The following is a 67,428-nucleotide window of genomic DNA, read 5'->3' as shown; positions in this document are numbered from 1 at the left end:
CGCCTCCACTCCGCTGTGCCACCACCCATGGGTCCTCACCCGCCGCCGCCACGCTCGGCCACCCCGCGCTCGCCGACGTCGTCATGTTGGCCCGCTGGCCGGATGCCGGCCGCTGCACGCTCACGACGCGCGCACCCTCATGCGCCTCCCCGTCGCCCCCTCTCTCGCTCGTGACCTCACACCGCTCCGCCGTCCCCGCCGTGCCTCCTCGCACTATGTAAGAACTGCCCTATAGTGACGCACACAAAGGTGACACCACTATGTCGCGCGTCACCCTAATATGAAAGGTGACGCGTACAAATGAGGCGTGTCACTTTTTATTCTCCTAGGACCCCGATTATGCCCCCGCAAAAAGTGGCCTGTCACCTTTGACAGATGTAAGGTGACGCGGCTCATGAAGCCTGTCACCTATAATATAGGTGACAGGCTATATGTATAACCCGTCACTTGTATTCAAATCATAGGTGACGGGCATTATTCTCGTAGGTATAGGTGATGATCATTATTGAAGCCCGTCACCTTTTTAGAACACACAGGTCACTTAAACCCTAAGCCCTTAATCCGTGGTCCTTAAAAGGTGACACGTTACTTGTATGGTTCATCACCTATGTGTATGTCATATCTTACCGGTGCACATGAAAATTACGAGCTAACAATGCTGAGATTTTTGCTAGATATATAACAAGGCAGAAGCTAGTTCATCATTCATATAGACACACACACACACACACACACACATAAAGAGAACTGCATACAAACTACGATATTACATAGTCATGGCAGCTCCCTGACAACTTCTGCCACCCTGAAGAGGGCGTACACATAGTCAGCGACGTTCTGCACGACCGGCTGGTTCACCGGAGGTTTCCCAAGGCGGATAAAGTAGTTGCTCAACTCGTTGAACGAATCGTGCAGGACGCGGATCGCCCAGTCGTCGCCGAAGCCGAAGGGGTGGTCCGGATCAAACCTCGGATCGTTAGCCGCCGGAGTAGGGGCCGGCGCAGGCACCGGAGCCGGCGCCGAAGGTGAGAGAGGAAGAAGGTGAGGGTGATAGCGGCGAGGGGGAGGGGTGGGTGGGTGGGTGAGGAAGACGACGACAACAACGACGACGGCGATGAGTTCCTGGGCGCGCGACAGCAGTGGCTGGAGCTGGAGCCGGAACCCGACATTGTTGATCGACGACGACGAGGATGAGAGCATCAGTGCGAGAGGGTGTGAGGGGATGGCTACGGTGGCGAGAGCGTGCATGCTACAGCAAAGAAGATAGGAGTCGAGAGCGGCCGGGAGGCACTAATGCGCGGGGGCAGGAGCTGAGAGGGTGGACGCAATTGCCGAGAGTGCACCGGCGGGAGCCGAGAGGGCGAGCGCGGTTTCCGAGAGGAAGGGCGGGAGCCGAGAGGGCGGGCACGAGAGAGGGCACCGACGGTTGCGATTCCCGAAGCGTCACACGCTACATATATCGTGCGTCACTTATGTAAAAATATAGGTGACGGGCCATGATGAGGCCCGTCACCTTCAATTGATACATAGGTGACGGTCTACATATATCGCGCGTCACCTTTACCTGATACATAGGTGACGTTCCAAGGTGTTGTCTGTCACCTTTGATCTTGACCTAGTATTTAAGCGAAGAAGATAGGATCGTGCAAGAACCGAGCTTATCCTCTCTCGCCTCCTCTCCGGTTGCACCGTCGCCCACAGTCAAGGAGGAGATCCGGGCACGCCGTCGAGCCACCGCTCGCAGGCAAGGATGAAATCTGGGCATTGATCTTCAGCACATTTTGGAAAACGTGACAGACACGAATATTGGTGTGTCTATTCATGACTTGTGTTGGAAACTTTGAATTTAAGGCAAGCATAGTGTTTGACTTGGTGTGTCAGCCCAAAGGTCATGTCCAAAAGTCCATACTCCTACCATTGCACCCACTTGCACTATCCTACAACTCAATATGCTCAGACATGAACGATTCTGCACATTTACTTAGCATATAATCCCCAACCGTGTACATTTGCCACCGTACTACACATCAACACCAACATGTAGGAACAACATGATAATGCCCATCTTTGCTTCTGTAGGCACTCAATCAGCAAAATACAGAATAAATTATGAACTTTTGTCACCGAGCCTTTTCTGACTCCGATTTTGCCGTTTGGGCAACAAGGGTGCGCCAGAGCCACCGACCGCTTGCCATATCCACCATAGTCCAGAATCCAGTTTTCACAGCCGATCCAACCTAGATTTGCAGAAAGCAATGCTTTAGATCTGAACCGATTGTTATTAAACAAAAAATAATAATGTATCTTTCAGATTTGTACACAAGGGAAACAATGAGATGATGATTTAGAATTTAAACCACAAGTAGTAGTTAGAGCATCTCCAACAGTTTGTCAAATTAGGTTGCCATCCTTGTTTTTTTTGGAAAAACACAAAAAACATGTCTCCAACAGTTTTGCATACTACTTGGCAAATTTTAGAAAGTTGGCAAAAAGTGGTCCTCGACGCGCAAATATGCGCACGCGTATCCGGCTCTCCATCAGTGTTTCTTGTGCCGCGGACTCCTCCCGCGCGTCTCCCCGTCGTCCTTCTCCGGCGCGTCTCCCGGACGTCCTTCTCCCGCGCGACTCATTCTCCGGCTAGCACTTCCTCGCCGCCACCGCCAACGTCGGCCAGAACGACGCTCAACGGCACGGCGCGGAGGGCGGTGTACGTACGGGTCCGCCTCCGCCTCCACCAGGAGGGGGTTCGCGACGGCGCGGGACATGGGGATGCCGCCGCCGCCATCCACTCAACCAACGGCCGGCCGGCTGACGCTCAGGTGCCAACTAGCCTGAATCGTTTCCTTCCATTTCTTGTCTTCTAATTGATTATGAGCAAGCGTCAAAGAAATCGATCGAGGAAGGTGCAGAAGCAAAACCGATCGTGCCGCTTTGTTCCTCTCATCAATGGCGTGCTGTAAAGAATATGATTGGCGGCTGGAGGCAGGAGATCAAGACGATTTTCTGTAAAGAACGAGATCAATCGGCGTTGGAGTAGATGATTGCCTGATAGGAGGAGCAGATGCTGACCTGATGGGAGGAGGAGATGGCCGGCCGGAGTAGATGATGGCCACCGGCGCGCGGCGCAAGATGGAACGGCGACGGGATGTGAAGCGACAGTAGTTGATCCGGTAATTTTGGTGGGCCTGATTTTTAGTTTTACCAAGTCCAAATGACAAACTCTTGGAGATAGCCTTTTTTTTAACTTGGCATATATTTTAGCAAGTTGCCAAATCACAAGATTTGCTAAGTTAATTTTGGCAAACTCTTGAAGATGCTCTAAGTGACCATAGATTGTGCATCATGCACCATCGTTGCTGAACTATGTTTGCTCTTTTTTTTCCGCTTGCGCATGAAATAGTTTAAACACTTAATCCCACTCAACTCATATTTCCATACAGTTACTTTGTAAACAAATTCATGCGCTGGATCCGAAGAGTTGATAACATGATGTTTGTCAGAGCTGAGAACAGTGGCAGTGGTGGACAAGATTCCAAATGTTTCAAGCTCTATTAAGTTTGAAGGCTATCAAACCAATGGGTTGCCTAATCAAGTATTACAATTTATCCCCCACCCCTCTTAATGTGCCATTGATTTAATCAGTGCACGCTATTCCAGACGTCTTGCGGTAGACTTTTTTTTTAAAAAGCTGAGGAAATGTAACCGTGCTAGCAAGGTAGTTTATGCAAGAAAAGGAGCAAGGGAAGGTTAACATCCATCGATGGCATATCTGTATAATTGAAATGAGCCTGAAATGAAGCATCTTGAGGACCACACCTACGTGCTGACATGATGAAGAACAGAAATGAAGCATCTTAAGGACCACCCCTATGTGCTGACATGATGGAGAACAGAAGCAAGGTCATGTTGGTTGGCAAATAGCACAAATAGATATTGAAGGCCTTGCTAATGTTATAATCCTACTTCCTATTTTCATTGAGCGCAGGCAAGAAGATAAGAATAGCGAGGAGACAGAGCAGGGAGGGATGGAGGCTTTACCTTGGAATGGAGGGGTACGGGCGCCCTGGGGGATCCCGACTCGGAGGTCTTGTCGTCGGCGTCGGCGTCGAATTGGTCAGGCTCGGCGTTGAGCCCCCGGATGAGGAAGAATCCGGCGATGGTGGCGGAGAGGAAGATGAGGATGACCCGCAGCGGGCACATTTCTGATGTCTTCTCCAAGGAAGCAATCAATGAATGAATCCCTTGACTTGGCGGAAGGAATTGGATTCAAGAAAAAGGCGTCGGCTTTGGCTTTATTGCTGGTTGCGGGGCTTTGGGGAGTGAGGAGAGAAGAAGATCAATGGCGGATTAGGGGGAGTTGGGTTGGAGCCTGGGTCTGGGTGGGTGCGGCGGACTGGATCCCCCTTGCAGGGATGGATGGATTTCTCCCGAGACTCGGCCGACGGGGCCGAGCACGCGCTCACCAAACGCCACCTCTCGCAACTTGCTTTAATTAATTATTTAATTGGACAGAAAACGAAAGAAAGAAATGGGAGCAGGTGGAGAGGGGAGCAAGTAGCTGCCTGCCTCAACTCAAATCCGGGGAGGAGGAGGAGGAGGAGGGAGGATTGCCTTTGCCAGTTGCCACGAGGAGGAGGAATCCGCGGCGCGGCGCGGCGGGGTGGAACTGGGAGAGGACGACGGCGAGGGTCTCGGTCGGAGGCGTTGCTTCTGGTGGAATATAAACGTGGTTGCAAGGCTGGCTGGGCCTCCTTGCCAGACGCGCTGGTTGACACCTTGCACCCCTGGGCCCACCCTGTCAGTGCGTAGCTTGAAGACTGTTTCACCTCTATGGTTCCCTTCGTCGCAAACGGCGGCCTGGTCACCACCTACGCTACGCACTTCCAGAAGATTTAATTGACCAGTAAGTAATTACTTATATGGGAGCATCTCATGTGCAAATGGGCAAAACATCTAACTAAGATTGTGAAAATTTATCAAAAAGTAGACTTGGAGGTCTCGAATCATTCTGAAAAATGGCACATTTAAATGTTAATGTGATACTTTTCAAAAAAATGTTAATGTGATGATATGCTTTTGTCTTAAACGTTGAGGTTCAGACTAGTTTTAGGGATTTTTTAAAAAAAAATCAAAATACCTTTTTTTCTTGAATTTCATCATCATTCTTAATCGTTTGCCCATTTTAACCGCAAGAATTATACATGTTACTGATCCTTCATTAGCAAACAATGAAACAAGAAATGCAGCAATGAATAATGCATGTTACAGCTGGGTTTATGATCATATATATATTGTTTGTTCTAGAAGTCAAAGACAGACACATGGAGAAACTATATCGTAGATGTAACCAACTAGTTATAGTGGTTGTCAACCACTAGGTATAATGGTGGTCTGATGATTAATGTATGGATGATGATTAGACATTCACAACAAATCGTGGTGGCCACGACACATGCCTTGGAATGAGCCACCAGCCCACCACCACTCTTATCTGTAAAAGGTCACAAGTGCAGCACAAACAACGCGAGGGCGAGGCGGCGGCTATTTCTCCTCTCTTCTTCCTGGCATCGCACTGCACTCCATAGTCCATACATGCTGACCAAACAAATGCATCCAAGCCACTGCAGGGAATTCTCTACTTTCATACCTATCCAGCTGGATCATCCGACTACTAGCTTCAGTTCACGACATCCAACCAGTTAATCAGAAAAATCCCAAGCATGGGATTGGATGGACGTCCCTTTCGTCATGCCAACCAATGGCAATGGATATGGGTGCAGACACAACAAGCTCGTGTTTCACTCAAACACAAGAGCACAGAAAAGTTTGGCAGTCTGGCTGCGTGGTAGTAGCTAGCTGCTCTGTCACCAGTAGAGAGGCCAGTGACTGGTGAACCACACTTGCAAATCAAGATGCTGATGCCACTCACCATTGTCTTGACTCGCTTCGTCAAGTGAGCTGCTGATGCAAAAGTTAAGCGTGCATATTAACAAACAAATTCCGCAAACGCCACCTTGCCGGGATCAATTCATTCTAAATCATTAGCTGTCTTAGTTTTTCTAGATATATTAATTTTACTATGCACCTAGATACGATGTATATCTAGATGCTAGTTTTTCTAAATATATTAATTTTACTATACATTTAGACACGATGTATATCTAGATGTATAGTAAAAATATGCATATAAAAAAGCTAAAACGACTAATAACGGAAAGGGTAGATAACAAGCACCAACTGTGTCAATGCGATGCGAGCACCACTTCATCCATCAACCAACCTTCCTCCAAACAAGCAATAGGCACGTGCGATTGCACACAGGGAAACAGTACTGTTAGCGACGATCATGCATGGACCCAGTAATCTAACTAATAACCACCACCGAGCGCGATAAGTCCCCATCCCCATTTTTATTGAATCCGGAAGTTAATACGATGAAATGCCCCCAACACGTCACTCAGGGTTAGAGAGGCCTAATGCAATGCATGAGCGCATGTTAATTGGTGAGGTGAGTGCTACTTAACAAAATCATCATACTTTTGCATCAAGGAACACAATCCACCAGCTTATCTCCTCACTAACCCCTACATCACTGCAAGGAGGAGGCAAGGAAGTCTTGGCTCGACATTGCGTTCCCTCTATATAATCAAAGTTCGTTCTATGCTGTCTCTTTTTCATTGAAGGACCACACTGACTGTACATCAGGACTTGTTGAGGAAAATAAGCCTCCACCACCAACATGTGCACAAGGCGGGGATGATATACGCGTTGCTTCCTGAGCTCCATTCAGCACCAGTTCCTCCCTGCGTAAATCATAGAACCCAACAAAGTCGTGAGTTCCAGAGTTTTCACTTCATCAACTAACAATGATAGTATGATACTACTACCACCACCAAAAAACCAGGAATTTACATAGGATATGGACAGTTGAAGGGGAAAAGGAAAAGAAAATGAAGTGCCACACATGTGTTGGAATACTTAGTCTTGTCTAGAAGGCTAGAACAGTACTTTCTATAACACAAACATGTCTCATTTAGTTCTGCACTTCTGCTAAGTTTCCATCAGCTAGGGGCTGCTGAAAGGTCGAGTACCTCAGTCCTGCACACAGCCTGGCCTTTAGGAACTAGGAATCTGATAATCACAGTAATACTACCTGAGTATTCCAACCTAACTCAAAATAAATCGGTCATGCTAAGAAAACTGAGTACAAGATTTTTTCCATGCTCCCCTGAGCCACATTTTGATATGGGCAGCAGCCCACTAGCAGATTACATGGATGTCTCTCCTGCAGATGTGATCAGGGGGACATGGGATACTACTGGAGACCCCATCAGGCCTTGTCTCGAATCATCCATAGTCTCTAGACACAAAGTATAGTATCCTAACTAGACTCATCCATATTACTTGGACTCAACTGCCTCTTCTTCCATCAGAGCACCTTTACAGAGCTTTTATGCAACAAGGGACCTGCCCCACCCATGCAAACACAAACCGAAACAGCTATCAATAAGCATCTTAAAAAATTCTACGTTACATGGCACGTTCAAAAAGCAACAGATCAAGCTGCACTCAATAATATGCTTCATTAACAAGAAGGTCAAACAGGATGCAGGCACACCACTAGTGAACCGCACTTTATAAGAATCATGCCAGCCATCTACAGAGCCAAAGTCCAACTCTCAATAGGAACACAAAAAACTTGGCTAAATATACAACACTAACTCTCCCCATAAAACAATCTATTCATTCATTCAAGGGTTGTGGCATTGCACAAATTGGCAAAATATTTAACTATCAATTTTGGGCTTTGGTGTCAACTGAGTTCATTCAACCTCCAATCTCATATCATCACATTTTCTCAGATGTAATATCGTCCCAATCTTACTAGAGATAGAACTAAAACACTTGCTACCAACCTACACATAACTCAAAAAAAAAAAGCTTCTGCAACCAAACAGGCTTACGCTCGCAGTGAGTAATGATTATTTTTGCCATCTAACTCTAGCCTTGTCAAGTAGTAGTCCACAATATTTAAAAAAAAAATACAGCAAACACATTTAGCCAATTGAGAATAATGAACGTAGAAGACCTTGATATTGTAAAATCCTGTGTTCACTCTATTTATCCACCTCAAAACTACTTCCTGTTGCAAAGACAGACTTCATAGTTGTCAGAAACTTTGGTACCCATTAGTCATATGTAAATATTGGAAAACAAAGTCTTGCCAAAACAATTAAAATTTGAATCATGCATTTTTATGGTTCAAGTGCTATATTCAATATCAGAAAAACACATCATCAAGACCAAGGACAAAAACAGCTAATGATCCAATAGCTCATGATGGCAACTACATAGCCCTTGCCTCCTTGGCTTCTTTACCTATCTTTCTAATCAATTAAGAACTAGCAATGAATGTGCCTCTTAATCTCCTTCAAAAAATAATTTTATTAGCACACAATTTCAAGCTGGGCTGAAAGAAACCCATGGCAACCTTGTTCACCAACCATGCCATTCTTGAAACAAAAACTTTGCTGAGAACACATATAGTTTTAAAGGTTCAACAATCACAACTAGTGGAACACATCACGCAACCAGCTCGGGCACAATCCTAGCTAGCTAATTATTCATGATGACAGCTTGTCAATCGGCCATCATCATGAATCACCAGTACAGTAGAACTCCAATTTTTAATATCATATCATCAATGAACAATGATCCATGAAAGTGACAAATACAGAAATACATATGTGTGATCGAGTAGGCAGCGATTAGGCGGTAAGCAGGATGGTGATGACTAGCACCTACGCTGACACCTTCTAGAGTAGTGGCATCCAATGCCAAAATTGGTTGGTGAATGGTGATTCATGGAACAAATTCCTCAAAAATTTAGAAGTGGCCTCGCCCCTTGACCTGCTCCAAATTGCATGTATTACTCATAAAAACAAGATCCACGAGAAACTTACACCTAATCATTGGAGAATAAAGAGCACCGGAGCCTTTAATCATTCCAAGACGGATCATCCATACACACCCAGTATCACATACTCACATGGGTTTAACAGTATAAGATTAGAATGAATTAAACTTCCTGTTATGCACTTTGCTTTTCAAAAGCCTCTCATTTCAATACACAAATTACCTGGTCGAAATAAGATGTAATGCACAATCACACATGTATGTGACTATGCACATATGACATTCAACAGTTTTGTCGATACCTTGGTACTTAAATTTGTTGATACATGGAGTTATACTAAGTAGTGAACAGGAAAACAGGAACGAACTCAAACAATTGCAGGAAAAGGAAAGCCTGAACGAACTCAAACAGTTGCAGGAAACAAGCATTGTCAACATCTGGGGAAAGGGGTACCAAGTTTCTAGCTCAAGTAAACAGTATAAGATGATCAGCAGTGCTAAGAGCCTTTGATGCAATAAAATTTCTGAAAACAAGTAAGGCATTGGAAAGTACGTACTTAGGCCAAGAATGGCCAGGCGGCCCGAAGGGGTGTTCACGGGCTGATTTGTTTGAAGACCCAAAAACCAAGTCATTGTGTATAGCTTTTCCTTGTACTTCATGTGGAAGAAACAGGCTTGGTGTATCAGGGGGCAGTTGCTGAAAGGGTGCTTTCTGCAGCCATGGATCATTGTCATTCGAACCAGTACTCAGGGAGCTTTCTGTTCCACTGTTGAAAAGATTGACACTATGGTTAAATTGATTTGTGTGTTGTCGAAGCCACTGACTCTGAGGACCTTGCAGACCTAAAGTTTCCTGAACCAATGGCGTGCTCCACATTTGCCAAGTGCCTTGTTCACTGCTAGCCTCAGGCAAAATGGAACCACCAGGCCCTTTTGTGACTGATGAGTGTGGGGGCTTAATAGGCTTCTCTTCAACTGTTCGAGATCTTGAGAGAGGAGACTCGATGGGTGAAGGCCTCCCATGCGATTCCTTGCTGACATCACTTGAGATGAACCCACAATCTAAGTCCGAAGGGAAGTTATCTAGAGACTCTGAAACTGGCCCAAGTAATGCAATTGCATCTGGATCATAGCATGGGTCTTCAAATTGTTCTGGTTCTTCAAATACTGTGGATTCTGCATCATCATAGAAGGGCATGTGTCCAGCAGGAAAATGAGGTAATGGCTTAATGGGGGATGCTCCATTAAGCGGTGGGAAACCTGGAAATTGCATGGACTGGCTTGAACATGGCTTGCTTTCCAGAGGAGGATACTGAGACACAAATATATGAGCATTGCTTATCTGTGCTCCATTTGGTTCTGGCTTCCGATTCATATCACGATCTGAAGTTGTAACATCAGGACAAGGGGACACTGATGCTGAACCACTAAACAGCTGATGCCATGACTTTTTAAGGCTGGTAGGGTGTGGCTGCACATTTGGACTAACCTGCATATAGCATAATACAAAAGAATTTGGAAATTTAAGACGGAAGTTCAGGTAAAAGACTAAAAGAAACTAACACAATTGCTTCTAACAGTAAGATTTTATATTAAAATAATAATGCCCTTGTTACTCACAGGTCGATTAAAATTAGCCCACGAATTTCTGGTTTCTCCAGCTGTAGCGGATTTGGCTGTAGCTTGAGTGGCTGTATGCTGGGTTTCTCTTTTGAGTGCATTACCCTGGTCAGTTGCAGGAACTACAGGTCTACTAACCTTGTTAACTTGAGGTGCAGGGGCCTGAGCACTTCTGCCAAAGAAGGAACCACTGCCAAACCCTCTTGAAGAAGATAAGAAACCACCCGTCATACGACCAAAGTACTTTGTTCTGCTCTCCACAGTCTTATTAGTATGGCTGTTAGGTTCCGAGTAATAAGGCTTATAACCTTCACGCTTGTCCAAGTCAGTCTTTCTGTCAAATTCTCGCTTCCTATCACCTTCGCGGCCCAATCTTCTATCAATGTCCTCACAATCTGAATTGCTCTTGCTGGACCCCTTGTCCTCTTTCTTCCTCCTCTCCTGCCGCCACCTCTCTGCCTCCCTCCTAGCATCCTTCTCCCCAACAGGGGTAGCGCTTTTGGACCGCTCCTCAGCCTCTGCCTTCTCATCCCTCAGCCTCCTCCGTTCCTCTACTAGCTTTGCCATCTCCTCACGCTGCTTCCGTTCTTCCTCCTCCAGCATTTCCCTCTCCAGCCTCGCTAGTCTCTTCTCCTCCGCCTTCCTCCTCGCCTTCACGACCCTGCTCTCCTCAGCTTTTCCAACATTCTCCCCTCTCTTTGCCAACCTTTTACCATCTGGGCCCAAGCCCTCACCATCCCCTGACGATGTAAATCTGAATATCTTCCTCAAGAACCAGCTCACTACTGTCGAGGAAAAGGATGACAGCAGGCGCCATGAGAATGCCAAGAAGGAGTTGTTATTGCTGGAGGAGCAGCGCAGGTCGAGCCAGCATCCACAATCCTGAGAGCAAGGCCATCCGATGGGCACCTTCCCGGCTGAATTAAGGTCTAGCACGGGGCGCTTGGAGACATGGCCACAGTAGGAGCACATGAACTTGCCACCACCGGGGTTCTGGTCCCTGTAGGGGTTGCTGCAGTTGCGGCAGCGGCGGGTGGCGGTCTTCCGGAGCTTGTGGAGCTCGAGGGCGTGGGCGCGGCGCTCCTCGCGGAGGCGCGCGGAGCGGCGGGCGCGCCAGAGGGAGAGGCGCGGGAGGAGGATCTCATACCAGAAGAGGGTAAGGAGGAGGACGGAGACGCAGGCGAGGCGCGGGGAGGTGACCTCGAAGCGGTAGGCGGCCGGGAGCAGCAGCTGGGTGATGGCCCAGATGGCGATGAGGGGGATGACGAGCCACGGGAGCATGGTGGCGACGCGGCGCGACCAGCGGTGCACGGAGCACAGCGGACACATTGATTATCCGGCCGCCTCCGCCGCCCTCGCCGCCTGCTGGATCGCCAGCGCTGTCTTGAAGGCGGGCGGGCGGGTGGGTAGGTTGCTTGCTCGGCCGGCAATGCGGCGATTCGATTTGGGGGAAGGGAAGGGGAGGGGAGGGAAACCCTCGAATGGGGGAGGGGAATCAAAGCGGGCGGCTCCTTTTGTGGGGATGCCAGATGCGGAAGCTAGGAGGAGAGCGTGGCAAGAATGGATTCGAGCTCGAGGTGGGCGACGGCCATGGCGAAAACCCTAGCTTTCCAATCCCTTCCCCTTCCTTTGGGATTGCCTGGCTGAATTCTTTCTTTTTTTTCCCCGCACGGAAGGTGACGCGACGAAGACGAAGCTGGAGGTCCCAGAAAACCAGATAAAGCTTCATCTCCTTTCCTCCGTTTCTATCCATCTTTCTTATTCTTTACCAAGACAAATTGCATGTTTAACTGTTTGCAAGCTATCGATATTTTTCAGATGATGTGAAACTAGACTAGATAACAAAAGTAGACTAGATAAACGTCATATACCAGCAGGTGTGGCGCAAGCAAGAGCAATTTATTATTTTTTAAAAAACTTTTTTTCCTTTCCATGAAATACCTTTTGATTTTCTTCATTTTGATTAAATCCATATCTCACGCTATATAAATTGTACAACTTATTATGCTTCATAACCCCTGAGTATTCGATTGAATCGAACAATCAGGCCGTTCCTTGTCTTCCAAATAAATTTGAAAATTAAGATATCATAACACGTGTCCCATAGACCCCGAGTTTTAAATCTAAATCATTGAGAAAAAGTATCCAAAATAACATACGAAAATATAGTTGAACAAATTGTTTTGATGGTTAATTTGGATTTATTCGATCAAAATTTTAAAAACCTTTTTCGGAATAAAATCCCTAAAAACGATTAAACAAATAACTTCCCGAAACAAAACTTGAAATTACTGCAAAAACTAATCTTATCCCGTGAAGAACTATTATGCTTCCACAAAACTACTATTTTGCACCGCTAATTATTTTTACTGCAAGGTAATTATAGGTAAATCCACTTCCATTGCTCTGTCACTTCATCTTCCTCTACTTCATCGTCGCTGCCATTTCTAGATTCAGATTCAGATCTGCTTGTCGGCCACCTCCTCGTTTTAGCAATCGAGTCGCCAGGGCTTTCTCCCTCAGATCCACACATCCGCCACTCCTCTCATAAGCCCCTGAGCGTGTTGGAGTGAAGGAACTCATACCCCAGAGATGGTAGGCAAGAATAACGCCAACAAAGAAAAGGGGGGAAGCAGTCAATGGAAGCGGCTCTGCTTGTCGATTTGTGGTGGAAAAGTAAGTGCTCTGAAACTGATCTCTTGAGACTTATTGATGAGGGCCTTCTTGAGCCCAAAGAAATAATGTAGTGGCGCCCAACCGGATCAGATGCTACTCTGAACAAATGGATGTGATTATTCTATTTCAACAATTTGTTGAGCCTGGCTTGGCCCTCTCTGCTTCTGATTTAATTTTCTTCACGGATTACTGTACTACCGTGGTATCAGATCCACCATCTGAATCCCAACTGTATCTTGCATATTTCCATTCAACCCTATCTTGCATATTTCCATTTTTGTTCAATTGTGAGAAACATTCCTTAGCATCAAGCCCCACTAAGATCTTTTTCGTCATCTCTTCCATCTGAAACCCCATCACAACGACAAAAACATCAATGTAGTCGAAGGATCTGGGTTCCAACTTAGGTAGGAGATGGACAAGCACTATATCAAGTACAAATATCCGAGTAGTCTGGCTGGCTGGAAAGACTATTGGTTTTATATCGAGAATATAAGCCAGCACTTCCAAAATAGCACCCGTACCCAATCCAACCCAACTCAGTCTGGAATGAAAAAGTACCCGAAGTAGACATGGTTAGCCAAGCCCATCCAACCCCTACAAAAGTGCGAGCGGTTTGGGGCGACGCGACCAGGGGCCAAGCATCATTCATTATATACGGGGAGGCGCTCGAGCTCTTGGGACTCGCATGCTCGGAACGGTCTACCATGCCTAGTCAGACTGACCTTATTGGTGCAGAGGCATCAGCCCAGACACGACGCGAGGTCCGCATCGGGTCGGGCCAAGCCCAATTATCCTCGTGCCATGGGCCGGCCCATGGGACTCGGACCGGATGGAAAACTATACTAATAGTTAGTAATATTTTATACATATATACTAGGCAAATATACCCACATGTTGCTACGGATTATAGATATCAAATAAGTATAATTATTCATGCGTTAATTTTATATCTTTACGTGAGCAAGTCATGTACGGAGGGTTGGTTAAGTACCATTCATCGGAGCATGCCCATCGTTGTAGTCTTTTTCTTTCAAGTTTTGGTCCCATGGTCCCTTCCATTTACACACATTTTGAAGTAGCAATTAATAAATTTTATTTTTTTCCTACCTCGCCGTATCCTAACCGTGCCCGGTCCAAAGAGCGAAGCTCGGTCCGGGTAAATACCAAAGGTCGTTGACTCCCAATCCGTTTTCCACGCAAATGCAAGACACTCATCTCATTTATTTAGAGCTACAGACCGAGGGGGCACGGACGCCGACGGCGGCGGCGGCCGTGTCTCTCCACGACATCAAGCCACATTTGAGAGGGTGGCGGCTTCCTCCCTTCACCTGTGCTCTGTCGTTCGCGACCTGCGGCGAGCCACTCTCGATCTGTTGTCATCGGCAGCGGAGGTGCATTTCCATCAGCCCCAATGGATTGAGGGCTACAACACATGAAACCGATGGCGTTCCATGGCAGCTGCGCATTCGGATGGACGAATGGCGGTGGAGGTAGCGGCGGCAGCTTTGGACAGCTTGGAGCCATTCTAGAGGTGGGTGCCGACGCATGCAATCCATTTTGTATGCTCCTCATGAAATTTTCATTGATGGTCGTTTCAATTTCTTAGGTTGTGTTTAAATGGTGAAAAAGTTTGGGTTTTGATACTGTAGCACATTTTGTTGTTATTTAACAATTAATATTCAATCATAAATTAATTAGCGTCATTAGATTCATCTCGTATGAATCAGTTAGACTGTGTAATTAGTTATTTTTTCAACTGCATTTAATGCTCTATGCATATATCCAAAAATTCGATGTGACGGATACTATGTAAACTTTTTTGCGAACTAAACAGGTCCTTAGCCATTGCTCGTTAGCGGTGAGCGCACGGGGAGGGGTGGATGGACGCGGCTCTGCACGGTGACGGAGGAGAGGGTCGCACTTGCCGGCGACACTTGTGATTCCCACGAGATTTAGGAACCCCTGCTTGTTTCTTCATACTACAGAGTACGGGAGAAGGTGCATGCTCTGTTTGTGCATTGGAGGCTTGGAGCCATACAATGATCAGGAAGTGAGAGTGGCAGGAGCAATAAGTAGTACGAGTTCAGATGGATATATAGTTCACGAATCACTTCTATGATATTAAGCAGTTACATTGGGAGAGGAATGATCATCTTCCTTTTGATTCCTCTCTAATTTGCTCATCAATTTCAATAATTTGTGCAATCATTTTGAAGCAAATGAGTTTAGTTTGACATCATTTTGTCCCATTCTCAGGCTTACATAAATCTATACATTCATATAACAATCACACCTCTTTTCAGTAATATAATTTCATAATGCAATTCGGACAGATTACAGATTACGGGAGCGTTCATGTATAAAGCGCTCGAGTGGGATTCATCCCGTCGCAAAAGCTGACGAACAGCTTCCCAATGCCTCCCTCCGCCCTCCATTCCGGTGGCGTAGCCGCTGCAGGTCCGCCTCCACCGGCCGCTGCCTCCACCATCCCGAACCCTGGCCCACTAGATATCTCACCACCGCCCCCTCCCCGGTGGTGTCCACGCTGCCTTGCCACGCTGCTCGCAACCCGCCACCACTGCTCGTCTCCCTTTTCAAAGTTTGGTGACCATAATTGCACCGGGAACCAACCCCCCCCCCCCAACTTAGGCGGTGCTGTCTCCGCGGGGAAGTTGATGAACAGTGATGGCACAGGCCCACGTGCAGCGAGCCTAGCATCTCTTCTGCAACAGATAGGCGCGCAGCAGCGCGCACAATAAATAGAATCCCCGCATATTACAGTCTTATACTGCTGTTCATTTTCTCTTTCTTTCCTCCAGACGAAATGTTGCATTCTTCGGTTCCACTTTAGAGAAGAGTTAAAAGCGTGCTCTTTTCCAAGAAAAGTAAGGACTGTGTCGGTGACAAGTTTTCTGAACTTGAGAAAAGAATGGTGTTGGCCAGGTTTGCATGCACAAAGAGACAGACAATGCTTGAAGGTGTGCCACTGATGTAAGGCTAATGAAAAGAGACACTTCTGAAGCTCAAAAGTTGTTTAGACTGGAATCCAGAACTGGGGCACACGCTCACCAGTGAAGATGAAGAACTGCACCACTAATAGATTTGTGTGCACATGTATGATACTTGTACAACATTATATATGGAAAATTGTACAAGACTGTTACTTGATTGATTTGCTGAATTACAGCATAAGTTTCCCAGATGATTGTATATTTTCTGATCATGTTTGAGATGGTTTAACATCAAGTGCAGCTATACAACACATATAATAAATCCTATGAATTCTTAATTCAAATGACCAACTCAAGGAAATTGTATGTCCTGATATCAGGCTTTGTATAAGGTTGATTACATTTGCCCTTCATTCAAGCTACAAACTAAATTTATATCCAAGCCTCCTAACAGACAAATTCTCTTTTCGGAATCTTTCTTTCTTTTTTACGTTGTTGTTGCTTGAATGCTCAGCACTATAGTTTAGGCCGTGTTTAGATGATGTGCCCAAAAATTTTGGGAACGGAATCTTACTAATTTGAAGTACTAAATGAAGTCTATTTACAAAATTTTTTGCACAGATGAGTTGTAAATCGCGAGACGAATCTAATGATGGTAATTAATCCATGATTAATTCATAATTAATGGATGGTTATTGTAGCATCACTATTGCAAATCATGGATTAAGTAGGCTCATTAGATTCGTCTCGTGATTTACAGCCCATCCATGCAAAAAGTTTTGTAAATAAACTTCATTTAGTACTCCATGTATATGTCCAAACATTCGATGTGATGTTTATGGGTGTAAAAGTTTGGGATCTAAACAGACCCTTAGTTGATCATCATCCGTTGCCACCATGCTTTCACATTCAGAGGTTTCATCATTGGCATTAAAGTCTTGCTGCAGAGAACAATAACATATATTCAAATAGAGGAAAAGTGTTGAACCCAGATTTATCTAAATAACTGTTGGCTGAATATAAAGTTCAGAGTGTCACACCCTAACAATTCGTTAATTGATATTCTTACATGAAAGACTGCATAATAAAGATACATACAGGCATCCAAAAGGACACTAGAAAATTCCACTAAATTCAAGTCCTAATGCTACCTGACAGTCATGACCAATTAAAGTTAACAGATATCTACATTTACCTGAATGGCTGCTGGATGAATAAAAAATTCAGTGTCCACGAGGGGGAACCAGTGATCTAATTGTCATGCAAGGTGATGCAGGGCGGGTAGCCATGGGGGATGGAGATGGCGATGGCAAATAGTGGGGAACGAAACCATGAGGGAGAGAGGGGGCTGCTGTGTTGCCAACGGTGAGTGGTAGTGGGGAACGAAACCGTGAGGGAGAGAGGGGGCTGCTGTGTTGCCAATGGTGAGTGCTGGGTAGGGGGAGGATAATCGCCGGCGACGAACAAGAATTGGAGGATGGAAACAAGAGATCGAAGGTCGAAGACATGGGGATATCAGAGTAGTTTTTTCCGTGGCATGTGGACATGTGGTATGGGAGGATCGGGCATGGACCGGGTTTGTTCGGGGGTACGGGTAGGGCCGGGCCCAAACAGTACCCAGGCAAAAAAATAAATTTAACTATTTGGCTGCTTTAAAATATGTGCAAATTGCATGGAAGGGCTACTAGAGCAAAACTCTTTTCTTTCAAGTTTTGCTACCTCAATCCGTCACCTACTCACCTGAGCACCGACCATCGTCGTAGTCTTCTTCTTTCTCTTTTATTACTTTTTTCTGTTTCTTGTTACTTTCTTCTCCTTGTGAGGTTACTTCCCCTTTGGTTCATACTTCATAGGAGTATCTTTCTCCTTTGTTACTTCTCTTCTATTTCTTGTTACTTTCTTCTCTCTGTGAGGTTACTTCCATTTTGGTTCATCTATATTATAAATCTTGAAAGAAATGAAATTCATTCTCACCCAGATTAGGCCCACCGTACTCCTCGTGGAGGCCCCACTTGCCAGGTTTAGTGGTTTTACAAAAGGGAGGGGGGATTGGTTTCGTTCGACAAACAATCACCACAAACGACCAAAAGCTAAAACCTTTTTCATCAAAGCCTTCTACATATTCACCAGGTGTACCCACCACATGGAGCACCCTCACGTGCACAATTAAGGGAGAAAATTGATCCCCGCATATTTCTTCCTTATGTACAAATAGAAAAAAAGAGTTGTATAAATGGATGTGTACAAATTAAGTAGCATAAATTCTTTCCGTACTAAATAAATCAAGACATCCCTATTAATCAATCAAGAAACTAATTGTAGGTGCCCTGATTGCCACAGGAAGCCTTTTCAAAAGCATGATGTCTCCCTGCCTGCCATCACTGCACCAATAAATTCATACACCTCTAGGATTAATCATTCATCCTATTGTTGTCGTTGTTGCGCCAAGAAGCTGCTACTATCTGATTTCTTCTTCTAAGATAGGACCTCTCCGCCGATCGGAAGGGGGTTAAAGCTGCGCCAAGCATCTGATGTCACAAGAGAATCATGACATCACATCCAACACCAAGGTCTGTCTCCTGATATTAGTTTTGTGCCGTTGGTTAGGTAGGAGGTGTTGTTCATCAGGTGTTGAAATCATGTCTTAGATCACCGGCGTCCCACATCATATGTGTTTCCCTGGTCATCGCCACCATCCTTCCCCATTCTCCCTGCCCCTCCTCAGGCCCGTATATGGCATGGTGCAAGTGGGGCTACTGCACCGGACCCCCAAAATTAGAGGGCCCCTAATTAGCAGTTAATTAGCCAAGCAATATCCCTAATCTGTAATTAGTTAATTAGTTCACATTCTGATAACAATTACCAATGCCCACATTAGACTAGAACTAAGGCGCTGGAATTAGCACGAGACTGGAGACTTGGATGGACGTTTTCTCCCCTTGAGACCTCGAGCGAGCAGGATCACATAAGACGATGCCAAACACGATTCTATCGAGATACCTCACCTTGGGCACTCACGTGGAGATGCGATTGCTACCAGGCACCATGCTCGTGACCTGTAACTCGCCGATTACTATTGTCTTCGTGTCACGCTGAGTCCTTTATCTAATTTCTTAGTTCTCAATTGAGTGTAGGATGCTACGTAAGTGTATATGTGAATGCTTGGGCTGGAATTGATTGGCTTCGGTCATTGCATTCATCAAGTTTTGATCACAAATAAATTTTCTCTCTTTATTAGTTACAGTGAACGTAATCATCTTTATTTTAAGTAAACTTTTGTTCTATGAGAGTTGAAACCGATACGCCTACTTTCCTAGACCCCCCCGACCACCGCCGCCCCCACCCCGGCCTTCCCCTGCCCCTCGCCGCTGCCGGAGCAGCCGCCGAAGTCCGCGCGGCTGCTAGGATGGCGGCGGCGGGGCCCTTCTCTCGTTTCAATGTGCCGCGGTCTCCTTTCTCCACGCCGCCTAGGCCGCCGACCCTCCACTTCGCCGGTGCTGCGCCACCGCAGCCATGGCCCTCTGGAGCTCCTCGCGTGGCTGCTCGGCACCTGCGACATCATCCCCACCCCCTCCTGCAAGCAGCTCACCCCCCCCAGATCTGGGCGGGGTTCGCCGTGTCCTGTGGTCGTCACCCTCCACACCGCCGTGCCATGTGGTCGTCGCCCAACAGCAGTCCTCGCGCTGCTGCTTGGACGGCTGCCTGGCAGCGGTGGCGAGGGGGTCCTTCCTTCCTCCTCCCACAGATCTGGGCGGAGGCTTCCCTCCTCGTCACCGGTGGCCGCCGCCCACTGCCCCCCACCCCCCACTCTCCGCAGCTCGCGGTTCCGGATTGGGGGCGCGGGGATCTCGTCGGGGTCCCCTTCTCGGTGCTGCCGGGTGCTGCCGGTGAACGGTGGTGGCCTTCGGTGCGCCTTGCTGCCGCTTCGTCGTCTTCTGACCGCAGTCTGCAGGTGATGGCCGTGCAGCTTGGGGCTACAAAAGGAGCTCAAGGTGAAAATCATGCCCAACATGCTGTCGGTGCTCTCGACGGCGGCGTCCGAGGACGTCGCTCTCCTCCTTGGAGGCGTCGACTTAGCTCTTGAAGGTGACCCCAAGCTAATCCGGCGCTGGTTCTGGTGCAAGGCTAATTCATACTGTGGTCTTCCATTATGGGTCGGGCGGGTGTACTCCATTTGGCGCCTCTGCTTCGTCGGCGCGCTCCTTGCAAGTGGTGACATCAAATTTTATGCCGGACGTTTTCACTTTTCACCGTCCCCCTGCAAGGTTTCCTCCCCTTGCACGGCGTTGGACGGTGGTACATGGGAGGCCAGATGTGCTTTTAAAGGTGGCTCCGATTGCATCGAAGAGGAGATCGTCGTTTCCGGTGAGCCTTGGTTTGCGCCCCTCCAGCCGCCTTTAGTCCCCACTTCGTTGGCCTGACCCTTGGAGCGTGACAACGAAGTGGCGTAGCTACGAGGGGTGGTGTGGAGGTGCAATGACTGCGGTGTCTCCGGCGAGTATGTTGTTCGGTGGTGGCTCCCATCATCGATCGGTAGCTGTCTTATTGCTGGCGGGCTACTGAGTGTCTCTTTGCCCTGTTGTTTCCATGATCCTTGGTTGAGTCGCCTCACTAAATGCCGGGTTGCGAGACCATGATCCCCTCTCTTGGATCTCCTCGTTTTTCTCTCTACGGTCCTCCCCCTTTGAGGATTCCTCCCCTTAAATGGCGTTGGAGGCTCGTCGACTGGATCCTGGATATGCTCCATAGGTGGTGTAATCACGATCGTCGTCTGTCGGCCTTGACTCTGAGCTTTACAGTCGCTTGTGGAATGGAGATAGATGGGGTACAGATGTGCGGATGTGGCTTTGTTCACTAGTAAGTGGCTTGCCTATGTGTTGGATGGACACTTGTTAGCCTTGTACCTCTCTCTTATGTATTATTTTTTCCTCCTTTTTCCCATCTTCTTCTTCTCATATTGTACAACCCCTGGTATGCCGGGGTATACTTGTATTGGCGACGCTTTGCCTCTTCGATTAATATAGTAGGTGGGGATCTCTCCCCCCCCTCCGAAATTATTCGAAAAAAAAACTTTTGTTCTATTTGTGATTTGTCAATATTACTTTATCATGTCTTCTAGTCTTAAAAATATGATTGTGTTGCCGAAAACTGGAAGAAGAAGAGTAGCTTGAATAATTTTCTTAAACTTAGAAGGAGCTCTTGATAGAGAATTTTGTTAGAGAAATTGTATAATTAAATTCAAAATACATTTAAATTATTTGATTTTCTAAATGTAAGGCTCCATTTTAAATTTCACACCAGGCCCCAAAAACTTTGGTACGGCTCTGCTGCTGGGGCAACCGGCAATCAAGCAGGCCTCAATTCTGCCTAGCTAGCTCCTTTAGTCATGTATCCTACCAAACTCTCCAATACAATACTAGGCACATCTAGTGTGAAAACGTGCCTGGGCTGTTGCTGTTGGGCAATTTATGCAAGCACGCCGTTCCCTTGATTTTGTCAGATGATCGATTGATTGCTTTTCAACTCAAAGTCCAACAGAGTAGGTGATCCAATACAATACATGGAGTGCTTCTATTCTATATATACTCCCTCCGTCGTGAAATGTAGATCATTTAAAGATTTTTTTCAATAGATTATGGAGATGAGAAAAGACTCTCCTACTCCTAATAATTAAGAATTGGGACACTATTTGAGTAATTAAATATATGCTAATTAAAGTACCATGCTTTTTCCCATGTACCTTCCCCACATACGCCTCCCCCTACATAGTTACATGCACGTCTTTCAATTGGAAAAGACTAGAAAACAATGTACAATTAAGATGGTTTTATCCACTCTCAACTTAGAATGCCTTACATTTGAGTATAAAATTTGAACTCTAAAATGTCCTATATTTCAGGACGGAGGGAGTATGGCACTAGCTATAAATATCCATGTTATTCCCCAGCTGAGCTGAATAAGCTATATATCTCTCTCCAGGCAACAAGCACACTGTACTGCACGCAGGCAGCACTTGCACACCAAGATCGAACACCAGAGAATAGCTAGCTTCCATTATATTATTCGATCGACCCTGGCTACTCGAGCCGCATCAGCTGCAAGGTGGTGCAGGCGTCGTCGCTGTCCCCTTGATGCTCACTGTGTTGGCCGACCGCACCTCGTCGGCGCAGCTTATCCACCGGCTTTACTCCTACTCGTGCCCCCGCGTGTACAACGCCGTCAAGTCGGTGGTGCAGGCCGCCATCGCCATCGCCAAGTCGGTGGTGAAGTCGGCGCATCACCAAGAGCGAGTGATCCCTAAGAATACCTCTTCTCTATCTCCGAAATGGCGGGCTTCAGACTGTGTACAATTCCTTTTTCTTGGGGCTCCCACAAACTTCAAGAGCTCACCAAGAGCCTCCGATCACCAAGACCGTCTAAGTGCCGTAAAACACCAAGAGTAACAAGTCCTAAGCCTTCACTTGACCATCACTAAGTCGGCCCTAAGCTCTAGTACACTTGCACTCTTCCAAGGATTGAATTCTTGATGGAAATGATTGATCTCAAGTGTTTAGATGTCTTCTCTCAGCACAAGGGTGACCTCAGGTGTTCAAAGGTTCAAAAAGCAGCTCAAATGACCCGAGGCACCCCCTTATATAGGCTAGAGATCACCTAGTAGCCGTTACCAACTTTTCTGAAAAAGTTAGAAGCGTCGGATAATCCGACCCTATCTTGACAAGGGCGTCGGATCCGACGGTAGCTGTTATATTTTAAACACTTTGCTAATGTCATTCATCCGACGGCTTAGTCCGACGTGTACTGAGTCCACCGTCGGATCATCCGGTGCTATTGTCAAATTTGAATTCTGAAGCAACGGCCATGATCATTACTCCTGCTGATTAGTCCGACGCTCCAAGAACCATGCGTCGGATTGTCCGGTCCTGAAGAGAAAATTCCAACCTGAAAAACAAGCTCTCTGGAGAATGATCCGACGCTTAGTCCGACGTGCCATCTATATAGCGTCGGATTATCCGAGCATGAAGGATGTTTCAAACCCTGGAAAAAAAAGGCTCTCTGAAGGATAACCCGACCATTAGTTCGACCTTGCATTTCTTTCGTCAGATCATCCAGCTGCTTTGGTCGGATAGTCCGACCACAGGGGTGTCGGATTATCCAAGCACACTGAGATTTTCCTGTTTCTCATTTCTGACTTGGATTTGATTTGATCTTCGATTCTTTCTTCTTTCAAGTGACTTTCTGAGTTTCATAGCAGGTCTTGAGCTGATCTTGAGCAAGTGTGCATGAAATCTAAGGCCAACTCAAGGAATGGTCAAGCTACTAACTTCCGAACCCCTCTTTATAGTACGGTCATGAACTAAAAACTATAAAACCTATACTAAATCAAGTGTCCTTCATCTCCTTGTGACACTTGAGTCTAGAAAGGTCCTTAATCTTGTGAAATTGAGTCCGTGTCGTTGAATGTTAATTTTAAGGGGTCTCCTTTCATTTGCGACAACGATTAAACGGTTGATCCTTAAAAACACATGTTAACCACAAACGTTGTTACTAATCACCGAAAGTTACCATTTAGCATCCACGGACCTAGATGCTTTCAGCAGCGCCCTGCATCGCATCGTCGAAACCTAGGCACGCCAGTAAAGTCGGCCAGTTCCATGTCACGCAAGAAACATCAGCTCCATCACCTGACACAAAGTGATGATCTGGTCGAGATGCATGATGCCTCCATACTGTTCCTGGAGCAGTAGTATCATCGGCGCCACCAACCCCTCCGACCTCCATCCCCACCCTCACATCGCGTACCAGCAGTCCAGGGCCCCCTCCGCCTAGAAACCCGCTTTGTAACAGTACCTTGTCGCCGGGAGAGCCTGACGAGCGACGGGTCACTGGAATGCCCCCACCTGCACCACGTCCCTTCTAGCCCCGTCCTCCTGCCGCAGGGCACAAACACATCCGCCATCGTCCCCGGCCGAGTGCCTCATGCCCCTGGCAGGCTCATCGACTACAACTCCATTCCTGACACGAATGCAGGACCAAACCCCCACACCACAAAGCGACAACACATGCGGAGGCACACCCCATCTGATGTATGTTGACGACAACATTTGGTTCGCTCCAAGATCTCATCGTCACTCGCTCATACCAGCTACTTGGTTTATTCTTTGGACTGAGATAGAGACCCTTGTTGGGAAGAGGATGGACATATACCACTTCATTTCTAAGAAGAGATAGCTAGCAAATAACCACATCAATGGATCGTGTAAATATAAGGTGCATGGCTCTCTATGTTGAATGGACAATATATGCATTCCTAATCATGCAACAAGCATCCATGGGTACCGTTGCAGCATGCAAAAAGGCACATATTGTCGGTGTCTGGACCTCGCGGCCTAGCACCAACTAGTAATCGATGCCGCGTGTCCCTAATCCTAGATGATTGATGCAATAAGTAACACAGTAACGCAAGGGTTTATCCTGGTTCGATGCCGTACGTCCAGCAGGGTTGTGCGAGTGCACTGTATTATCTTGCACCGAAGTGCTTATAGTAGGGGAGTACAAGCGAGGCGAGAGAGGGAGAGAAGCTCCCAAGTCTCTGGTACAGGTGAGGATGATTGAGGCACGTGCCAATATCGAGCTCTGGAGAGTGGGTGTGTGTTCTGTGGGTTGCAAGTGTTAGGCCGTGAACGTGTGTTGCCAGATGGCTCGGGAAGGAGCCTGCCTCCTCTTTTTATAGACACAAGGAGGGGCGGTTACATGCATGGGGATATCTCAGAAGTCGTCGTCTTCCCCCCGAATCGTGGGAGAATAGTGTGTAGTTGCTGTTGCCGGGGCACTGGAGAGTATGGCGTCGGGCGTGGAAGTCGTCCTTGGAAGCCCTTTAGCCAGGCGGGGATCGCGCTGGCGTCCTGTGACTCCTATGGGCATCGTGGCGGTTGCTGTTGGTCGTACCGTCCTTCACGTCTGACTTGGCGCGGCGCCGAGGGTACTGTTGACGGTGGTCTTGCGCTGGTCAAGGTTCGTACACCATCCGAGGGTACTGCAGTAGAGGAAGGTACGGGGAGTTGGCAGCGCAGCGGTGGGAGCAATGCCAGGCACGTCCGCACAGGGCGTTGAAAGCATCTAGGCCCTCTAGGTATGTTTCGGTGATTAATGACAACCATTATTGTGACTAATGAGTTTGTGCAGCTTAATGAAATCTTATCGCTCATTGGATCATATGTTAAAGAGGCCCCTAAATTTCATCATTCAAAAAGGCGATCTTGGTATTCAACTCAAGTATATACCAAGACTAAGGATCTTTCTAGTCCTAAGTGTCGCAATGTTGAGAAGGACACTTATGTTAGTATAGGTTTTATAGTTTTGTAGAGATCGCACTATTAAGAGGGGTTAAGGCTAAGTAACTTGAGCATGGACATGGTCAATCAAAAAGTGGATGCACACATTGGTCACTCAGGTTCTTGGAAACTCAAACAAATTCTATTCAACTCATATCTCAAGAATATTTGGATTTCATTCAAGACTCAGATCAAAACAGACAAAATCAGGAAAAAGTCTTATCACCGGTTTAACCGACGACATCAATTTTCTATACGTCGGTTAAACACTGTCACTGAAGCATGGACACTGAATACACCGTTTAAACCGACGATATTTGAAATTAACATTGGTGCAGTTGTCCATAATGTTGGTTTTCCAGGGATTTCTAAGCTTATACTCACCGGTTAAACCGACGATGGATTTGAGTTAGTGTCGGTGCAGTTGTCCAGAGAGTTGGTTTTTCAGTTGATCAGTGTACAACTACACTCACCGGCCATGTTATCTAGTCGTCCGACTAATCGCGATTAGTCGGGCTTATCGGTCCGGTGACCCCGATAAGGGACACCGAGTAGGTCTGGGCGACTAGTTTTCTAGTCGTCCGACTAGTCGTCGACTAATCGCGATTAGTCGCACGATCAGGTTGGAAAACGATCAGACTTGAGATTGTTTTGTGGGCTGTTTGAGTTGTGGGGCTCGGCCGGTGATGGGCTGGCAAGGTGGCCCATTAGGTTTTTTGTATATAGAGGCTGAGAGACAGGAATATGGACTATGGGACAGGAATACAGAATTCTGGACAGTTCACAAATCATCTCTCACAAATAAGTGAAAAATCGACCATTATTGTTGCCTTCATACTTGCTTTTTATTAAGTAATATGTAGTACATATATCATATTGGTCCTGTGACACATAGGACGACTAGGTAGACGACTAGGACCGACTAAGCTCGACTAATCGGCCTGATCGACGACTAATCGCGACTAGTCGTCTGATCGGTCCCATGGCGACTAGGTTCGACTAGACGATTTGAAAACATGGCTCACCGGTTAAACCGATGATACGTCGGTTAAATTGCCCGAGCTGTAACGGCTAGTTTTTTAAATGGGCAATTTACATTCATCGGTTAAACCGACGATGACTTTTGGAGGGTTGTCGGATTAACCGGCGTTGCGTACTTTTATGGCAGCTTTTCTCCAACGGCTCTATCCGCGTGAGCTGCCTATATATACCCCTCCAATTGGTCATTTTGAACTCTCTTGACACCAGGCAATACTCATACACTCATTCTATTGTTGAGAGCCACCTTGAGCTTCACATTCCACTCATTTGATCTTTCAATCATCCAAGAAGCAAGGCTAAGGACTTGAGTAGAGAGAAGCTTGTGTGCATCCGTTCTTGTCTGGGCGGCTCCGCGTCTGGAGGCTGGGGCGGTGGGGCCTGGGGCGCTGCTCGCTAGGGTTAGGAGCGGTGGCCTGGTGGAGCGGTGGGCTGGTGGGCTGGGCCACTGGGCCAAAAATAAACAAATAGACTTGAGTGGGCTGATTTCGGGTAGTTCGGGTAATTCGGGCACCGTGGCCCAATACCCGAACTACCCGTAATAATTTCGGGTACCGTGGGTTAGAACCCGAATTGGGGTTCGGGTTTTTCGGGTTCGGATTTTTCGGGTTCGGGTTCGGGTTTTTCGGATTCAGGCTTCGGGTTTCGGGTATTTTGCCCAGCCATAGGCTTGGGGGACTGGTCTGACCGGTCTGCTCTGACAAAGTTTTTGGAAGATTGGTATATATACCCCTTGGCCCTCTCTTTCGTGGGCTGCTAGTTCACTGGCTATTTTTGAGCTCCTTGAAGTATTTTCTTGACCAGCTAGCTCTCCCCAACACTCTTTGTGAGTTGTGCTAACTAGATTGCATATCATTTGATTGGGTTGAGAGATTGAGTGTGTGAGCAAAGTGACCATAGTGAGAGCTCGATTTCGAGCAGCTGGGAGCAAACATAGTTTGAGCACTCTTGGTTCTGTCAAAGTTTTTAATTTGCATTTGTTACTCTTGGAGGTGAGCCTCCTAGACGGCTAGGCGTCGCCGGCTAGCTCCCGACGGTGTGGTGAGCAGTGGCAAGTCTGTGCGGGCATGATCTTGCCCCCTTGATGGAAAGAATCAAGATAATGGAAAGGAGGAGTGGTTGAAAAAGACCCAACTCAAGGGATCGAGTTGAAAGAGACTCACGCCCAACGAGTTCCTCAATGGAGACATAGGATTCACTTTGGTGAATCTGAACTTCGGGAAACAAATCCTTGTGTCTCCACTTTGGTTTGCCTCACTACTTATTTCTCTACCTTCACTTTATGCTTCCGCTTCGATCTACTTAGTTGTATTGTTTCTGTGTGTGCAGGGACTAGAAATATTTTTCACATCACCTACAGAGGCACTACATCAAGTTGTATTTATGCTAAAGTAAAAAAAGGGGAAAACTCTGATATTTGAACAGGTTTTGCACAGGACCGGTCTAACCGGTCTCTCCAACCGGTCTGACCGGTTGCTTGCTGTGCACTGCGACTAAGTCTTTGACCGGTCTGACCGGTCTGTGTGCTGACTTGTGTTTTAAGTGCTGCATTTTGCAGAAATTTTTAAACGCCTATTCACCCCCTCTAGGCGACATCAAAAGATCCTTTCAAGAAGACATTTATGACAGCGACACAGTCTCCAAAGCATAACTTTGACTGCTTATTTTTATAAAAATATTTGTTGAAAAGTGGTAGGTATATTTTTTATGTAAGTGCTTTTTAAGACAAATATATTTATATGGCTTTCACTTTTTCAAACTCAATAATTTAAAAGTTATTCATGATTTATATTGCCAATGTTTGACTTAAACCTTGTCCAAAACGACATTTTTTTCCGATATGGAGGTAGTATGGCATATTTATTTGGCACAAATACTCAACTAATTGATTTTTCACTTTTCAATTTAGTATTATCACCAATTTGTACATGCTGATATGAGCTTCTTTCTTGTTATAATTTATTCCTCAGGTCTCCCATATACATTCATGCATCCATACATACACGTTTAATTTATGAAATTTATACTACGGCCTGAGTGTCAATGTGAGCACAATTAACTTTGTCGACAAATATATACTTCCATTCCAACATAGGAGATCTATTTGTTGAAGGCTCACATCACTATTTATAATACTCCCTACATCCTCTTTTGATAGTCCTATTTTCAAAATTGAATTTTATTTTTTAGTATTTCAATTTGAGTTGCAATCTTGGGAATGACACAAACAACCCTTTTAATTCTCATGCAGAGTAATACTTAACTCCTTAAACAGAGATTGGTGCGACGTTGACACCGAGGAATCCTGACGGAAAATTTTCTCACTACATGACTTGATTAATTGAATGATAAGTAGAGTCATCCTCCTCTTTGGTCATTATGCCAGTATGAAATAATTCTATCAAAAGAGAACGGAGAGTACGTAGTTGTGAAAATATCTCATAAATTAAGTACTATATAGGAGTACATGGTATGCTTCGAACTCTATGACTTGGCTTACATATATTTCTCCTTCAAATTTAAGAACACGCTCGCTCTTACATCAGATCGATCGGACACATGAATCAAACCCTAATGGTTCATTTCTGAAGTGCATGCTGACACATGGATCAGACACTGCACGCCTCAACTTTGAAGTATATATATCGTTACTATATATCATATATGTATGTATGACTGTATCTTCTCCGATCGTCATGGTCGTTGAATGGTCACGGTGACAGAGCTGCAAAGAATATATGGGAGAAACAGCAACAAGAATGTCATCACAGATCAAAATCTAGCTACTGTTAAATTGCAGGGAATAACTGTAAGGCAGCTACTGTTAAGTTGCAGGGAACTAGAATGCTAGGAGGTAGCTAGCACAAGAGCAATTTGACGTGTTATTCGCCATAAGTAGTAAAAGTAAATTGCATTGCTCGCTTGCCTGCAGATGGCTTCTCCCAGACGTCAGGAATTCGGCCGACGAGCGGCGGGGTTTGCTGCCCACCAGCTGCATTATTAATTGTGTTCAAGCCATCATCAGCCATCCATGGACATGCAAGAGGATTGAGGACTTAGCAGCCATGGAATGGAATGGAATGGAAGATCGACGACACTACTCACTGAAGCAGATGTAGAGGACCTGGGGTGGAAGCACGACGCCGCAGGCGATGGGCAGATACATCATCCGGACGGGATCCACAGGCTTGGGCAGCATCTTGTTGACGTCGCCCAGGATCACCGGGCACAGGCACCGCAGGGTCCGGTCGCCGTCCCCCGCCGCCGACGAGGTGTTCAGGAAGGCCCCGAGCCCGCTGCAACACTCGCTCTGCGGCGTGGGGGTCTCCGACTCGCTCCCCGTCAGAAACGTCCCGCAGGTCATCAGCCCCGCCAGCGGCGTCACGCAATCCATCGGCGACGATGGAGTTGAGCCACCGCCAACGCTGCCCGGCAGCCCGGGGAAGCCAGACCCAGACGGCGGTGCCTTGGGGCAAGGCGGCTGAAACACCGGCGTCGACGGCACTGGTGCCGGCGGTGCAGGCCTTGCGCTCGGTGCGCCCGGGAAGCCGGGTGCTGGCGGCGACGGTCTCGCTCCGGGGAAGCCAGGGAAGATGGGGCTGCGTGCCCTGCCGCCCGGCCGCCCAGGGAATCGGAGCGCGTCGGCGTCCGATGTGCCTGACGCTGCTTCAGATGGCCGCGCCGCCGCCATGACGGCAGCAGCCACGGCAAGGACGACGGCGATGCGTATCGACATGGATGGCACTGCACGGAAAATGTATGGATCGACTGACGATGAACAACGGCTTCTACCTGTGCTTACTGCTCTGCTCGATGATCTAATGTCCCGCTTTATAACTCGCTTTGGTGATTGTCATTTCTAATTCTCCATGGCCCCCCAAAGGCCGTGGTTCTTCCCTTCCATTTTGAGATTCCTAGTTTTCAAAAGAAATGCAAGTCACCTGTACAAGGGGAAAAAATGCAGCATTTCAAGAGAGCTGTATGATTTCCTACGAACAACATCATACCTGCAACGCAACTGTCCCTCATGCAGCAACTAGTAATAATTATTGTGTCGTCTGCACCAAATAGTTGCACGTTTGGTTTGCCGAGTCTGTAGCTGCAGATGCAAGTTGAAAGTCTTTCAGCTACGAATAACAACATCATTCCTCATGCAAGTTAAAGCAAGAAAAGAGGACGGTGTAATATATTAACTTGGGTTTTGCATCATACAAAAATTGAGAAATATTCTGCATTACATGTAGGCTTAGCACCCCTATTTTCTCTATATAATACTACATGTTGAAATCTCTCTGTAGTTGACTGCAAATTCATCCTAGAAGGAAAACACTGCATTTAAAGGCTTTCTTGATGACCTGCCATTCTTTGAAACAAGCAAGGAGGTTCAGTATCGACAATTGCATGTCTTGCCGAGACGATTCTTTCTGCATTCATTAACATCGGCGTATATACCTTGCAATTTGCATGACTTAGTTCCTGCCATGCAGGTACCGGTACAAAAACCAAAAATTATTCTACTACTATGTGTAGTCCTAACACTCCTCTATGTATCTTGATCTATCTCTTCCATATGTTGAACTTTTTCTCTGTATTTAACTCCGAAATAATCCAATCCATCCTGAAAGGAACACTCAAGATTCAAAGGTTCCTCCATGAATCTGCTGCTCCTTGAAACGAGCAGTTCAATATCCACAGGGGAATGTCCTCCAGCAACCATGCTTTCTACATGCTGAACGCATTGTCTATCTCGTGTCATTACCTCCAGTAGTTATCTGTAGAGTCAAAACCAAGAGAAGAAAACAGCAGAAGCAAACAGCTTCAGTCTTGGTGATAATGTGAAAATATATATGGTATCAATTTTTGGCCCTTCAGGAATTAGGATGCCACAGGAGCCGCCTTAAGCCTGGCAAGACTTGTCTGGAGCCGCCCCAAATGAAACGCAGTGAGAAGCCACAGGAAGCAGAGCTGATATGAAAAAGGAAAACAAAAACAATGACTCTTCAGAGATCTATCCCAGGACCAAGTAAATGAGAGAAGAATAAATTTATCTAGCAATCCTTTTATTATGTAATAGAAGAGTTTGAGGAAGTGAGCCTAGTTGAGGTGGGACGAATTGGGTGTACACCCACCACCCAGGTTCATGTCTCCTACTTGAATTTGGATGTCTATTTCTTTATTTACAATGCCACCTAGTTAGGTTTTTCCTAATATAAGGATTTGCTTGCAAGAGTTAATCATTTTCTGCATTTGTGTATAATAATTTTTGACTTTACATCTTCTATATGAATTTTGGATTCCTAGTAGACTTTGTGTTCAGTAAACAAAAATGTCACCTAGAAACTCCTGAAACGCATGCCCTCTAATGGGGATGGGAATCCTTGCAGAAATGGAAAAGCTGCTTGCGTTCTGAGCACTAAGCGGAAGACTCCATGTGCAATTTCTTTTTTTTTCTTAACAAATGAAACTAAAGCAGCAGCACATGTGGACTCTGATTAAACTAGTTTATACTAATGAAGTATAGCATGTTGATGGAGTGCATGTATGCATTTCAGCAATACACCTCAAATTTCAATGGGCAACATGAAACATGAAAACCACGTGCGAAACATCTGGAAAGAGTTAGCAAAAAACTACAATATGATTCATACCGGCAATGCATAGAGGGTAACCATGGTTGCTTTCTTCTCAAGTCTGCTGAACAGCAAACTATAAATTCCAGCAGCTGTCGCATCACCTAGCCTTTGGACAATAACATCTATAGAAACCTACAAGAAAACACATTTATGTTTTAAATGTAACAAAATTTGCAAAACCAAGAGGAAAAACAGGAAGCAACCTAAGAATATTTTTGACATCATTCGGCAATATTAGCTAACATACTTTTAAAGAATCTGATACTCATAATAAGGGAAGTAGTCAGCTGAAAAAATGACTTTCATCAAACTTAGATCCTTAAATTTACTCCTTTTTCTGCAACTTTATATTTTGAGAGATTGATATGGCTCTTATGTGCACAGTGAACTAAAATTGCAATATTGTTATACAATCAGTCTGAAGGTAGCATGAGGATGTTTTGGCACATTACCATCCTATTTGAAATAACATTGTGAAACCTTTCAAAAAGAAGTCAGAATAACATAAATATTAGTTACAGAACATTTTGTATGCCTGATTCTATGGAGTACAAAGTCATGTTGCCTTTCTCTGCTCTTGGTCAACAAGCTCATAATTAGATATGGAACTAATCTTGTACCTTGGCTTTGTACTTTTCATCCAGTGATACAACTGTAAACAACAACTCCCTTCCGGGCCTTGTCAAAACATAAGTGATTACCTGTAAAGAATCAAAGATTAGGATAACAGAAAACTAAAACAACTCCTTAGATTCCTGATTATCTGAATATAGCAATTATAACACAAAATATATACAACACTGAGTAGGTACTCAACAGCTCCACCTGGTATTGAGTTGCAATTTGTGCCCTAAATTAGTGTTGGTAAATGAAGAAAAAAGAATCCCATTGCAGTTGCACTGATAAACCTAATGCTACAATGTGAACCACATCTATGGCAAAGTAGCATTATACGATAAGTTTTGAACATAGCCGAATGTAAAACCTTGTGTAATGCTGCACTGCTTTAGATGAAACTGAATGAAGCAGCATGAATATTAACAAATTTATAGAAAAAAATCATGTCAAATGGTAATTTCGCAGCTTGGGAACCATAGGACAAAGTAGATATATTACGATCCACAAACTCTTCTATACAAACCCATCTTTGTGACTGCTGATTACTAAACTTCAGATTTAATGAGTCTCAAATATGCAAATACAAATGATAATGAATGTGTCATTTGGACAGTAAACTGGAGGTCCCTAATCTATTGATATTTGATACCTTTCGAATTGTTTCGGTGATAGCCACAGCAATCCAAGTTGGCCATACAGCAAGGGCAACCATATTTGAGGCTGCAATTAGCGGAGATGCACAGATAGCAACGGTTACACCAGCAACAGTAAGGATATGGCCCTGATATGTTTGGAAATTTACATAACAGGAATCATTAAAAACCCAAGATTTTGTAACTATAAATACGAGGAAAGTTTAAAATACTAAACCTCATCAATGATTGCAGACCTTTTACTATTTGGTCAAGACAAATCATTATTGTGGATATCATTGGAATTTGGATAAGTTTATAATAATTAACCTCATCAATAATGAACACAGAGAAAGTATAAAATATCAATTTTTTGGAATTTGAATAGGAGAAAACACAACATGAATCATTTGGACTTTATTGCATTGTACAATAAATATAGGTTGGAACATATTTAAGCTCACAGGGGAGTACTCAGGAATGGAAAAAGTAATGAGATCCATTCTATGGAGTATCTTCTTTCTTCAAAAGAATAAATAGAGTTTCACATAACATAAATTACTCTATAAGAAACAAGAAGATCACATTCTATCTGAAACAACTGCCACACAAGGAACAAACATGACCAACTAGTTTATTAAAACCATACAAGTGAATTTTTTCATAGAGTAGATGGAGCCCATACACTGAATACACTGGAAGCGCATGAAAAGCATTGACAAATGCAAATTAGATAGTTTTGCAATGTTGGACACACAATTCAAAATTGATCTTGTAGTGTGCAGTCTGATGAAGTCTCCTGTTGTAAACATGACAATCATTGAAATAAGGAAACAGACTACAAACAGTTACATTTCTTGGAATTAAGGAAACAGAAGACAAACAGTTACATTTCTTTCTCATGATGTTTGGCATTCTAGATCTACATGGTAGTATTTTGTTTCTGGGATATGAAGACTCATTCACAATATAATGAGAGAACTTGGAAATAGATGACTGATACAGTGTACCCAGTGCTGAAAGCATGACAATCAATAGAACTAAGGAAACAGACTACAAACACTTTACATTTCTTTCTCATGATGGTTCACATACAAGATCTACATTGTGGTAAAAAAATTGGATGTGCAAGCTCACTGAAAATGTAACAGGAATACATGGAAATAGATGGCTGAGGATAGTTTGGAGATGAACAAAATACCGTCAAAGTGAGCTGTCCCACAAGAATGAAAACTGCTATAAAGCTGTTTATCAGTGCAAATGTTCTCCTTCTGGCAGCTGGACTTGATATTGTAGTAGCTATTATTGTTACTTTCTGAAAATCATGGAGAAAAGGTGTGATTTGGAGAGCAATGATGAGTCCTTTGTACAGATCACGCAATTAAAACTAATATGTTCAAAGGATTACAAGCAAGCTTTACGGTGCATATAACGATACATATTTAGAATACCCATACCTGAAAATAAAAGAAGGATGAGACCACTGCACTTAGCCATAGAAATAGAGATATGTATATCAGGTAGGGCGAGCGCAAGATGAGCCAGAAACCTTCAAACATTACAAAAATCTCAGAGCTGGCCTTTCGAGATTGGAAAGGCGATGTAGGCGAAGTGACCAGTGAAGACATTTCATCATCAGTCTCTGTGTTTTGTGTATTTTGATTCTTTTCTGCCCTGCAGTCAGCGAAAGATACGAAATGTTTTCAATTCTAACAGAGGAACATTACCAAAAAAAAAATCAAACTAAATCCTAGTGGTGCCTACAAACTCAGTGTAAAGGCAGCTTTCCTCTCTTTTTTTTTCCTCGAACTGGAAGGAGCTGCCCATCAATATTAAGATATATAAGAAGCAAAACAGATGGTACGACATTATCCAGAAAACCCAGAACAGAGAAAAAACAGAAACGGAAGAAAAACACCTAGGACCTAATGGCAACCTTTCCAACTTGTATTTTCATCATGAATCGAAAAAAACAATAAAGTTTATAGTTGATCACAAAGAGTCAGATTTATAAATTATCTTTGTGGCAGCAATGAACCACAAAAAAATGTCCATAAAAGATGCAGATTGTAGATTGGTCATCTCAAAGCAACAAGAAGAAATCAATAATGTTTATAAAAAATGTCCGTAAGAATCACATACCCTGTTGGAGACAGTTCAACTAAACCCTGACTATCATCAATGCAAATTCCTTTAGATGATACAGCAGCAAGTTCCATCAGGAGGGACGAAAAAAGGAGCATAACTGTTCAGAAGATACAAAATTGCATTTGAGAAATACCATACATGAATTGCTATGGTACGAGAATATTCATAGAGAAACGTGCGTACAGGGTCCTAGCCATGCCATGCTTGCAGCAAACAATGAACCAAAAAGCTGCCCTAGCGTAGCACCGGCCCCAATAAAACCAAACAATCTTGAACCTGACTGAATTGAAAGGACAAAAAAGAGTTGAAACGAAAGGAAAGAAACTACTAAGAATTATCCATACTTGGTGGTGCATTGTAATTGTAATGATACCTCACTATCCATGACATCAATTACCCTTGCCCAAGTTGACGATATTGTAATGAGATTAAGTAAAGCAACCTTCAGATGGAGAGAGTTGTTCGAATTAAATCAGCTTCAATATCCAAAACATAAACAGGATAATTCTAATTAATACGAGAGGACGTACCCAAAGAAACAAGCTTATTCTCACTACTATGTAGAACCAGCTGTGGTTTTCCCACCCTGCATGCTTACTTGAACCATCTTCACTAGACTTGATCATGACATCAAAAGTAGAAGGAAATATAAGTTCTTTGGTGTAAAAGGAAGAAAAACTGTTGCTCCTTGATTAGGAATTCATGAAGACACAGAATGTGGCTGGAGTGTGAAACAGAAGAGATCTTGGAGGATCCTTTTTCCCTCAAGACTTCAAAAAATTGTTATAAGTTTGATGCATGCAGACTCAAAATAATCCAAGATACTGTTGACATATATTACCTGGGAGACGGATTGAGATTGCCTGGGGCTAGAAGCAAACCAAAGCACAAAAAATGCAACAAGAGAGATGCTGAAGAACCTATGTATCAAAACCAAAGCCTGAAACCACAGATATTAAGAAAGAAGTTGATTGTATTCTTAAAATGGATATCTCATTAAGATGAAGAAAAACAAAAAAAACACAAGAAAACTTTTGGTTTGAAAACTATCTTTTGGCCTTAGCAGAATTATCCAAGACATGAGAACTGAGACCCAAATAATGAAATCTCTCAGTGGTGTCAACGTTTTGCTTGCTCTTAAAATGGATATTTCTAATTCTAAATGGACCTGCAACTTCAATCGACCACAAGACAAAGTTTGCATTGTTAGTAACGTCTGAATTCCTAATTTTGACATCAGATGACCAGAAACCAAGAATCAACACTGTGAGTGAAAACATTGAATTGGACATGCAATCCTGCAGTTGAACTCGGAGGAATGCTAATGCAGTTTTTGGACATTCAAGTATTCGACTACAACAAGCTCAAATGCAAAGCCTATAATTTTCTGTTTCTGAACAATCTAAGTGGAGCAGCTTCTGGCAGCAACTTATCTAAAGGAAAAGCACACATCAGAATGGATGTAGTGCTCCCCAGGAAAATAAAACGGCCAAGATCAGGAAAGGGAAGTGGCACAGACCCTGGGCTTGGGGATGGATGGGAGGGAGAAGACGAGGGAGGCGACTGGGGCGGCGAGGACGGTGAGCAGTAGGGAGCCGGCGAAGAGGCCCGGGAGGGTGTCCAGACCCAGGGAGATGGCGCCCTCGTCACGGAGCGGCAGCACCACGAAGTAAGCGCTCAGGATCTGTGCATACACCACAACACAAAATCCTTTGATTCGGGGTGTTGCAAAATTGGAGAAACCATGAGATGGATCGAAGGCAAAAGGCTTACGAAGAAGAAGGTGGCACTGGCGCTGAGAAGAGGACGGATCTCGTGGGGGAGGACGGTTACCACGGAGGCTACCGCCGCCTCGGCGCGTGCGCGGAGGAGCCGACGAGGCGTCGTCATTTCCGGCGGGGCCTTCGACCTGCCAGTAAACAGCCGGCTTGGGTTTGACTATAACCAACCTTTGGAAGAAAGTCTTTGTGCAAATCCTGCCGATCCTCTGGGCAAATTGTGAGCTAAATTCAAAAATACAATTTAAAATATCCCATCCAAGAGTATGAACATTGACAGGGGATACTGTTTGCCTAGGCATATCTCCCAAAAATTCGTTCTGTGTATATTGATTTTTTTTTGGTAAGAACTGCTGTAAATATTGTTATCCAGCCAAGGAGCAACACTTTTGTTGCAGCATGTGCCTTATTGTGACGAATTTGCTGTTGTCTATGAAACGTTTAGACTCCGGATGCATACTTCTCCGAAGCCACAAAACCTTTGATGCGAAATTACAAACAATCTTGCTGTTTTATTTGGCTACATCTGAAATATTTCTTGACAAGTTATTGACAGCATCCGTAGCCTAGCACATGATATTTCTTTCAGCTCCCAGAATATTAACAGATTGCTATCTTAAAACAATTTAGCATATCCCAACTTGCTTGGGACAAAAGGCTATGTTGTTGTTGTATCGTAAAACAATTGCATCCACAATATAAGTACATGGACACAATACAGAAGCCCTTGGTTTATCGCCTTATGTACAAGGAATAATACTATTTTCACCATCGCCGTGCGCTTTTTGTAATCTTCCAATCTTCATGCATCACTCACCAATCCACGGCGATTTTTGTAATCTTCCAATCTTCATGCATCGCTCACCAATCCATCGTCCAAGAATGAGCTGATTGTAGTCTTTTGACTAGCTGGACACGCTTGTACGAGTGCGCACACATCATTCTTCTCAAGGAACTTCTCGCCATTTACCATGATCAGGGGAATGTATTGCAGGACCAATCTCTTGCACTGGCAACCAGATAATAATATGATCAAATGCATGCCATACTTGCATAATATATTAACTGAAGAAGCAGAAAAGAGCTCCTAGTATTAAATTTTAGATTTATACACACAGTTCTAAGGATAAACATTTAGGCAAGTTTTTTGTTCTTGCAGGGAACTAAATCTAAAATTTCTGCAATTTAAGCAAAAGTTTACACATCAATGGGTCGTTCGAAAAAAGTACCAAATTGCTTACCTGCTGGACATGACCTTCGATCTTGTTGCACTCCTTGATGAGAATTTGAATTATCTCAAACTACAGACATCAAATATGAAATGTTAGGTCCAGAAAGGCTGGTATATAAACGGCACAAAGCAATTACCTCCGCATCTGGATCTTTCAGTTTGGACATAATTTCATCAAGAAGGTGGTGGCAAAACACACAAGTGCTGTCACTACCCACACCAGAGAAAAAGGTGGTATCCCTGCACAGGCCATACTGTTTGCAGAACTCTTCTGGCTTGATCTCCGAAATCTTGGCAAACAGCAGAGTTGCATAGGAGTCCATCAATTCAACACACTGCAGAGATAGAAGAATGTTAATGATAACTATAATGAACCTATCTACCATTGTCCTTTAGGGAGTATCTTTCGAGCATGACATGCAGTGATGGGTATTTTTCTTTTCAACAATACACAAACGTACTGTCACCCATAATTATAAGAATAAACAGAAAATCTTACTACCTTCTGTTCCAAGGAGAATGACTGCGAACAGGCATGATGAAGTAATTCCATGATCTTATCTTGTGTTTGTTTCTCACTTAGATAAGTGACAGCACCACTCGCTAAGTTTTCACAAGCAGAGCATATCGGGCTGCTGCTCTTGAGATGGACAGGAATATGTTCCTTGTCGACAGGGCTGTGATCTGGGAGCTCAATTGCGTGAAGATCAACTAAAACTGAAAAAGCAATAAATCCGGTATGATAAGTTTTGTAGGCAGAAGGACTAGAGCTAAATAATGAGGGGCGGTTCATGTGTTTTGAGCACAAATAATTAATTAGTTCAGTCTACATTTTGCAGTATTATGTTTCTATCAGTGTTAATGTACATATCCTAGCTACGCCTTTACCTTGAAATACATGCATAGCAAACTTGGCCACAACAGGCAATTGAGAGAAATAATATAGGTGGGCTATATATGAATTTTGGGTTTCCCACACGGTACGTTGCGACCAGAGTGGCCATCGACATTGCATTACGCAGTGCAGAGGACCATCTGGAGCCAAAGGCAAAGCTTGAACAAGGTAGACTAGCACAGAATCACGTTTGTCATCAAGCTACTAGCTAGAGTGATGCCGGCGATGGATGGATGACCTGATTGAGCTATATTATCATGTATCTATCTATAGTACCGAAGTAGGGGCACAAGAGGGCCATGCTAAATCCCATCCAGAAGGCTGTGGAATCTTACCCTAAACATCTTCACACTTGATCCAGCCTTGTTTGTGGACAAGAGAGATATACGCAAGCAAAAGTGCATCAACAGATGATAGTACTTGTTTCTTCAACGCTAACACACAAGGAACAAGCATGCCATGCCATTGTGTGTTTGGCAGTATATAACGAGAGTGAGTGGTGCTGATATGAATGAAGGTGAAGAGAAGAGAACAGACATCCCTGAGAAGGTAGGAAGGCAAGGCTATGGAGCAGGCAGTAACTAGGGAGGAAGTAGTACATACCAGCAGGATCCCTGGCTTGTGCAGGTGCCCGGGCGACGAGCAGCAAGAGGAGCAAGAGGCAGAAAGGTGCCTTAGATCCCATGGTGACCAGCCTGCCTGCCTGCCTGCACGCACGGGAAGGAAGATTACACTCGGCTGTGCTAATAATTAATTAAATAAAAAGGGCAACGAATCCAAATCCCGACGACGAATCGACTGGGGGGAAACCGATCGACGAGGGAGGAGCAGGGGAACGGGAAGCAATCGAGGAATAAATTATAGAGATGAAACCACAAAACAAATCGAAGCAATCACCTTCGCCTCAGGGAGGAATCAATCGAGGTCGAGGATGAACGCAAGCAATCAAATCGAGGAGCAGCAAAGGAACTAAAAAGGGGCGGGGGCCGGAGGCTGCTTGCTACGAATATTCAATCCCTGTCAGCTTGGCTGGGTTGGCGATGCGTGCCGGATTGGATTGGATTTGGAGTCCTGCCGTGCCACGCACGCTTAGGGTTCACCAGCCAAGAGTAACAGAAAAAAAAAGTCAAACATATCAAGGAGTACGTTTCTATTGATGGAGCATAAACAAATACAAGGTTATATTCCTGTAAGACCATAACCAGCTCGATGTAATATGTAGTACGATCGAGTTAACATGTTGATGAGGAGGGATCGAGTTCGTTGTAGACTTCCTTGTGTAGTATGTAGTAGTAGTAGGTAGTAGTAGCAGCAGCAGCTTGCTTTGCTTTCGTCGTCCTAGTTAGTATGTGTCGACGACGGTCAATTCACCCCCTTGACCGACGAGGTTGTGGCGTTGTTGAGGCAGAGCGGGATCAGGTCTCGAGGAAGCACGACGCCGCAGGCGATGGGCAGATAAGTAATCATCCGGATGGGATCAACTGGCTTGGGCAGCATTGCATTCAGTGCCCCGCCAGTGATGAGCGGGCACATGCACCGCAGGGTCCTGCCGCCGCCGTTGCGCCGTCCAGGAACTGCGCCAGGCCGCGGCAGCATGGGCTGTGCGGCGTTGGAGCTGGCTGAGCGACGTCTGTGAGGAAACCGCTGCAGCTCGACAGGACGGACAGTGAAGTGACGCAGTTGGCCGGCGCCGTCGTCGTCGACCCTCCGGCTCCGGGAGCCGGCAAGAACTCCCGGTGAGGCCCCAGCAGACACAGCTCGCAACAGCCGCATTGCGGCAGTGCGGGAGTCGGCGGGGGCGGGGGAGGGGAAGGGGGAGAGGAATGCCGCTGCCCATGCCGGCCAAGGTGCCCGTGGTGGAATCGCTGAAGCGGCAACGCCAAGGCGGCCGCGGTGGTGATCATGACCATGTTGAACAAGACGATGATCATCTTCATCTTGTTCATGAGCTCTGAGTGAGTTGTGAGTGCTGCTGAGCAGTTGATCGACGTGTGTCCTTGCCGAGGCCCGTTGGCCCCCCTTTTCAACTGGCATCCTACTTACGTTTCGCATCAACACCAAGAGCGGCGGCGAGGAGGTAGGCGAGCATTGACCACACATCATGCATGCATTCTGACCGGCCGGCGGGTGGATGGCTCGGTTGAGCAGTTGGCAGTAGCAGAGCACCTTTGTGCATCCGGCTTCTTAGGTAGTAGCAGGTAGGGACAAGCAGAATTCGTTGAGCACTAGTAGGATGCTACTAGTACGTTTAGACATTGAAACATGGTTTTCTTGCAGGGCCTTAATAATGTTTATGCCGAACCAATGCATGCAGAGATATAAATCTAGCTACCATGCATGTTGTTACAGTATGCAGTTAGGTTCTCCGCAAATTTCCCAATCAACACTGTACAGGTTTCGCTCTTTCATCAAACAACATCAACTCCAATTGTCAGCTTCGTTCCATCCACCCCCAAATAAAAATTCTTCTGAAATTTGGATGCAGAGACCACTAGTAAACAAATAACTCTCTTGTGTGGGACCGAAAAGGTGACTAGAGAGGGGTGATTGAGAGCCTTTAAAAATTCTCTAAGAGAACAAACCCTATATTCTAAAATCAACTCAACACATCTCTGTTCTAGCTGTACAATTAGCCAGGTATTATGAGGTCCGTTGATGATGCGTCTGTGCGGTACGACAGATAGGTTCGGGTGTTGAACTACTTGTTTGTGTTCTGTGATCATGCTCTGAAAGTCTGGATGCTCCAAACAATTCGCACTAAAATTGATTACTAACTGGCAGTCAGAAATAAGAGGAAATGAAAGGCATCATAATCACAAATAACTACTTTGGTGACGATGTAAGAGGTTCGCACATTAATATTTGGGAAAGTAGTGCTTCGTACACAGTTTGATCTCCACAAGGCCAGCCTAGGAGCGGGAGTAGGACAGAGTGATTACTAATTAACAAAGCATTACATCTAACAGTTAAGACGCTGGTAGTATAGATGCACTGGATGGAAGGAGGAATCTCATCAGGAGGACATCGTCTGGACTCTGGATGCTGACGATGGAATGCGGTCTGTGGCTTCATTAAGGGTGCTGGCGATGAGGCTAAACGACACATGGATAGATGGCTTTATGGCAAAAGGATGATAGAGATTTTCCTGCAGGTCAAATTGTATAAGGGGCTGTCGTCAGTAAAAAAAAAGGAATTGCGAAATGCTGAGGAGTAAGCAATTTGCATAACGATGATAGAATCATGGAAAAACAGTACTGAAAATGTAGATGATCTGTATGACCAAGTATTTGGACAAACTTACCGGCAGAAGGCATCAGCTGAAGACTTAAACAGGTGCAAATGAGCTAACGATGCACAAAGGATGTTCTAAGATAATTGTAGGCAGCTCTCAGGTAGTATTCAAACAGGAACCAGGCAGCCTCGATTATGCTTGCCACCGTAAGGAGAACTGGCAAGAGCATCTGAAGCAAGAAGTTGGTGGTTGCTCGGACCTTTATAATTTTTCCTGTATTGGGTAAACAACCGACAAAGTTTATTGTCCAAATTAGCATGCCGGATGTGATGCAGAGCTTTATGTTGCTGCTAAGAGTTAGGAATAGCCATTGTAGTGGGTACAAGCTCAGGGAGTGTGGGCGATTGATGTAGATGTGAGGGGCTACAATCCATGCTGGAATGTGAGGTAGCTTCAGGTCACAATGAATGAAAATGAAATAAACCTTCTCCGGATGACTGATGCTAGAGTGGCCAGGACAAAAGCTATGAACACATGTTGTGGATCCATCTTTATATTCCCAAGTGCAATTTGGAGAGCCAAGGATAATAGGGCATCCACTACAGGGATGTTAAGTTTAAAGGAGTCTAGCTGGATGCTGGTTTCAGTAGGTAGGTCAAGTGATAATTCTGCATCTGCTGCTGGTTCAGAAGGGATTTGCAAAATTGCTTCAGCACCGATATCAACTGATATTTCACCTGCTCCGCTCACCGAATGTGTTTCACTGACCTGGTAACAAGGTGCCGTGAAGATGCACCTGAAGTAAAATCCATGTAAGTAACTGAGTGCATTAGACATCCTGGTCTGGCTAGCTGATTTTTTCCGTAGGAAAGTGGTACGCCCGAAGGATAATCAGAAAATATCAGCAGACAAATTGCTGGCGTTTGTTCATTTAAATAGGGTGAATTAATGAGACTGTATCTAATTATGGCACATGAAGCAAAATCAGAGCCAATACTGGTCTTTGATACTTGAAATATGTGTGTAAGACTTTTTTAATGCCGGCTAGAATCCAGTGGGGAGCAAATAATTAGGAACAGACAGAAATAATAATCTGATTTGCATGCAGGGTTCATGGGGGAGGAAAAGCATGTACTAACTCCTATTTTGGGAAGCAGTGTGTTAGAATCGTTTAAGGGTGACTAATAACGGAAATCTTTAGTTGTCTTAGTAGGATTAGAAGCAAATTACCTGTCAGATGATGATTTGACCAAGTAGTTCCGGTTGGAGAATTTAATGTAGGAGATGCATATGCAGCCACAGGGACCAAGCCAGCATAATTTGCAACCTGTCAGTGGGAACAGTTTGGGAACAGTTTAGATCTAGATGAAACCAACATTTTATTCAGCATTTCCTTCATCAGCATCTGTGGTGGAATGATTTGCTAAGAAAACAGAGTTGCTTAGCTAGTGCTAAATGCAGTGGATAGGATTGGTACCTTGCTGGTGGTCTGCTGCAGCAAGGTGGACTCTTCAGCGACAGTTTCTAAGCTGCTCCTTCCGACGAATTGACAGGGTGGGGAGCTGTGGAACTTCCTCAGCCTGAGGGGCGAATCGGCTTGGTCGGACGCTTCGATTGGGGGAAAGCAGGGGCCGGCCGCCCTTTTGTCGGCTTCAGATCTGCTGCACCGCCTACAAAAAAGGACCTTCAGGGCCTCAAATTTATAAAATATGAAATTTTGTAAAACAGTATTAGTGCTTTGAATGGTAATAAATTTCAGCATGTGAACAAATAATCATCACAAAAGGTGATACATATTACAACAGGTATACCCATGATCAACTTTTCTAATCGTACACCGAAAGAACATTCTACAAATGATGAGCATACCTCCAATGCACATATTGTATTTCCATTTTGCTGAACTCCATGCGCAGTAGGTGTCGATAAAGCAATATCTTGCAATATCTAAAAGGTCTCTATTTCAGAACTTGTAATTCCCACCATATATAACATGTCCCTGAAATTTTAAGGCACCTCTTGGTAGTTCTAGATGTGAAATGTGGCGTGATATTTAATCATCAATTTCCTGTAATAGAAAGGTAAACAACGTTTACAGGTGTTGCAGCATTTGCTTAAATTTAAGTTATGCGAAAAGGTGAGCAAAAATTTCTTAGGGAAACTAACATGCACGTTTTCATAAAAAATGATAAATGTGTTATTAGACCATTATTAACTCCGCCTATGTTGACTGGAAGACTCTCTCTCCTGAGTCGTCTCAGCATAGCCGGTCCCAAGCCCGGGTAAAGGAGGAGGGTTGCGTTAGGTTTTGGCAAACCAGCATAAAAAATAGCCACTCTAATGGATTTGAAACCCACAAGAAACTCGTTGGGGCGTAACCCTCTTAGCAACGCGCTACATCGGAACCCGGGTGTGGTGATAAATGGGCAAGGGCCGGGTCGCCATCCCCCCAAGGGCGCGTCGTATCGTGACCTGGATACGATGATAAGTGAGCAAGGGTCGGGTCGTCACCTGAATGACGCGCTACATCTACGCCCGGGTGTAGTGAAAAATGAGCAAGGGTCTTCGCACTTCCCTCGACGGGTGCGAAGGGTAAGGAAGCTAGCCGAGCCAACTAGGATTCGTATAGGTAGCTGGAACGTAGGGTCCCTAACAGGTAAGTTGCGAGAGCTAGTTGATGCAACAATTAGGAGGCGCGTAAATATTCTATGCGTTCAGGAGACTAAATGGAAGGGCCAAAAGGCGAAGAAGTTTGAGGATACTGGCTTCAAGCTTTGGTACACGGGGGCAACTCCGGGTAGAAATGGTGTAGGCATCTTGATTGATAGGAGCATTAAGGATGGAGTCGTAGAGGTTAGAAGGCAAGGCGACCGGATTATCCTAATCTGGTTGGTAGTTGGAGATTCGGTTTTGAATGTGATCAGTGACTATGCCCCTCAGGTAGGCCTTAGTGAGAGCACCAAGATGCAGTTCTGGGAAAATCTAGATAGCATGGTTAGTACCGTGCCTATCAGCGAGAAACTCTTCATAGGAGGAGATCTCAATGGCCATGTGGGTGCGACTAATGTAGGGTTCAAGCGAGTGTACGGGGGTTTTGGGTATGGTAGCAGGAGTCAAGAGGGGGAGGATGTGTTGAACTTCGCGTTAGCCTACGACTTGTTGATAGCGAATACCGTGTTTAAGAAGAGTGAATCCCATCTTGTGACGTTTCGTAGTGGACAACACTCGACCTAGATCGACTTTATCCTTGCTAGGAGGGAGGATAGACGTGATTGCTTAGATTGTAAGGTGATACCTGGGGAGTGTGTTGTCCCTCAACACAAACTTGTGGTGGCGGACTTTCGTCTTCGGGTACGTGTCCACCGGGACAAACGTGCCAAGATTGCGAGAACAAAATGGTGGAAACTTAGAGGGGAAGCGGCACAAGCGTTTAAGGAAAGAATGCTAGGTGAGGTGTTTTGGGAAGAAGGAGAAGACGCAGATGACATGTGGCTAAAGATGGCAATATGTGTTCGGAAGGTGGCCTCAGAAGTGTTTGGCGTGAGTAGGGGAGGCAAACAGGAGGGGGAAGACACCTGGTGGTGGAACGACGAGGTGCAAAGGGCTATTAAGGAGAAGAAGGAGTGTTTCAAGCGCCCCCACCTTGACAAGAGTGCAGCCAACATCGAGAGCTATAAATTAGCGAAAAGGGTTGCAAAGCGAGCTGTGAGTGTAGCAAAGAGTAAGGCGTATGATGACCTATATCAGTGGCTAGGCACGAAAAAAGGGGAGAAGGACATTTATAGGATGGTTAGGATCCGCGAGCGGAAGACAAGGGACATCAACCAAATCAAATGCATCAAGGATGGGACAGATCGACTGCTAGTGAAGGATGAGGAGATCAGGGATAGACGGAGAGAGTACTTCGACAAGCTGTTTAATGGGGAGAGTGAGGGCCTTATGCTGTTTAATGGAGAGAGTGGGGGCCTTACCCTTGAGTTAGATGACTCTTTTGATGATACCAACAGACGTTTTGTGAGGAGAATTCAGAAGGTAGAGATCGGGAAGGCTTTGAAGAGGATGAAGGGAGGTAAAGCGATGGGCCCTGATGGTATCCCCATTGAGGTGTGGAGATGCCTAGGAGATAGAGCAATAGTATGGTTAACTAAACTTTTTAATCTCATTTTTCGATCAAACAAGATGCCAGAAGAATGGAGAAGAAGTATATTAGTATCTATCTTCAAAAACAAGGGCGATGTTCAAAGTTGTACTAACTACCGTGGGATTAAGCTGATGAGTCATACGATGAAGCTTTGGGAGAGGGTTATCGAGCATCGCCTAAGAAGAGTGACAAGTGTGATCCAAAACCAATTTGGATTCATGCCTGGAAGGTCAACCATGGAGGCGATTTTCTTAATACGACAATTGATGAAAAGATATAGGGAGCAGAAGAAGGACTTGCACATAGTCTTTATTGACCTTGAGAAGGCATATGACAAAGTACCGAGAAATGTCATGTGGTGGGCCTTGGAGAAGCACAAAGTCCCAACTAAATACATTACCCTCATTATGGATATGTACAAGGATGCGACGACATTTGTCTGGACATGTGATGGCGACACCACTGACTTTCCTATTAACATAGACCTACACCAGGGGTCAGCATTGAGCCCTTATTTATTTGCTTTAGTGATGGATGAGGTTACAAGGGATATACAAGGTGAGATCTCTTGGTGTATGCTCTTTGCTGATGATGTGGTGCTAGTTGACGAGAGTAGAGCAGGGGTTAATAGGAAGTTAGAGCTGTGGAGACGCACGTTAGAGTTGAAAGGGTTCAGACTTAGTAGGACCAAGACCGAATACATGATGTGCGATTTCAGCGCGACTAGGCATGAGGGGGGAGACGTTAGTCTAGATGGACAAGTGGTGGTCCAGAAGAATACTTTTCGGTATTTAGGATCAGTGCTACAAAAGGATGGCGACATTGATGAAGATGTTAGGCATAGAATTTCAGCTGGCTGGTTGAAATGGCGGCAAGCTTCTGGCATCCTTTGTGACAAGAGGGTGCCACAAAAGCTAAAATGCAAGTTCTATAGGACAGCAATTCGTCCGGTGATGTTATACGGTGCTGAATGTTGGCCTACAAAGAGGCGACATGTCCAGCAACTGTGTGTAGCAGAGATGCGGATGTTGCGGTGGTTTTGCGGGCACACAAGGAGGGATAGAGTCCGGAACGAAGTTATTCGGGATAGGGTCGGGGTGGCACCAATTGAGGAGAAACTTACCCAACATCGACTGAGGTGGTTTGGACATGTCCAACGAAGGCCTCCTGAGGCGCCAGTGCGTAGTGAGGTTCTTGAGCAGGTCGATAATGTAAAGAGGGGTAGAGGTAGACCTAAACTGACTTGGGATGAGTCGGTTAAGAGAGACCTTAAGGATTGAAATATTTCTAAAAAAATAGCTTTGGATAGGAGCGCTTGGAGACTAGCTATCAATGTGCCTGAACCTTGAACTTATTTCTTTCGGGTTTCATCTCTAGCCTATCCCAACTTGCTTGGGAAAAAAGGCTATGTTGTTGTTGTTATTGTTGTTGTTGTTGTTATTAGACCATTATTAGAGCCGCCACACTTCTTTAAAACATAGTCAAAAAATTTATGCACTATCAAGGTGAACACTATTTCAGAAAGGTGAATTAAACTGTTTGATGGGCTTGTAGCAACTTATTAGAGCTTGGCTAACAGGGGCCTCACCTACGAAGAGAAACCAGCAAATTATTAGGATCCTCGTTTTTTTTTCCAGAAATAGCAAATCATCAGGATCCTCGGTTCCTCCAGAAATGTTGATATTGCAGTATAAAACCTGCGTGCGTATTGTTGTTTGAGATTTTAGTTTGGGAATATTAAATTAATGGATGGGAATAGAAGTTGAGGATGCAGGTAGGAACAGTAATATCTCCAGATCCACACGAGCCTGGAATGTAAATACACAACATTTAATTAAGAACTAAACCTGACATGTAACAAGCAACAAGAATAAAAAATATGCTAAATAATTGAACATTGATCACATTTGATTTCGCAAGGCTAGTATAGGAGCATCTTTAAGGCATTCAGAAACAACCCCACCAGAAGCTCTCACCAACCCACCAGTTCCCAATTTTATGCCTACAAAATATGTCTTCATGATGTTTAAAACAGAAACATAAAGGATAATCACATGGAAAGTGTATCCTATCAAATTATGCGGTGGAACATACACTATATGGATGATAGCAGTTACTGATAACTAAAGCCAATTGGGTAAATCATGATTGAAGAACATATGAATGAGTGTTTATTTGACAAATGATTACCTAATTGCAACCACCATGACCATATCAACGCCGGAGGAAATGATGGAAGAGTAATTTGGCTTCCCAGCAGTGCTAGAAGGCTCACCATCTTCATTGTAACGAAATTGCTCTCCCAGCTAAACACAAATTGGCACAAATCACCAGTGAATACTTATTTTGGTAGGACCCCTGTGAGATTTGGTGTTGGAGTAACATTACTGGCACCTTTAGCAAAATAGGTGTTAGGCAGGTACTTTTGAAGGAATTAAATATTAATAAATAGAAATATCCAGACCATTGTACATGATGCGATGGTACCACTGGCGACTGGCGCTAAGCTGCTGGAACTGAGTCCCACGCGCGTTCCCTCCTGGGAGTAACAACAGACCAGAATTTAACAAATTTCCTTGCTACCCAACAAATGGTGTGAAAAGAGTAATCTTAGCATCAGTGACCCACAAACCAATAGTGAGCAGATGAGATCATGATTTGATTACACATTGTCCGCCAAAAGCATGAGAGGATCATATACAGCTAGTATTGAATTGGGCACTCTGAACCTCTACCGCTTCAAAGAGAAACAGCATTAGCACCCTATACATGATGTCAGTTAGCAATACTTATTAGCCTCAGTTTTGCTTTACTGGGCACTTTAGAAGTGGGCAGACTGGAATTTCAAATTCAGGAAACCAATATCTCAAATTCTCTTAACTGGGTATAAAAAACTTCGCTTGATCCATCATGAAGATGAATATATGGGAAAGTAATAAGAAAACACAAAGAAAAAGTCAAAGGGGAAAGAAACCATAGTACGAACAGTCAGTAAAGATTCTATAAACACAGTGCACTATTCAACACAAGGAGAACAGGGCACTATTCAACTCAGGGCATCATCAGACAGCAAGTAATAGCCTAAGTTAGTGAACTAAACATGGAGGCCGTTAAATACCTCTGATGCAATGGACTGCTCCACTTCAGCCCATGTGGAACATGGTTTCTGCAGATACTGTTTGTAACTTAAATCATCAGCTGGTTCGGTGGTTCCATATTCCAAGCATAAAAAAAATTGCTATGGTACTTTCATTTTTCACTTTCCCTTCAGCCAAGGATAAAAGTTAGTTCCGGAAAAGCGGCGGCTATGGCATCCAATATTTACTTGCCTGAGCAGAACATAGCAATATATTTGCTACTGCACAAACCTGAAACTAAGCAGCACTGACCAAACAACTGGAAAGAATGAATTACCAACTTGTTTTTGTTGAGGCGCAGATCATATCATCCTGAGGAACATAAAAAGCCTGTGCACGTGGTGCTAATCTGCCAATAATCCAAAGTCGTATCAACAAAGTGGCAAGTAGCAGGAAGGTGTCCACAAAAGTGGAAAAAATAATAAGCAAGTATCATTACACAACAAGCCCATGGTAATTCGGTCGTATCCAAAACCAATCTTGTTACTTCCCAGTAAATGAATAATGTAAGAGAGCTGAGCTAGGTTTCATAAATATATATTTTTTAACAAATTACACAAGGTAAGCTAGTAAAGAACTTATCAGAATATCGATTCCCAGTTAAGGAAAGGAAACAAAGGCAAGCAAATGTTCACAAAACACAAATATCTCCATTTCAGTGTTACAGTTCATACAAATCTGTAGAAGCAAACATTACCAGATAACTGGAAGGTAACAGCCTGAACGCAGCTACATCAAGGAAACATATCAGGAATCCTCAGATCAACTGCCACATAAACACATTGACGATTAAGTTAACATGAGAAAAGAAGTTAAACAAAGAAAATATGCACGCAATCCTTTGTCCAGACAATACAACAAGCAGGTGGTGTGCACCACTGCATCAGAACTGAAGCAGAAAGATGGGGATGGACACCTGAGCTACATGTTAGGCTTGTCCTACCGGTGCCTTCTGCAAAGATCAGGCAAGATGTGAACTTATCCATTCTGTGTTGCACTTGTAGGCAGCAAGGGATGGAGTTGCAGCGGTGCAGCTGCTGGCCATGCTGTGTTGCATCAAAGAGGCACGAAAACAAAGAAATGGCCGCCAGCAAAGAAATCATGAAGTCTTAAGATGGAACTCACCATCATCATTGTAACGAAATTGGTCTCCCAGCTAAACATAAATTGGCACAAGATAGGTTCGCTGCTGAAGACACATACATGAATAAGAATAGGCAAAATTAGGTCCTGGACACTCAAAAAATGTGGCATTTGCTACAACACACTAAAAAAAATGTGTCTTTGCCCAAACACACTAAATTTCATGGCAATTGGGTGCTGGACACTATAACACATATTATAACATATCACCATCAAAGAGGTATGAATACATTTATAAAAGACAAAGTATACCCCTACCTCCTCAAATGAACATTCATATAGACAAAAGGACATGGTAACTTGCAATCTCAACAGAGCAGAAGACGTTTGTAACCAATATTTCCGCAGATCAGAAGACCGTTTGTAACTAATATTTCCGCACACTTCACACACGTTGTTCTGCAGAAATACCAAGAGGTTTGCTGTGTTACCAAATTATCAATTATACAAGTGAAGTAACTCACAAAACAATCATCACACCGTGTCAGGCGAAATACCCCCCACCAGTGATGTGCAAAGCGAAAGCTAATCAGGACTTGTAAATTCTCATGTGACCATTTCAAAGTTGCAATAGCTCAGCCCAATCGAATAACTGGAGGAGAACTAACCCTTCTATGACGAGAACACGAGTGCCATCTAGATTGAATACTAGAGGACCAGAACTAGGAACGAACCGTACGTCACAATCATTTGACCAATGCGGGTCCATTGATCCCCCGTCAATCCGTCTCCCTGAAGAACCGCGGAGGAGGTTCCTCCATCTCCAGCCACGAGTGGGCGCCGGCATGCGCCTGGACCAGGGTGGGGTAGCAGCAAGCGAAGGGAAGGGAGCAGCAGGAGCGGCGCGCAGGGAGCAGCTGCAGCTGCCGGCAGCAGGGGGCAGGAACGGCGCGCAGGTCTGCTGGAGCGGCCGGCCGGAGGGAACTGCAGTCTCGGTCTGTTTTGGCTGCCGTTCTGGAGCAGGGAAAGGAGAGATAGTGTTAGCAACAGATATCTGGGAAGGAGGAAGGTGAAGATCGGAGAGCAGTTGGGGACGAGGACGGCTTCTCTCGGAGGACAGCTCTCCGGAACAGGGTTAACCGAACCGTCGGTAACCGGTCCGGTTTGACCGGTTACCGGTCAAACCGGTCCGGTCCGGTTCTAGTTTGGGCCGGTAACAAATCGGCGCAAATTCAAAATTTAAATTTGAATTCTAAAAAAATGAAAAATTCCCAAAAAAATTTTAAAAATACTTCAAGGTGCAACGAATCTAATGGTGTCGAATTTTCTTAAAAATTCATTCGTTTAACATATTTTTCGGGCATTTAAAGTTAAAACAAAAAAGAAGAGGAAAAAAATGAGACGGCCCATTAAGGCTCACTTGGTAAACCGGTCAAACCGACCGGTAAATCGGTCTAACCGGTCGGTATACCGGTACGAACCGGTTCAACTGAGTTTTTTGAATTTAAATTTGAATTTGATCAGTTTCTACCGGTAACCGGTGCAACCGGTCTGGTAAACCGGAACCGGAGCCCGGCGGTTACCGGAGACCGGTCGGTTAGGTTAACCCTGCTCCGAAATCGAGTTTGTTCAATACATTTCTTACCCCTGTTCACGGCTCACGCCTCTCTTTTATGCCGCACGCAGGCTGGCAACGCACACACGATTCTGAGCCTGAGTACTTGACATTGGGCTTCCTGGTCCGCGAGCTTGTTGCTGGGCTTTCTGGAGAATCACCGGCCGCTTGTTCCAGTAGAGTATCAGTGGTAGTAACAGATAGGCAGGGGTAATTTCGTCTTTTCGCATACCTTTCTTTTTTAAAAACCATTATATTAATAGGTGTAGTGTCCAGGACCTAAATACCACAAAATTTTAGTGTGCTTGGGCAAAGACAAGTTTTTTTTTATGTGTTGTAGCAAATACAATCTTTTTTGAGTGTCTAAGACCTAATTTTGCCATAAGAATAGCAAACTTTAGATAGGTCTGCTGTCTGCAAACCTTGTATGCCGAGCAATTATGGGTAGCTTTTGGGTAGCAACAGGCCTTGGTGGAACTGTGGCTGCGCGACGCACCGGTTCCGTGTACCCGCCAGAGCAACTCGCTACGCCAGTGGGCCTCGCAACTTCAGATCAACGGTGAGGGCAGCCTCTCTTGGATCAGCAGCTGCTCGAGCAGCCAGAGCCGTGCCGCCCCCATGCTCCGCACGCGGATCCACGGGCCGACCTCTAGCCGCGTGCAGGAGCATGGGATGGAGGTCCTGCGCGGCCGGCCAGCCAGCGGGCCTCGCGACCCTTGGGGACACAAGAGGAGAGGGGGAGGGAGGTCGAGTAGGGGAGGGACTGAGGGAGGCACGCCTGGCCAGCTTGCCCTGCTCGGCGTCGTGGAGAGTGTGGGGGAAGGGGAGCAAATGGGAAGGGAAAGGAATTTGGGACCTAGGAGAGGAGTTCGGCGGATGACAGCGCGTTGAGGAGCTGTAATCCGAAATCACGAGCATCACGACCACAAGCCTTCTCCCGTATGTGGAGCCGCCGGTTCGCCGCCGCTGATAACGTCTACGACCTTTGTTTTGCTATCCAGTATAGGTTGAGCGGAAGGAGGTGTGAAAGCACGGTAAGAGTTTGGGTCACGGACACACAGCTTCAATGTGAAAGCATGACTTCGACGTTGACGGACGAAGAAGAGACGCCGGCGAATGCGGTGAAGACAGATATGTCAGATGGGCAATCGGATGGCCAGGGTAAGACTGACTCCAATAAAGAGATGCAAAATGGGAGAGGCATTCCTCCATTTGCCTCGTACACAGTAAATTCATCACCCGCGTAAAAATCCTTATCTCCAACAGGCAGAGGCAAAAGCAGATGCATCACCGCCGGCCATTCCTCTCGTGCGCCTCTCATGAAGGGAGGGAGGGGAGACACAGCCAGAGGAGGAGGCCGTCTGACCGCCACACCATGACCTCGAGGTCCTCAACGCCGAGATTTGCACGAGACAACATGAGGAGGTCGAGGAGGCAGCGTCGGGAAGGACGTCGCGCCGAGGAAGCCGTCGCCGCCGAGGAGGCCACGCCCGCCTGCCAGGCCACCGCGCAGGGGAAAGGGAAGGAGCAGGGGGGCCGCCGATAGTGGCCTGCAAAGGTGAACCGGCGAGGAGGGGGCCACGCCCGCCGGAGGGGAGAAGGGGGCCGCGCTGCAGGAGATGAGGAAGGGGCCGCGCTCGCCTCCGCCCGCCCCCACATCGACGCACCGCCGCCAGAGCTCCGCCCTGCCGCCCCCGGATCGACGCGCCGCCGCCGCCGGATCCACCCACCCCTATGCTCCTCCGTTGGCCTGGAGAGGGAGGGAGGCGGCAGGAGGACGGGCCGGCGGGGGAAGCTCGATCCGCCGGCCAGCGCGCTGGAGAGGCGGCCCGAGCTGCTCCTCCCTCCGCCGCTGTGGAGGGACCGGCGGCCGGCGGAGTAGCTCCAGGTACGCCGCGCCGCTCCGGCCGCGCACTGCCTCCAAACCGGGCGCCTCGAGCCCTGCGGGTGGGAGGAGGTGAGTGCGCGGGCCAAGGCGGAGATGCCGAGCAAGAGGAAGGGGAGGAGGCGGTCGAGGTCGTGCGGCTGGAGGAAGGACCGGGCGGGGTCGTGCGGCCGGGCAGGAGGAAGGACTAGGCGTGCGCCATGCCGCTGCAGGAGCTCGCCTGGCCCCACGGGCTCGTATGCCTTCGAGGAGAGGCGATTCGTTTTTACCTCTCCTCTCTCCTCGAGAAGCAAAATGACTCGCCCTTTGCCTGTCCTGTTGGACCTCCATTCGGCGATGCACAGTGCCGCGCGCAGAGGCATATATACATTTGCATATCATTGTTAGAGTCAGTCTAAAAAGGGCGAGGTTGATGCTGTGGTTGAGCGCCTTTTGTCAGCCATTTCATCTGTAGAAATGCTCACAGTGCTTACACGTTGGGCTGAGAGGTCTGGTCGTGATGGGCAGCTTGCCACACGCCGGCCTGCTCAGAGCTTGGCAGCTTGCTGGGCTGCCTGCCCCGAGCCGGCCTGGCTGTCCCGTCCGGCCTGCTGGCCAGTGGAGACGGGCCGAGACGAGCACCTCCCACCTGGGCTGCTGCCTGCCACTCGGTGGCCTGCTGCCGCGTGCGCCGGTCGCCACCGCGTGCCCAAGCGCCGTGGATGGCCTACTCGCCTGCCGCCGGCAGCTGCAGTGCTGCTGACTGCCGCCCCGACCACCTCGTGCGCACCGCTTCCTCCACTCAATGGCACTTGTGTAGTAGCAAGAACAGGCGATAATAAGGATGGCAGCGGATCGGATTATGAGAAGAATTAAGTAATCATATTATGAGAAGAATTATTTTATTTTTAACACATCTGATATATATATGTATAGTTAAAACATGCCAATTAGTAATGGTAAGATAATACGGTTCAATTAAATAATGATATACTAAGTGGGCATGGCTAACAGCCGTGGCTCAATGTAACGTGGAAGTACAAATGGCACTTATACGTGAATTAGTTACGTTTGATTCAGTTAGTGGCATCAATTAAGAAGACTGTTATTGTTTCATAAAGAGCAATGGTCAAGGCAGTAGTTGTTGAAGATTTAGCTCACTGTTTTTTTTTGTTTGAACTCATCTTTATACGTAATTAAAGATATGAAGAGATTTCTTTCTTTTAAAGAAAAACTACACGCTGTTTCTTTTAAAGAAAAACTACACGTACGCTGGGTGACGTAACATATGTTTTTTTCACAATATATTGCTGTATGTTATTATCGCTTACCTAATCCGATCCGAACAGTAAGTAATTAAACATGTCCAATCATTTAATTTATTCGTGACTCATAAATAGCACAAGGGGATCGGAGCACACAGGAACCTAACTAAAATTGAGCTGATTAAGACTAACCAATAAATAAACTAGTAGCAATTGATGATGCCTAATCCTAAGAGCTAGCTAATGTAATATAATGCTTGATTACTAATATATCTAGGATTAGAACCCTAAGAAATTCAGGATGGGTTGTTCCAGGCGGTTCATGACGGCCTCCCAGGCTGCTTGTGTGGGGTGCACATAATCCCAGTAGAAGAAATCTTCCGGGTTGGGGCATAAAGTGTACTGCGCATTGCCATTGCTGTCCTCCTGCCCGCAATAGCCTTCTGGTTTAGATGAAGCATCACAGCATGGTGTGTACTTGCCCTTAAACTCTGCAAATAAAATTATTGTATTATTTTGTTTTATTCCGATCGAGGGGGTTTATTTGATCAGTTAATAAGCTCTAGGGATGCATGCATGCACGTACCGGAATTGGATTGGGTGAGTTGGCTGAATATGGAGTCGAGGTCGAGCAGGAGCACGTCTTGGAATCCATCCATCTTCCTTTTGAGAGCCGTGTTGTGGATGTTGCTCACCGCATTAACGTGGCTGTCACATTGGGCGTAGTTGCTCATCCATGTCCGATAGGGTTGGCAGCCCATTGGGGGCATCAGGTTAACGAGCACCTTGGACACACCCAGCTCCTGCAGCCGCTTGACACCGTCGGCGATCATGTCGGTCACATCCTCGGCCAAGGCCATGATCTGTCGTCGTTGCATGCATTATATTGGATCAGTTCATTCATGCAAGGATTAATGACAAAACGTTAACGATGAATGAATGAATGAATGAAATCATCATGAATAATACTATGTATCTAAGCTACTCACGTCGTCGGAGCTTGTGGCGACGTTGAGGCGTGAATAGTCGTGCCCGCCGGTGAAGGCGATGAGGGCCACCGAGTAGTCCAGGTCCTTGTCCTCGATGATTCTGTGCCTCACCAGCCTACTGAGTTGATCGATCTGGTTGCTAAGCGACGGCGGCCCACCACTCTTCAGAGACGACGACGGGGCTGTGACGCCGGAGCCTGCCATTGCGAAGTTGACACCGGAGGGGTCAACCTCGTTGGGCTGACGAAGCCTGTATGCGGGTGGAGATTCAGCTTGACCCAGGATCCTTGCTGTTGTTCCAAATAAATCATAGATGGATCAGATCGATCGTGTGCAGTGCAGTGCAGTTTTAGCTAGCTAGCTGCTGCTGCTTTTCTATCTAGATAGAAATATATAGATATCGTACGTACCTAGGAAATCTGATTGGACGAGGCCGTCGGAGAGGCGTCCGGTTGGGCGGTTGCCGTGAGCCTCGTCGGAGCTGCCGTAAGGGTAGGACCATTGACGCGACCTCCCTCTGTCGTCGCCTGCAGCCGTGGGTGGGCTGTTGCCGGCGTCCACCAACGAGTCCCCGAACACAAACATCATGTAGTCATCCTTGCGCAGCCGGTGGCCGCGGTGTGGTCGGCACTCCACCAAATCAAAGCCGCCTGCCACTTGTCAGTCGGTTAGTTATTAGTTCATCATCATCGTCTGAAGAGAGATATACGTACCGTTGATGAGGACGATGACGAGGAGCAAGCACAAGGGCAGCACAATCTTCTTCTTCATGGTTAGTTGCCAATGCAATTATGATATCGGATCGGATGTGCTAACTGCTAGCTCGATCGATCGTCAAGTATGGCGCGCGGCGTGGTAGCTAGCTGATCTCCCTCCCCGCCGCCCGTTATTTATATAGGAGGAAGGAGGAGGGGAGATGCATGCCAGCTTAGGGCCCTGCCCGCAGCAGGTAACCTGCGACGCTACGAGTAGTTGTTGTATATATTCTCTCTCTCAAACTTTTTTAAGAAAAAAAACTCTAAGAGATAGATATACACTTTACAATAGGTACGTACGGTTATTATATATATATATATATATTAGATGCATCGGATATAACAAAATACATTAAATAAAATACAAGAAATATTATTTTTCCTCGATCGGTTGCCTTGCTTGCCATGCATCATGGGCAGTAGTAGTGCGGCTGGGCTTCCTTGCATGCATGCATGCTGTGTACTACTCCAGTCCATCTACGCATGCATGCAGAATTTAACTTTAAAATATATATTCCAGAGATCGAGAGAGAGATGGGCCGCGTTAACTACGTACGAGCGTGATTACGATGATGCAGATATTCACCCGTTGCCGCGGCCGTTACGTTGCCGCTCAAACATCAGAACGTATATACGTACATGAAGACAGATGATGCACTGCCTCTTAGTTAATCCGGCCTTCTGCACTTCTTCCTCATCTCCCCATTGCCATTGGAGCCCGTCAATTGCGTGATGTCACCCATTTTGATCATACTGGTCACAAAATCAGCAAAACGTGCGCTTTGGCTAGCTACTAATAATAACGTATGATTGGACTTGAGCATCTTGATCATACGGTACAGTTGAAGAGCTCAATGGTCCGAGTGTAGAAGGCCCTTCACTTCTTGCAAACAAGATTCTTGTAGTACGTAGTTGTTCTCAAATAGGGTTGGGGTTTCAAGGTTGAAAGGATCGTGTGGCCCAAGAAGGGTGGATGAATTGGGACTTTTTAAAATTCTATCAAGTCCTTAATCTACTTCTAGTGTTGCCCAAGCCTATAGTTCAAAGATCTAAGATCTAGAGCACACTAACATGATGAAACTAAGTAGGTAAGCACACTAACAAAGCCATTTTCCTAGGATGATCAAACTATCATGCAAAGGCTAGCCCAATAGAAGCAAACTACCAAGAGCAAATCCTAGTCTCAAACAAACAAGCAAAGAGCAATAGCTCAAAACACTTAAGTAAATTGCTTGAAAGTGAAAGAGAATGGACAAGAGACAACCGGATCTTTTTCCCGTGCTATCGAGGAGTTGACGCTCCCCCCTAATCCAAGTTGGAGCACCAACAAAGGGTTAAGCTCTCTTGCATCACGAAGAGCAAGTATCCACTAAGAATACCCTTTCTCCATCTCCGGAACGGCGGGCTTCAAACCGTGTACAACTTCTTCTTCTTGGGGATCCCACAAACTCCAAGAGCTCACCAAGAGCCTCCGATCACCAAGACCGTCTAGGTGTCGTCAAACATCAAGAGTAAAAAGCTCTAAGCCTTCACTTGACCATCACTCAGTTGGCCCTAAGGTTTTAGCACACTTGCACTCTTCCAAGGATTGAATTCTTGATTGAATGGGTTGATCTCAATGTGCGGATGTCTTCTCTCAGCTCATGGGGTGGCCTCAGGTGTTCAAGGGTTCAAAAGGCAGTGAAGAGACCCGACGTACCCCTTTTAAATAGGCTAGAGATCACCAAGTGGTCGTTGCCAACTTTCTGCAAAAAGCTGGTAATGTCGGATAATCCGACCTGGCAAAAACAACAGGGTCGGATCATCCGATCCCACTGGCTTTTCCATTTTAGCCGTTAACATTTAAACCAGTGCTGATGTCATCTATCCGACGTGTTTATCCAACCCATACTTGATCAATGCGTCGGATATCCGGCTTAACTGAAATTTGAATTCCAAAACCAACGGCCTCTGATCATTGCTCCTGTGTATTTGTCCTATGCATATTGAAGGCCACGTCGGATCATCCGATTCTGAAGAGAGTTTTCCAGCTGAGGAAACAGGCTCTCTGGTACACTATCCGACTATTTATCCAACGTGATCATTTCCCACCGTCGGATAATCCGATCCCACTGATAATGTATCAGGCCAAATGACAAGCTCTCTGCAGAATACTCTAACTCAAAATCCGACGTGTAATCTTGTAGGGTCAGATAATCTGGGTCCTTTGGTGTGTTTATCCGACCCTAGTGCTTCGGATAATCCGAACCCACTGAATATTTCCTGTTTCTGATTTCTGACTCGAGGTTGGTTTGAGTGTCAATTCTTTCTGCTTTTTTGAGTTCCATAGCATGTTTTGAGTTGATCTTGAGCAAGTGTGCATGAAATCTAAGGCCAACTCTTTGGATGATCAAGCTACTAACTTCGACCCCCCCTTAATAGTACGGTCATGAACTAAAAACTATAAAACCTAAACTAAATCAAGTGTGCTTCATCTCCTTGTGACACTTGAGTCTAGAAAGATCCTTAGCCTCGTGAATTTGAGTCCATGACTTTGAATGTTGATTTTGAGGGGTCTCCTTTCATTTGCGACTTTAACGGATTAATAATAATTCCTTCAAAACACACGTTAGTCACAAACATTGTCACTAATCACCGAAACTTACCGTTAGCCGTCCACGGGCCTAGATACTTTCAATCTCTCCTTTTCTGGTGATTGGTGACAACACAAAGATAGAGATAGCAAATAAGAAATTTAAAGCGCAAACAAATAACAGAAACGAAAGCCACATGTACAGCCATGTCAACACAGAGTCATACACAAGAACCAAATGACATGTCTGATACATCAAGAACCATGAAAAGTCCAAAACACACCACAAACCTCCCTAAACCCCATATCTCTACTCTCCCTATCTATCTCCCCCTTTGGCGACAAAGCGCCAAAAAGGAAGGGTGGAGCTAACTAGTCCTGGGGCGGAGAAGACTGAGTCAGAGGAGTCGTGCTCGGGGCGGCGATGCAGCGGCCGACGTCGTTGTTGTCGTCCGAAGAAGTGGAAGTAGCGCGCTCGGTCGGAGAGGGTGACGGGGCAGCAGAAGTGGTCGGAGCTGAAGAAACAGCTGCCTCTGTGGTGACGATCGTGGAGTCCGTCTGAGGAGCGACCGAAGCCGCAAGCGACGTGAGAAGCGAGGACTCCACCGAGGCACAAACAGGAGAAGGTCGAAGCGGTGACGGTGACGTGCTGTCAAACTAAAGTGCCTCAACTGGTAGAGTGGAGCTGACAGTAGCAGGAGGTCGAGACTGAGCTGTGCTGAGCTGCTGGAAGTCCTGAAACTGTCTCTGCTGGTCAAGAAACTGTCTCCGCTGCTCCGGTGTCATCGGCGTCTGCTGAGGGTACCCAAACACCCCTGGGTGTAGAAGTGGCGACATCAGAAACAAGGCCAAGGGTGTCTGGGGCAGGCTGGCAGCTGGACCAGTAGGAGCTGCTCGGTCCGACGGAAGGAGAGGAGCTGGAGGAGGTGGGGCAAGTCCAACGTGACTGTAGAGTGCTCCGAAACAGCCTGAGAAGTACTGTAACTGCTGCTACTGCTGCTAGAAGAGCTGTAGTCGGATTGCCTCCTAGTGCTGCCTCATCTCCTGAAACATAAGTGCCTGGCCTCTGCCTGACGAGCCTGCTCGGCCAAGAGTCGAGCCTGAGTGGCTGCCTGTCTGTCCTGCTGCTCAGCAAAGCTACGCTGCTGCTCTGTGAGAGTCTGTAGAATCTGAGCTATAGCATGTCTAGCACTGCAACCTGAGCCACTGTAACTGGAGGCGATGTCGGGGGCCTAAGGTCGTGACGTGGTGCTCCTGCCCCTGACGTACCGGCCTCGTCGTCGTGAGTTGCTCATCGAACGGGAACAGTAGGAGTGTAGTCCTCGTCGTCCTCGGAGTCCTCTGAGTCTGTGGCTAGGAAGTGTGGAAGCTGGGCCTCTGCAGCTGCAAGTGAAGCTTCGGCGGCTGCAAAAGGGTCCTCAGCGGCTGCTGCCTCTGTCTGAGCCTGTTCTCGGAGTCTCTGCTCGGCTCTGCGCTGACCACGAGCTCCTCTGCGACCATCATTTGGAGAAGTAGGTGAGTAGTCCTTGAACGAAGTGGTCGAGCTCTCCAGGTTGTGCATCATAGCACCCTGGTCAAGCTGAGTGAGGATCCAACTAATCCAGTGAGCGTACGGCTGTCTCCTGCTCGACGTCAGCCCCTCCATAATCACATCCTCAAGCTTAGAGATAAAGAAGTCAACAATATCAAACGGCAAACCACCGAGGATGTAGATTAATAGCCACTGCTGGAGTGCTGTAATCCCCTCACTATAGCCGATCCTGAACAACAGATTCCTCTTCAAAGCAAAGTGTATCACGTAGGCCACCCCGCTGTTGCGGTTCCGCGGCGACGGGTGGCCGCCATGCTGAGCCGGATCTGGGGGAGGAAGTGGGTTCCTCGTCGTGAGGGCCTCCGGCTTCGATGACGGAGGCTAGCTCCGGGTTTCGCGACTACTTCTGGTGACGACATCTTCATCCTATTTTCGTTTGTGTCTTCCACACAGTTCCATTGGCTTGTGTCATCTTGGCTTCAATCTAGGAATTCTCTCACTCCGAAGACGGGTTCCATCTGCACTTCATTCCGGTGGACTATATATGCACATATCTATATTGGCCACTTTGTAGCATGATATTCATGGCAGACGAGGCTATATATGGTTTGCTAGACTTGGAGTTCGTGGTTGTTTGAAGGGGCCAAGTCTGGTCTGTTTGGTAGCATTGGCTTGGTAAGAAGGGGAGCAGTACCAGGTGACTTTGTCTATGTGGTACTTGTTTGGTACTAATTCTTCGGTGCTATGAAGAAATTCCAAGAGCTGATCTTAACTTGTTGTACCTGGCAATGGCCTTGCTGAAGGTATTGTTTGGATTATGAAGAATTGCTATCTAGGGTGAAAACCTATGATCTGACCTTAATTGGTTCGGTCACTGCAATGGCGGTGTGTGCGCGTACTGTTTCCACGTTGGTGGCGTTGTCTTGGGAGCCTTATTCGAAGTCCAGGTGTTGCTATGGTTTTGAAGGAGGCAAGGAGCTAAAGATGAAGTTGTATGTTGTAGTTTGCTACGACATGATTTTTTGTCATGTCGCTCTTTTGTTCCTTTTACTTTTTAGGCTGTATGGATTCTAGTTATGCAGAGGCCGGGTTGGATCTTAGAATGATTGTATCATCTTGATGTAATTGTCTAAAATCAATAAAGCTTCCATTTTCCAAAAAAATCATTGCAAATTTTAAATGATTCTATCGTAGTAAATAAACTATGCATGTCGCTGCGTGGTAGAGTACACACATGGAATGTGAAAGAAGCCCAGCTGCAGCACGTACGTATTGAAGTCCAACTGTCTCGCTTGGAGATTGAGGACGCTGGCGGCCGGTTAAGTTGCACGGATTTTGAATGTTACTTGCCCGTCAAATGAAATTAATTAAACAGGCTTTATTTGGAAAAAAATGAAATTAAACAAGGGTGTGGTGGTCGTAACTTTCGATTCTGTTTTTTTGTTGATAAATAATCATATATTCCTTCCGTTCTAAATTGTAGGTCATTTTGGCCAATCTAGATGTATAATTTTCGTTATGCATCTAGATAAACACTATATCTAGATGTATGACAAAAAAATTATATATTTAGATTTGCCAAAACGACCTATAATTTGGAACGGAGGAAGTATTAAACTATGCAGAGGCCGGCGGCCGGCGGCCGGCGGGGCTGGGACTACTCTATGGATCATCATCAAGTCGTATAGGAAGGTGCTTGTTCTCATGCATGTTGCATGCGTTTCCAGCCGGGCCTATAAATACAGACGCCCTGCACGCCTCGGTTGCCAACATCTAAAAAGCTTCGTCGTCTGCTTTGCATTGGGCGACGACCACGATGATAAGCTTCGTCGCTTCACCACCTGCTTGTTCCTACTTCTCCTTGTTAATGGTACGTATATGCATGCAACGTTTTAAATATCATTAATTTGCTGTTGCGGCTGGTAGCAGGTGGTTTTGATCAAGCGGAGGGCCGTCGCCACCGCGAACGTCGGAGCAATAAGGACTACAAGCTGTTCGTGTTCCACGACTCGTTAGTGGACGCCGGTGATGTCGCGTGCATGGTTCTACCCATACGGCATCTCGGACTCGGCCCACGGCAACCGTCCTACCCATACGGCATCTCAATCAGATATCCTGGGTAAGCTAGCTAGCTACCGGCTTCTTCGTTCGTTCGTTCGTTCTCTCGAATCAAATCAAATTAATTTCAGAGGTCATGCATGCATCTGATCTATCTGCTGATCGATAGATCCTCATCGTCGTTGCATTATTATTATTAATTGGATTATTGGATTATACACATGTTTGCATGCATGCAGCTAAGATCACTATTTATTATATTATTCTAGTACAGGGAACATTTCAGAATGGAAAATGTGAAAGTTTGATCTTAGATCCTCATCGTCGTTGCATTATTATTATTATTATTATTATTATTATTATTATTATTATTATTATTATTATTATTATTATTATTATTATTAATTGGATTATTGGATTATACACATGTTTGCATGCATGCAGCTAAGATCCTTGGTGGCGACGAGTCCCCTCCGCCAAGCAGGCTCCAGAGGGCAAACCGGGTGGACCCGTCCGGCGTCAATTTCGCCGTGGCGGGCTCCGGCGTGTTCGACGGGGAGGCGACCTCGCTCCGCAGGCAGGTGGACCAGCTTGCGAGCCTGGTGAACAGCGGGATCGTGGAGGCTCGGGACCTGGAGCAGTCGGTGGCGCTCGTCGCCGTCTCCGCCGGGCACGACTACAGTGGGATCATCACCTTCACCTTCGAGACAAGCTCCAACGACGTGAGTTGCTACCTTATTATTACCAACCATGCACTGCATATATATATATATATATATATATATATATATATATATATAAGATAGATCTGATGAGAATTATATATATAAATCTACGTATATATGCAGATGAGGGCCTTGACCGGACAGGTGACTGACGAGATCGCCGCCGCCGTGAGGCAGCTACAGGACCTGGGCGTGAGCAAGGTGCTGGTGAACCTGCTCCCCGCGCTGGGCTGCATGCCATGGCTGTCCGTGGGCAGCAACTACAGAAACTGCGACAGCCACGGCAACACGCTGGCCTCCATGCACAACAGCGCGCTCAGGAACAAGCTCGAATCATCATCACAAGATGTCCTCCTGCTCGACCTCTACAGCATCTTCAGCAACAGGGCGCAACCCAATGTAGGTCCGTGCTGCAAGAACCCTGACCCCAATGGGTACTGCGGCCAGGAGGACCGCAGCGGCAGAGCGCTGTTCCGCATCTGTGCCAACCCCGGCAGCGTCTTCTTCTGGGACTACATCCACCCGTCGCAGTCTGGCTGGGAGTCTGTCATGGAACAACTGGAAGGACCCATTGAGGATTTCTTAGGGATCGAGTCTTCGTGGTAGTTACTAGCAGCTAGCATGCTTATATTAGGGTTAGGGTCCACTATTAGATAGTAGTAGCTTAGGGTTTAGGGTTAGGGTCTGTCAATATTTCAGCAGCTAGCTACCAAGGTTTTGGATTATTAGTAGTTAAGATGGATTGAGATTTAAGTACACTACGTGTGTTAGTATATATACGGTGATGAATTGGTCAGCATGCATGCATTTCATTCGTGTATTCATTGCTTCACTTTTATAATGATCATCTGTTTCGGAGTCCACTTAAAAAGTTGTCCTTAATTTATTTCTCCCAAGTCTATTCACCGTTATATTCAGTCACGTTTATTTGTACCTTTACCTATCCATTAGCAAAAAAAAAAAATCCCTAGTCATCATGCATACTCCAATATTATTAATAAACTTATTATACTTGGGATCAGAGGGAATAACCACCTGCTTTCAAAATTGAACTTATTCTAATTTGTCGCTGGCACTTATGGTGCTGCTGCATACCAAATGTGCATTTTGTATGGATAGAGCCATTTGTGTGGAACCCGTTACTCCTTTCTTCCCTCTCTGCTTTTTTTTTATAAGGATAAAACAAATATAACAAAAGCAGACGAGAAGAGAACAGAGAGAGCTGCCTACCAAAATAGCAAACTTGAGCCATCGATCGGACCTAATCCAGCAAAAAACAATATATATATATATATATATATATATATTGATGTGAAAAACAATTAAAAACAGTCGTGGACAAATAATGTATATCTGTTTCGGAGTCCACTTAAAAAGTTGTCCTTAATTTATTTCTCCCAAGTCGGGGACAAACTTGTCACGGAGTTCCGCATAGGTCCCTAAACTCTCAAATCATTCATCTGGGTCCCTAAACTCTATTAAGTGGTTCATGGGAGGTCCCAAACGCACCACATGAGCTTCCCACGCTGATGTGGCATGCCACATGGAGCCACGCTGGACAATATTTACAAAAAAAACCCTACATTGATTATCTTATGCTATTTGATCCTTTCTTTCTCTCCTCTTCACTAATCTCTCTCTCTCCCCCATGATCTTGCAGTGGCCGAGCTGCCGCCGCCGGCCACACGCCCGCTTTACACCCTCCTCTCTCTCTCTCTCTCTCTCTCTCACACACACACACACACATCAGCCTTCTCCACCACTGGCTCCCATCCCCTCCTTCCGCACCCTCCCTCTTGGCCTCCTCCTGCACCCCCTCCGCCTCCTCCTCGAGCCGGCGCTTCGAGCGGCCTAGGGGCCAGGCCGGCGGCGGAAGGGAAGGAGAGGGGTCGGACAGCGCTCCGTTCCTAAGCCCCCTCGCCGGCCCTCTGCTCGACCTCGCCGGTGCCCCTCTTCCCTCGCCAGCCCTCTGCCCTCCCTCCTCGCCGAATCTAGGCGGTGGCAGCCCACCGCCCTCCCTCCCTGCCTCATCAGATCCATGGGGTGGCAGGATCCTCCCCTCCCCAGCCTCCTCCATCTCCTTCCTCCGCTGGCGGCGGCACTAGCTCATGTGCGGATGGTGGCGGCTTGGGCGAGCACGGGCCTCCAGCGTCGACTTTCGCCGCGCACCCATCCTCCCAACCTTCGGCGGCATCGAGCTCAGCCCTCCCCAGTGCGGACGGCGATGCTCGAGCTCGGCTCTCCCCGGTGCGGACGGTAGTGCTCGAGCTCGGCTCTCCCCGGCGCGGTCGGCGGCGCTCGAGCTCGGCTCTCCCCGACGCGTTTGGTGGTGCCCCTCAAGCAGATTCGGCGCGGTCGGCGGCGGCCCTCGAGCCTGTGCGGCGGCTGCCGCCGGGGAGGCGCGGTGGCGGCGGCCTACGCAAGATGCGGGCAAGGCAACGGCGGTGACTTTGTGGTGGAGGCCTGCGCGACAGCAGCGGAGGCCATGACGCGGAGGCATCCATGGCGTGGTGGTGGTGGAGGCCATGGCGCGGCGGCGGAGCCAACCGGCGTCCCCATCCCTCCTCCTCCCTCGCTCTCCAGTGGCCAGATCCGACGCCGGGGACCTCCCTCCCGTGCGGACGGCTCTCCTCCCTCGCAGCTGCCTCGCTTCGCCCCGCCTTGCCCTGCTCCTTCCTCCTCCCTCGCGGCCCTACTCTGTCCGCCTCCTCTCTCATCCTCCCTCGTCGCGGTGAGGGCCTCCGCGCGATGTGGCCACCGGTAGGGAGGCGCGGCGGCGTGCGCAAGCTGCAAGCGGTGTGAGCTCCACGCACAGCAGGGCCGTTGAGCTCCCCCGCTGCCACGCGGGCAAGGCCCGGCAGCTCGGACACTATGAGAATGCGGGAGAGAGAGAGAGAGATTAGTGATGGGGGAGAGAGAAAGGATCAAATAGCAGAAGATAATCAATGTAGGGGTTCTTTTTGTAAATATTGTCCAGTGTGGTGCCACGT

At 46.2% G+C, this 67,428-nt stretch overlaps 8 protein-coding genes and 3 long non-coding RNA genes across 79 annotated transcripts; 2 read left to right on the top strand and 9 right to left on the bottom strand.

The window, feature by feature from the left end:
- Positions 1-1,818: 1,818 nt before the first annotated feature.
- LOC120685874 lies at positions 1,819-4,688 on the bottom strand. Of its 3 annotated transcripts, none has more exons than XM_039967991.1 (3): positions 4,039-4,605; positions 3,817-3,874; positions 1,819-2,237 (listed from the first exon to the last, which is right to left on the bottom strand). In XM_039967991.1, exons 1-3 carry the CDS (start codon positions 4,198-4,200, stop codon positions 1,978-1,980), a joined length of 480 nt encoding a protein of 159 aa, XP_039823925.1. In that variant the 5' UTR covers positions 4,201-4,605; the 3' UTR covers positions 1,819-1,977. The 3 variants fall into 3 exon arrangements, with proteins under 3 accessions (XP_039823925.1, XP_039823926.1, XP_039823928.1); XM_039967992.1 differs by having other exon boundaries at positions 3,821-3,874; XM_039967994.1 differs by lacking the exon at positions 3,817-3,874 and having other exon boundaries at positions 1,827-2,237; positions 4,039-4,688.
- On the bottom strand, positions 2,313-3,477 carry LOC120685875. The gene is made up of 2 exons (XR_005679821.1): positions 3,070-3,477; positions 2,313-3,003 (listed from the first exon to the last, which is right to left on the bottom strand). It is a non-coding gene; the product is annotated as an uncharacterized LOC120685875 (long non-coding RNA).
- Positions 4,689-6,384: 1,696 nt separating the features above from the next.
- On the bottom strand, positions 6,385-12,296 carry LOC120686563 (stress response protein nst1-like). Of its 11 annotated transcripts, none has more exons than XR_005680247.1 (5): positions 10,537-12,228; positions 9,474-10,405; positions 8,090-8,143; positions 7,009-7,467; positions 6,469-6,803 (listed from the first exon to the last, which is right to left on the bottom strand). XR_005680247.1 is itself a non-coding variant. In XM_039968777.1 (4 exons), exons 1-3 carry the CDS (start codon positions 11,863-11,865, stop codon positions 8,817-8,819), a joined length of 2,355 nt encoding a protein of 784 aa, XP_039824711.1. In that variant the 5' UTR covers positions 11,866-12,296; the 3' UTR covers positions 6,467-6,803; positions 8,802-8,816. The 11 variants fall into 11 exon arrangements, 6 of the variants coding, with proteins under 6 accessions (XP_039824708.1, XP_039824711.1, XP_039824709.1 ...); XR_005680242.1 differs by lacking the exon at positions 7,009-7,467 and adding an exon at positions 8,806-8,910 and having other exon boundaries at positions 10,537-12,222; XR_005680243.1 differs by lacking the exon at positions 7,009-7,467 and adding an exon at positions 8,802-8,910 and having other exon boundaries at positions 6,688-6,803; positions 10,537-12,222.
- LOC120686564 lies at positions 12,247-15,454 on the top strand. The gene is made up of 2 exons (XR_005680249.1): positions 12,247-14,746; positions 15,050-15,454. It is a non-coding gene; the product is annotated as an uncharacterized LOC120686564 (long non-coding RNA).
- Positions 15,455-28,959: 13,505 nt separating this feature from the next.
- Positions 28,960-31,339, bottom strand: LOC120686258 (leucine-rich repeat extensin-like protein 5). The gene is made up of 4 exons (XM_039968444.1): positions 31,296-31,339; positions 29,642-30,635; positions 29,463-29,528; positions 28,960-29,261 (listed from the first exon to the last, which is right to left on the bottom strand). Exons 2-4 carry the CDS (start codon positions 30,270-30,272, stop codon positions 29,248-29,250), a joined length of 711 nt encoding a protein of 236 aa, XP_039824378.1. The 5' UTR covers positions 30,273-30,635; positions 31,296-31,339; the 3' UTR covers positions 28,960-29,247.
- On the bottom strand, positions 30,695-37,525 carry LOC120686255. Of its 3 annotated transcripts, XR_005680061.1 has the most exons (14): positions 37,341-37,525; positions 37,087-37,251; positions 36,409-36,507; positions 36,098-36,184; positions 35,941-36,009; positions 35,751-35,847; positions 35,562-35,664; positions 34,969-35,093; positions 34,621-34,734; positions 34,105-34,218; positions 33,437-33,568; positions 32,790-32,870; positions 32,185-32,301; positions 30,695-31,501 (listed from the first exon to the last, which is right to left on the bottom strand). XR_005680061.1 is itself a non-coding variant. In XM_039968434.1 (13 exons), exons 1-13 carry the CDS (start codon positions 37,455-37,457, stop codon positions 31,412-31,414), a joined length of 1,488 nt encoding a protein of 495 aa, XP_039824368.1. In that variant the 5' UTR covers positions 37,458-37,517; the 3' UTR covers positions 30,698-31,411. The 3 variants fall into 3 exon arrangements, 2 of the variants coding, with proteins under 2 accessions (XP_039824368.1, XP_039824369.1); XM_039968434.1 differs by lacking the exon at positions 34,105-34,218 and having other exon boundaries at positions 30,698-31,501; positions 34,877-35,093; positions 37,341-37,517; XM_039968435.1 differs by lacking the exons at positions 34,105-34,218; positions 36,409-36,507 and having other exon boundaries at positions 30,698-31,501; positions 34,877-35,093; positions 37,341-37,517.
- Positions 37,526-37,834: 309 nt separating this feature from the next.
- LOC120686257 (prosaposin-like) lies at positions 37,835-41,349 on the bottom strand. 6 transcript variants are annotated; one of them, XM_039968438.1, is made up of 6 exons: positions 40,369-41,349; positions 40,075-40,178; positions 39,079-39,293; positions 38,714-38,911; positions 38,587-38,646; positions 37,835-38,354 (listed from the first exon to the last, which is right to left on the bottom strand). In XM_039968438.1, exons 2-6 carry the CDS (start codon positions 40,154-40,156, stop codon positions 38,196-38,198), a joined length of 714 nt encoding a protein of 237 aa, XP_039824372.1. In that variant the 5' UTR covers positions 40,157-40,178; positions 40,369-41,349; the 3' UTR covers positions 37,835-38,195. The 6 variants fall into 6 exon arrangements, with proteins under 6 accessions (XP_039824372.1, XP_039824375.1, XP_039824373.1 ...); XM_039968441.1 differs by having other exon boundaries at positions 39,079-39,260; XM_039968439.1 differs by having other exon boundaries at positions 40,075-40,174.
- A 920-nt stretch (positions 41,350-42,269) lies between these two features.
- On the bottom strand, positions 42,270-52,195 carry LOC120686259. 50 transcript variants are annotated; one of them, XR_005680104.1, is made up of 14 exons: positions 51,804-52,195; positions 51,383-51,523; positions 50,898-51,170; positions 50,679-50,747; positions 49,963-50,330; positions 49,477-49,607; positions 49,309-49,383; positions 49,035-49,238; positions 48,433-48,541; positions 44,573-44,771; positions 44,181-44,373; positions 43,934-44,030; positions 42,773-43,499; positions 42,270-42,616 (listed from the first exon to the last, which is right to left on the bottom strand). It is a non-coding gene; the product is annotated as an uncharacterized LOC120686259 (long non-coding RNA). The 50 variants fall into 50 exon arrangements; XR_005680103.1 differs by having other exon boundaries at positions 49,473-49,581; XR_005680102.1 differs by having other exon boundaries at positions 49,477-49,581.
- Positions 52,196-56,087: 3,892 nt separating this feature from the next.
- On the bottom strand, positions 56,088-56,668 carry LOC120686509 (GDSL esterase/lipase At5g03600-like). Its single transcript, XM_039968728.1, has 2 exons — positions 56,395-56,668; positions 56,088-56,299 (listed from the first exon to the last, which is right to left on the bottom strand). The coding sequence occupies exons 1-2, from the start codon at positions 56,666-56,668 to the stop codon at positions 56,088-56,090; spliced, it is 486 nt and encodes a 161-aa protein (XP_039824662.1).
- Positions 56,669-56,776: 108 nt separating this feature from the next.
- On the bottom strand, positions 56,777-57,568 carry LOC120686505 (GDSL esterase/lipase At5g03600-like). Its single transcript, XM_039968719.1, has 3 exons — positions 57,511-57,568; positions 57,208-57,447; positions 56,777-57,087 (listed from the first exon to the last, which is right to left on the bottom strand). The coding sequence occupies exons 1-3, from the start codon at positions 57,566-57,568 to the stop codon at positions 56,777-56,779; spliced, it is 609 nt and encodes a 202-aa protein (XP_039824653.1).
- A 6,115-nt stretch (positions 57,569-63,683) lies between these two features.
- LOC120686503 (GDSL esterase/lipase At5g03610-like) lies at positions 63,684-65,044 on the top strand. The gene is made up of 3 exons (XM_039968718.1): positions 63,684-63,774; positions 64,158-64,435; positions 64,562-65,044. Exons 1-3 carry the CDS (start codon positions 63,684-63,686, stop codon positions 65,042-65,044), a joined length of 852 nt encoding a protein of 283 aa, XP_039824652.1.
- The last annotated feature ends 2,384 nt before the right edge of the window (positions 65,045-67,428 follow it).

The sequence above is a fragment of the Panicum virgatum genome, chromosome 8N, assembly GCF_016808335.1.
Source record: "Panicum virgatum strain AP13 chromosome 8N, P.virgatum_v5, whole genome shotgun sequence".
Taxonomy (NCBI): domain Eukaryota; kingdom Viridiplantae; phylum Streptophyta; class Magnoliopsida; order Poales; family Poaceae; genus Panicum; species Panicum virgatum.
Note: the sequence above shows the minus strand (reverse complement) of the source record. Positions and strands in the feature narration are given on the sequence as shown.

Coding starts and splice junctions, on each gene's coding strand:
- LOC120685874 (XM_039967991.1), bottom strand. CDS start 4,200: ATGTGCCCGCTGCGGGTCATCCTCATCTTCCTCTCCGCCACCATCGCC. Junction 3,875..4,038: donor CCGTACCCCTCCATTCCAAG/GTAAAGCCTCCA, acceptor CCATCATGTCAG/CACATAGGGGTGGTCCTTAA. Junction 2,238..3,816: donor TTCATCATGTCAGCACGTAG/GTGTGGTCCTCA, acceptor CTGCAAATCTAG/GTTGGATCGGCTGTGAAAAC.
- LOC120686563 (XM_039968774.1), bottom strand. CDS start 11,865: ATGTGTCCGCTGTGCTCCGTGCACCGCTGGTCGCGCCGCGTCGCCACC. Junction 10,406..10,536: donor GGGCTAATTTTAATCGACCT/GTGAGTAACAAG, acceptor TGCTATATGCAG/GTTAGTCCAAATGTGCAGCC. Junction 6,804..9,473: donor CCTGGCCATTCTTGGCCTAA/GTACGTACTTTC, acceptor TGATTTACGCAG/GGAGGAACTGGTGCTGAATG.
- LOC120686258 (XM_039968444.1), bottom strand. CDS start 30,272: ATGTCGATACGCATCGCCGTCGTCCTTGCCGTGGCTGCTGCCGTCATG. Junction 29,529..29,641: donor GGTCCTCTACATCTGCTTCA/GTGAGTAGTGTC, acceptor TTAATAATGCAG/CTGGTGGGCAGCAAACCCCG.
- LOC120686255 (XM_039968434.1), bottom strand. CDS start 37,457: ATGACGACGCCTCGTCGGCTCCTCCGCGCACGCGCCGAGGCGGCGGTA. Junction 37,252..37,340: donor CCAGTGCCACCTTCTTCTTC/GTAAGCCTTTTG, acceptor GTGTATGCACAG/ATCCTGAGCGCTTACTTCGT. Junction 32,871..33,436: donor TCACCGAAACAATTCGAAAG/GTATCAAATATC, acceptor GATTCTTTACAG/GTAATCACTTATGTTTTGAC.
- LOC120686257 (XM_039968438.1), bottom strand. CDS start 40,156: ATGGGATCTAAGGCACCTTTCTGCCTCTTGCTCCTCTTGCTGCTCGTC. Junction 38,912..39,078: donor CATTCTCCTTGGAACAGAAG/GTAGTAAGATTT, acceptor CTATCTCTGCAG/TGTGTTGAATTGATGGACTC. Junction 38,647..38,713: donor TGAAAGATCCAGATGCGGAG/GTAATTGCTTTG, acceptor TGATGTCTGTAG/TTTGAGATAATTCAAATTCT.
- LOC120686509 (XM_039968728.1), bottom strand. CDS start 56,668: ATGGCCTTGGCCGAGGATGTGACCGACATGATCGCCGACGGTGTCAAG. Junction 56,300..56,394: donor ACTCACCCAATCCAATTCCG/GTACGTGCATGC, acceptor TTTTATTTGCAG/AGTTTAAGGGCAAGTACACA.
- LOC120686505 (XM_039968719.1), bottom strand. CDS start 57,568: ATGAAGAAGAAGATTGTGCTGCCCTTGTGCTTGCTCCTCGTCATCGTC. Junction 57,448..57,510: donor CGTCATCGTCCTCATCAACG/GTACGTATATCT, acceptor GACAAGTGGCAG/GCGGCTTTGATTTGGTGGAG. Junction 57,088..57,207: donor CGTCCAATCAGATTTCCTAG/GTACGTACGATA, acceptor TTGGAACAACAG/CAAGGATCCTGGGTCAAGCT.
- LOC120686503 (XM_039968718.1), top strand. CDS start 63,684: ATGTCGCGTGCATGGTTCTACCCATACGGCATCTCGGACTCGGCCCAC. Junction 63,775..64,157: donor ATCTCAATCAGATATCCTGG/GTAAGCTAGCTA, acceptor GCATGCATGCAG/CTAAGATCCTTGGTGGCGAC. Junction 64,436..64,561: donor TCGAGACAAGCTCCAACGAC/GTGAGTTGCTAC, acceptor GTATATATGCAG/ATGAGGGCCTTGACCGGACA.